Source organism: Neopsephotus bourkii, unplaced genomic scaffold, assembly GCF_033783945.1.
Source record: "Neopsephotus bourkii isolate Nb327-2 ecotype Australia unplaced genomic scaffold, CSIRO-AGI_Nbou_v1 NB_95, whole genome shotgun sequence".
Lineage (NCBI taxonomy): Eukaryota > Metazoa > Chordata > Aves > Psittaciformes > Psittacidae > Neopsephotus > Neopsephotus bourkii.
In genome coordinates, this window is record NW_026900612.1 from 974,133 (window position 1) to 1,045,366 (window position 71,234).

General features: G+C 43.8%; 1 protein-coding gene and 1 long non-coding RNA gene across 2 annotated transcripts; one reads left to right on the top strand and one right to left on the bottom strand.

Moving 5' to 3' along the window:
• The first annotated feature begins 8,343 nt into the window (after positions 1-8,343).
• Positions 8,344-42,859, top strand: TMEM260 (transmembrane protein 260). Its single transcript, XM_061356088.1, has 16 exons — positions 8,344-8,527; positions 13,469-13,500; positions 14,272-14,423; positions 26,569-26,746; positions 29,540-29,653; positions 31,606-31,785; positions 34,184-34,224; positions 34,590-34,673; positions 35,047-35,164; positions 35,335-35,507; positions 37,172-37,343; positions 39,023-39,171; positions 39,974-40,150; positions 40,702-40,755; positions 41,177-41,267; positions 42,345-42,859. The coding sequence occupies exons 1-16, from the start codon at positions 8,359-8,361 to the stop codon at positions 42,615-42,617; spliced, it is 2,157 nt and encodes a 718-aa protein (XP_061212072.1). The 5' UTR covers positions 8,344-8,358; the 3' UTR covers positions 42,618-42,859.
• Positions 42,860-66,405: 23,546 nt separating this feature from the next.
• LOC133213379 (uncharacterized) lies at positions 66,406-70,462 on the bottom strand. The gene is made up of 3 exons (XR_009725802.1): positions 69,670-70,462; positions 67,704-67,751; positions 66,406-66,815 (listed from the first exon to the last, which is right to left on the bottom strand). It is a non-coding gene; the product is annotated as an uncharacterized LOC133213379 (long non-coding RNA).
• Between the last annotated feature and the right edge of the window lie 772 nt (positions 70,463-71,234).

Here is a 71,234-nt window from a genome sequence, read left to right on the forward strand (position 1 = left end):
TAAATATATGCACAGCTGACCCTGCTAGAGAGTCCCCCATCCCCTGCAAGAGGCTTCAGTTCCTCTGTGTTTCCCTTTGCACTGTAAGTTCAGCCAGATTTGTGGAAAGCAGGAGATTTTGTTTGCACTTAAATCTTTTTGTAGGATTTTCTTTACAGGCCTTAATGCCATAGAAAAACAGCAAGAGGTAAACTCTGCTTTTGGTTACACCAAATAGGGAGTAAATCAGCTGCAGGCAGTGTGGGATGCTGGATTTATCCCAGTGAAGGCAGAAGCAGAGCTCAGTCCCTAGCACACAGCTATTTTCTGCACCAGCAGTTCTGGCCTTTGAAAAATTAGATGCATTTTTCTCATTCTGACTTTTGAGAAGCCTGAAAATACCAGGCCACAGAAAGCAAAGGAAGAGAAGTCTGAGGTTTCTAAAGTATAAGCAGTTGCAACATCAGGCACATTAGCATAAAAGCAGGTTTCTGTAGTGGCTACCGACCACATAACACTGTAGTCACCTGTCCTCGGCTCTTAGATGCAACAGAGTTGAGGAGGCAGCTGCGGAAACTGTTCCCCTTCAGTTAATGTAACATGAAGATTTCGAAGATCTCAAGAACTACCCTACATATGTATTGTTTTCTATTTACCCTTGAAATAACAATTATAGGTAACATCATTACACTGCAAAGACCTTGGCCTCTTGCTTTATGTTAAATGGTGTTTTCATGATATCATGAACACCTATTTGGCATTAGATGCTCAGGGCAAGATGACTCTACCTCAAATCCAAGATTAGGGCAGTGCCAGACTGGAAGTTTTCTGTCTTAATGGGACCAGTCCAATCTCCCACTTTGCTCCCTGGAAAGCCTTATTCACATGACAATTTACTGGGGTGCTGCCTTTGTTCCCCTTTCATTTGTTATAGTCTGTAGCCCCTTGCCTCAGCCACCTTAGAGCCTGCAGCATCTTCATTAGCTTCTGTTGCTTATGAAAATTTTCCCTCATTTATTTCTCTTGATATCTTGACATACAGTAACTGCTGTGTTCTTCTGCTTCCACCTCAGCAGGAAAAGTTCTGATTGCACCTGTGATCTAGGTTGTGTTTGAAACCTGGGCCCATAGCCCAGAATACTTTTTGGCCATCATATAAGGTTACCAGCTGATACTCAGATGCAAGCTTGAGCAAGCTTTGGGGCATGCCAGGAGAGACCTGGCTGTGTTTTAACATGTGTTCAGTTGTGCCCTTCCTTGTGATGTAGACGTCTTGCGTAGAGTGCGCTTCCTTCACCTAATATTTTACTGCGGGGCCACAGCTCCTTGTGATATCCCACAGTTGTGGTCCAGCAGACTAATTGAATTTGGGGTCCTTCCTACAACATCTTCCACAAGGCACCTAGCTTGAATGAACTGCTCATGTAATGCTCTGGCCACATGGGTGCTGAGAAACTGGTGATGTGATGGGCAAGTCAGGTCTGGGTATATGCCAGGATTTAATCTGGATTTAATGTAATCCATTTAATCTGTTTCCTAGCCTGGCCTTCTACAGGAAATGTGACAGAGCCAAAATATCTTGATTCTGTTTTTGTGCTTCCTGACTTCTAAGGAGAACAAGTGCAGGATCTGAAAGGACCCTGAAACAAGTGGAGCATGGGCAGGAGAGGGTAGAGGTCCATCTGGGCTCTGGGGATGCTGCTGCCACCCACAGATATGTAGCTGCTGAGTTTGGACATACTCCACTCAGCCACCAGCATATCGAAGGAAGCATGGGTGAGGTTTGGCAAAAGTTTGGGTTTTGAAGCTAAGCCTCCATCTCCAAATTTGGGTTTATTACATTACAGCTCTCCAGGTAACATGAACTATCTCAGAAATGGCATGCCCTGCATGCTAACACACCTCTAACAGACCTTACAGCAGCAGGTCTGCTTGTATATGGATAAATGAGAGTCCCTTGCAGGACCATTCTCTTAAAGATTTAGCAGCATTATCTCCCCAGAGTTCAAAGCTGCAGCAGACCTAACTTGCAATTGTAGGAGCAGGCAGCGCTATCTACCTCCAGAAACTGGTCGTAAGCACAGTCCTAGCTCTGCCCTATATATACACAAGGCTTCTCACTGCCTTCCTCCTGGGAAGCACATGCCTGCCGATGGGACATGAACCTCTTCTTTGTGGAGCAGTCTATTGATGAAAAGAAGGGAGTCCTTGGCTGAAGTGCATCTTACCTCACCTTCTCTGCTGATAATTCTATACTACCTGATGTTGTTGAGCATCTTCACAAGTTAATTTTGGCCATATATCAACACATCACAGTCCTGGCCAGTAACCTCATACACACAGAGTAGTTTGGAGGAAAAAAAGCTTCCTACTATAATCTTACTGATGAATCTAATCAAATCATCTTAATGATGAAACTAATACAACAGCCTTATGAAAGGATACATGAATCTCCATCAGTTTTCACCTAGAATAAAAGACAACCTGTGGCAGGTTAATCACCAGTAGCAGCACTAGGGATTTGTTTAGTGTAAGAATGCAGTGAAGATAGCATGTCCAGGTAGGAAGACACCTTCTCCAGGTAAAGAGAGCAATTTTGGAGGTTGCAATTCTTGTTCTGCTTCACATTCATCCTTTGTTCAAATCCCTTGATCATGACCCACAGCTGATACAATCTGATCACAGCTTAACAAATGGAAATTAAACAGAGAGGACTGGATGTAATGTGAAAAATTCTTTCCTAAACAAGTTATTTGAGGAGTTTTACTGGAACTGCAAGTGTAGGTGAAGAAAGCAGAGTCTGAACCATTGGACACTGCTTCAGCACCGTCTGCTGTTGTAGGTCTTCAGCTACAAGCCATGTTTGGGCATTTCTCAGGTCAGGCTGTGAGTTTGGCCTCCAAGGCACAAAATGGCAATCAGTGTCCTACACCTATAATTAAAACAAGGAGCAAAAGCATTTAAATGTGTTTTGAGGTAGCAAAAAGTGTTTCCTTCTTGCAAATACTAATATAAAACTAATGCAGCGGTTTGGGGATGAAGGGAACAGGGCCTTCATATGGTGCATCAGCTGCACTCATGAGAAGATAGTCTCTAACAGAACTATGAAGTCACAGTGCGGATTAGACACCAGAACTGAGTCCACCAGTAAGGCATGCAGATAGATAAATAATCAGAAAATCAGGTGTGAAAACATACAGCTTATTGACAGAGTTCTGGAAAAAACAGCTGAGACAAATGGGATCTGTGGCTGCTCAGTGTGTCAGAAAATCAGCTGGAAGGCTGCTAAGACTGGTGGAGGCAGGGAATGGAGGTCTTCTGCAAGACAATAAAGTCTGTCTTAGTTACAAAATCGCAGGAAACAAGATCTAATGGGGAGATTAGTTCAGTCTATTTTCTTATTTGGGGAAGAAAATGAAACTGATTTTTGCGACAATGAACAAGTTGCCCTGTAAACGGTGGAACCAAGTCCATTTTCCTATGGACCTGAGCCCCCAAATTCTCCCAGGACTCTGACCAAAACCACCCCTGGGTCCCCTTTCCCACACTAGACAACAGCCAGCATGATCCTCCTTCCTCCCACTGCACAGTCTGATTTGGGCTTCTCCTCTCAGTCCTGTTTTGCACAAAGTGGCCATGACTGTGGAGACCTTTACCTGTCTTTTGAATTTTGATGATTTACAAGGCACTGGGGTATCACAGCAAACATACAGTTCAACCACTTGAAGCTCTGCACTCATAGGGTAGGCAGTGAGAGCCTCATGACCAGGGGCAGAAGGATGCTTGCTAGACCAAGTGCACTTTATTCCCCCTGGAAATTCCCTCTGCACCATGTCTAGCTACTGCACTCATGTTGCTGTAAATGTGGAATATAAGCTTGGTCTTCCTCCCTCCCCCCAATAAAAACCCTCTAGAAGTCATAAAATGCAGCTTATTCAAGCCACTTAAGAACAAATAAAAGTAGTGTAATCTTCCTTTCCATGCTTCACAGGCAGGCATATATTGTCAGCAGAAATACTGCCAAAGTTCTTATTTAAATATAGAAGTGGTGCTTATTTGTACTGTTAATGATCCCCATGAGGACCTGCTTTCTTTACATGGGGATATTGTTTATGAGAAGACTGGGCTGGCTACTTTGCCATTAAAATTCTGTGCCAGCCCAATGCTGACAAAATTGAAGCTTTGCTAAATGTGTATACACATAAGTTCATTAAATGGATGCTGACTGTTGTTACACAAGTACAGCAGTTGAGTGCTTTCTGTATTAACCTTATCACCTGATGGGCAAAAGAAAAGGTTTAACTAAAGCTTAGGACTAATTGAACAGTATTTCAGTATTTTCTTATGTAAAACTGGTTCTGGTCTATTGTTTTTATTTATTTGCAATAACTGTGCTCATTCAAGTTTGTAATGACACTGCCATGGGTGAATAGAATTTGCTTTAAGTATTATTCTCCTTTTTCCTATCTCCTGCCTCCTCTAAACTGTGTCTCTCAGGAGAAAATCTGCAAGCGAGTCTGGTGAAAAGACGACTCTCTAAGTACACAGCCATTTTGGAGATATATGCTCTCAAGCTGTGTTTTTAAGATTACTGTAGAAGTTCCTGTTTATTTTCTCTACCCGCCTTGGGTATTTCCTGTCGGGCTGAGCGTGGGCCATGGAGTCGGAGGAGACAGGAGAGAATAAGCCTCCCGTTGAAAGGTGGGAGGTGTCTCACTAGCCGAGCACTGCACAAACCATGAGCACTTACTTTGCTCAGTTGCCACTAGAGTATGCTCTCGTGCTACAAGTTCCAGAGATTATTTTTTTCAGTAAATCAGTGTGTAGCACAAGGCCATCTTTCAGACGCTTTCCACTTGCCCTAGTGTGTTTGTATTCTCACTAAGCAATACTTTTTTTATTACTTTTGAGCCCCTCCTGACGGTTTTGAGAAAATCCAGAGGTTCACTGTGAGTTGCTCTGTGGAGAGGTGAATCTAACTTGGGTTCGGACCACTCTAAACTTTCAGAGCAGGAATGAAAACAGTGAAAAAATATCTGCCTGGCTATGATAAAACCGGAAAAAGAGGGTCTACATATCCTTCTTGTGTTGGTCAGACCCCCGGGTCATGCGTGGAAAAGAAGGGGGAGTCAAATCTCATGAATTAATAGATTTCTGCTTACAGAAGAAAAATGTAAATGCACTCTCTAAAGCATTTGTACCGACATAAAGTGTGTCTGTAATCCTGGCCTTTGAAACCGGTGGTAGTTATTCAGTAATATAAAGGCTGTTGTGAGCCTGCCCTACCATATTACAGAAAAGTACTTTGTCACTGACACCCTAAAAGTTTCAGTTTCTGCATGACAAAGATATAAAACAACTTGCAGGACAATTAAAGAACAGTTTGTCCTCACCATATTATTACCAGCCATTCTTCCACATTTCGATATTTGCCTTTAAATTGCTACCTCCCCCATCAATATAATTGTAATTCGTCATGGTTAACATTTGTCTTTGGATGCTTTTTCCAAGTTAAATGCAAAGAAAGAAAAATACTGCAAAGAAGAAAGCCACAAGTCGGATAAAGAGCCTTGCCCCCAGCCTGCTTTCACACACAGACTGCGCACTTTGCTGCTAAAATTACATTTTACCATCCCCAACGGGTGCAGGGAACAATGACCCCTCTCATTACCATAGTGACAATGGCTGGTGGAGGATTGCAAAATATCTTTTTCTTCTCCCTAATGAACATCAGCCAATAACGGCAGAAACCTGCCAACGAGTTGAGTTTATTGAAGCTTACTTGGTCACCACAGAGCCAAGTGGTTGCCTTCTGGATAGACGGCAGCCACGTGCGCCCAGCTGGTATGCAGCCGGTGTTTATACCGTCAAACACCAGTTCCTTCAAGCAACCCGATTAGCTTCTGAGCGGGTCGCAACTTCAGCTTCTTTTACCAACTCTGTACGTACTGGCTGGAGCATGTATAAAGGCCTTCCCTAAATGCCCTTAGTACCTTTCTTGGGTTTGGCTCATGCCCTTTAGGGATTTTTGTGCCAGCTGTTTCAAAATGTTTCTTCAGCACCAGCTTCTCCAGTCCCCAGAATATGATGTACACTTTTTCAGTCATGTCAACCCCTGATCGTGCTCTTTCTTTAATAAATGCAAACCTAATTTTCTAACTTCTCCACTTAGATCTAATCCATAAGGCTGTTTATTATCCTAGTTACCCTTTTCTATACCTTTTTCATTTGTATTCAAAAGCCTTCCTATAATCTGTCTCAATTCTCCAGGTATGGCCTCTCCGCTCTTTCGTACAATCCCATAATGATTTCCACGGATGTGTTTTAGTCTTCTATCGATAGGTCTCAGGATGCTATTTGCCTTCCTTAACTACTCCCACAGCGGGAATCGCCGCTTTTAATATTCTAAACACTGACATCTTCAATCCTTTTCCTCCCCAGCATCTCGTGTAACCACATTCAGGGCATTAAACTGTATTATCTGTGTACTGCCACGCCTGCACATGGAGCTGTGAGGCAGCCAGAGCATGGTGAGGTGGCTGCAGCCTGTGCCCATGGGTGGGCCTTGCACCCCACATAACACCCACCCTGCTGGCACTGGCTCCAGCATCTGAAAAGGAGCTGCTCACCTGGCCGAGAGCGGGCAAAAGGCACTGAGCCCAGCTGGGAGCATTGTGGTTAAAATACATTTCACAACATTGCATGGGCTGGGACAATCCCAGGCACATCTACAGGTTGGGCAGAGAACAGGTCCAGAGCAGCCCTGCAGAGAAGGACTTGGGGGTGCTGGTCGATGAGAAAAGGAACATGAGCCGGCTTCAGTGTGCGCTTGCAGCCCAGAAAGCCAACCGTATCCTGGGCTGCATCCAAAGGAGCGTGACCAGCAGGTCGAAGGAGGTGATCCTGCCCCTCTGCTCTGCTCTCGTGAGACCTCACTTGGAGTATTGTGTGCAGTTCTGGTGTCCTCAACATAAAAAGGACATGGAACTGCTGGAACAAGTCCAGAGGAGGACCACGAGGATGATCAGGGGACTGGAGCACCTCCTGTATGAAGATAGGACGAGAAAGTTGGAGAAGAGAAGGCTGTGTGGAGACCTCATAGCAGCCTTCCAGTATCTGAAGGGGGCCTATAAGGATGCTGGGGAGGGACTCTTCATTGGGCACTGCAATGACAGGACAAGGGGTAATGGGTTCAAACTTAAACAGGTGAAGTTTAAATTGAATATAAGGAAGAAATTCTTTACCGTAAGGGTGGTGAGGCACTGGAATGGGTTGTCCAGGGAGGCTGTGAATGCTCCATCCCTGGCAGTGTTCAAGGCCAGGGTGGACGAGGCCTTGGGTGATATGGTTTAGTAGGAGGTGTTCCTGCCCATGGCAGGGGGTTGGAACTTGATGATCTTAAGGTCCTTTCCAACCCTAACTGTTCTACTCTTCTATGATTCTATGGCTTCATAAGTGGTCTGGATGATGGGATCAAATGTACCCTGGATGAAGTTTGCAGATGATACCAAATTAAGTGGGAAATTGATGCTTTGGGAAGGAGAGTCACCCTGCAAGACAACGTAGGCAGGCTGGAAGAGTGGGCTAACAAGAACCGTATGAAGTTCAACAAGACAAGTGTAAGTCTTGCACCCGGGTAAACACAGTCCAAGACTGCAGCACAGGCTGGGATCTACCCGGCTGGGGAGCACCTCTGTGGAAAGGTACCTGGTGTCCAGTGGACAATAAACTCAGTAGGTGTGCACAGTGTGCAGCTGTGGCAAAGAAATCTAGCAGGATGTTGGGTTACATCAACAAGGACGTCACCAGCAGAGATAAACATGTCATTGTCCCATCTACTCGGTGCTTGTCAGGCCACACCTGGAAAACTGTTCAGTTCTGGTCCCCACTATATAAAAAGGTGAGGACTGGCTGGAGAGAGTCCAGAAGACCACACAGATAACCCGAGGACTGGGAAGCCGTGTGAAGAAAGGCTGAGAGGTCTGGGTTTGTTCAGCCTGGAGAAAAGAAGGCTCGGAGGAGACCTCATCCCCAGGTCCCGCTGGGAGACTAGCGCGGACAGGCGGGGAAACCCACTCCCCCGTCCCTGCTCCCCCGCCGCTCCGCGGTGGTTTCGCCCCGCCCCACCCCGCGCAGTGGTCCCGCCCGGTCGCGTTTCCGAGGGGTGCACTCCTCCGTCCCGCCCTCTTCGGCTGTACCAACTACTGACAGCGGAGGGTGGAGGAACAGGGGAAGAAGTGGTGCTGAATCGCCCCATCGAGCCCACGGCCTCAGTTTTTCCGTATCCGAGCGCCGTTGGTGGCGGGCGCTCCGGGGAAGCAGCCCGAGCGGAGCAGGAAGGCGAGCGGGGCGGGGCTGCTCCCCCCGCGGGTCGGTGGAATGGCATGGCCCGTCAGTCCCGCGCGGCCGAACCCGGAAGGCTCTGCGGCGCACATGGGCGCGGGGGCTGGTGCCGGGGCAGGCGGTGCAGCCGCCGGTGCGGTGGGCGCTGCCGTGGCGGCTCTCTACATGGCCACGCTGCCTCCTGCCCTGCCCGGCGGGGATGCGGGTAACGTACCTAGCGGGGAGGTGGCGCCATGGGGACCTTCGCCCTCGTAGGGGCTGGTGCATCGCGGTCACGCTTCGGATGTATGGGAGGGCTGAGCTGTTAGGAGCTAGCGCATCGCTGTTAACACATAGGGTTGGTCACTCCATAGGGGCTGGTGCATCGCTGTTAGCACACAGGGTTGCTGTCATCCCGTAGGGTTTCTCTCCATGGGGGCTGCTGTGTCGTTGTCACCTCATAGGGTTGCTCATCCCACAAGGTTGCACCCCTTCATAGGCACTGGTCAGTTGCAGTCACTCTGGGGGGTTCTCACCCCGTGAGGTTTGGTGCATTTGAACCATGATGCACTACAAGGGCTGGTGCATTTTGGGCACCCTATAGTGGAGGGCGCAGCCCTAGAGGCTGGGGCATTGCCACTTCCCTCATGGAGTGCGCCTCCCACCGAGGCTGGTGCATCGCAGTCACACTTCGGGGGGCACATCCTGGGAGACTGGTGCCCTCTGGCCACCTCATGTGCACTCACTCCTCTCCCCCGCCGTTTGCTTTGCAACAAATAGTTTGATGAATTTGAGCCTTACAGCCAAGGGGTTAGAGTCAGGGCCCTGGGCACAGCTGGTGGTGCCAGAAGCCACATGCGCCATCCTGCCAGATGTGTATCGCTGCTCAGGGTGCACCTTCCTCATTTTAATGGAGTAGGTACCTGGTACACTTTTGTTTCTCATCCCAGAAGAGCACTGAGTGGGTCTGGTTTAACTCTTGCTTATTGGCCAGCGCTGATTTCAGACCCAAGCTGCACATAAAATTCCATATGAATAAGTGGGCTTTTAATGGCTGTGTATATTTTACAGCTCTGGTACATGTGGAGAGAGCGAGATCCCATATTTTAACTGCAGCTCTTTAAAATCTGCTGTTAGCTTTTGTTTAGAGCTACATGAAAGACACTGCTACTTGGTAAGCATAGAGTGGTTTTGTCTAGCTGGGTTTAAGGCAGTATGTATTCAGTGTAGCTCTTTAAACACATGTAAAGTTGAGCAGTGATTCAATTGGGGGTTATTTGATTTAAAGGTAGCAGGACAGAGCTGTGTTTGCATTACATCAAGCTTGTCCTGGTTAATTGGCTCTTGAAGATGCAGCCTTGTCCATTTTCCCAGTTCCCGTGTTTAGATCAGAGGGACCCTGTTGTCAGAGCTGTGTTAAAAGAATTTATTTTTAAAGCTGTTCTACACAGAGCTTGTGTCCCATGTTCCAGATGCTTAGGCTGGCTAGTATGTACCCCAATGGCTTTTATGTCAGCTCCTGAGTTTGTAAAAGGGCTGGCTTTCCTCCTTCTGCTTTTATCGGTTAATATGCAATGCTGAATATCCTTACTGTTAGTCCCATTTTATCTTTTAAAGTACTCTCTGATGGGAAAGCCCTGTTTATGAATGTGCAGGGTGTGAGTGTGCTGAACTGTTTGTGCTCTGTGAAACCTGGTTTTTAATTGTCCTTGAGCTTGGGTTTTGCCTCCAGGATGCAAATAACCATTATCACCCTTTACAAAGTGAGATGTGGGTTCTCCTTATGAGGTGTTGAATCAATGCCAGGATTTGTTTCTTGCTTGATGTGAGTTGTACTGGTAGATACAGTGATCAGCCAAACTCAGGGCAGACATGGGTTCACCCTGCTTTCCCTGGTTTATTGTGGTTATTTTATCTCATTTTGGAGGCAGGACGAGGATGGCTCTCCCTAACTTCCAAAGGCATCCTGGTTCTTCCTCACACAGCAGCAGTGTGTATAGAAAGCAAGGTATATATGTGCAGCTTGCTTCACCCCTCTGTTAATAGCTTTTGTCAGAGGTATCAAGGACACAAACTAGATGTGTGCTGCAAAACAGGCACAGCAGAGAGATGCCCTGGAAGTGCCCAGGCTGGGGAGTGGATGCTTTAAAAGGCTTCCAGCAGCTCATGTTATTGGGAATTATATTAAAAGAAATTTCTCAGGATGGTGTCCCCCAGTTAGCCCCATGACCTCACTATCTCTCCTTAGTTGTGTTTGTTTTTTTTGCCTCCACATTTTCTTCTAATTCAGCTGCCTGAGTTGTATGCCTTTACTGGAGCTGAACAGACGGGCTCATCCCCACTGTCTTCTTGTGCTTGCCCCAGCCACCCTGTTGCATTGTGTTAAGGCTTTTTTGGTTTATTCCCCTGGTTTCTCATGGTCCATGGGATGTTCCAGCACTGCTGCCTGGCTGGAGTCACCTGGAAGTTCTCTGCACAGCCCTGCTCAAGGCGATTAACTTGCCTGTGCCTGAGCATGGAGCTCAAACTTGCGCCTTCAAAAGCACTGAAGCTATTTGTGTGAGTAGAGGTGCTTAAGGATTTGGTCTATCAGCTTTCAGGCAGGGAGCCTATTATTTTATTTTTAAGCTATCTGTATACATTTTAATTGTTCCTGAAGTTTGCAGTAATCCAAAAGTGTAGAGGCAATAGGTATTTTCATTGGCAGCTTTCTCATCTTACTTAGTGTTGTAACAAAGAAACAAGAGAATGAATTCTAGTTTGGAAACATCTGCAGGTGTTTAAACAGCTTATAAAGGGATCAAATAAAAGGAAAAAAAAAAGCTAAAATTTCTCTGTGATGTTTTAGACATCAGCTGCCAAACTTGATGGAGTTAAATTAGTTTTCAGGCAGTGTTGGGCCTGTTGAACACCTTTATTGTGGAATCAAGCTGAACAGTCTGAAACATATTTACACCAAGATTATGAAGGAATAAACTCTTCAATTTGAGCCATCATGTAAAGATGCTGACAGTCATTTTCTCTCACAAGAAATACACTGAAATCAAAATTTGTGGATGCTGTAATCTTCCTCTGAGTGTTTTGTTGTAGAATCATAGAATGGTTTGGCTTGGATGGGACCTTAAAGACCATCCATTTCCAACCCCCCTGCCACAGGCAGAGACACCTTCCACTAGACCAGGTTGCGCCAAGCTCTGTCCAGCCTGGCCTTGAACACTGCCAGGGATGGGGCAGCCACAAGTTCTCTGAGCAATTTAATAGTTTGATTTATTTTTGTCATTTAATAATAGCACTCTGTACTTGCATAGCCTGTGGAGGCAGTAAGTGATACCCAGGTATGTGGGTGGGATATAGAGAATTAACCTTATCTGAAGTGGTGGGTGTTGAGCTCCTCTTGGTTTTCCTAGTGGAATTCAACAGGCTTACAGTCTGGGAGCTTAGTTTTGCAGGCTTTCTTCCTTTTTTCCCCTTAATTCTTGGGAGGCAGAATTGTGCTGTTGGCTTTCAAAACCTGGCAATGACATCCACCAGTATTCCTTCTTTCCTGCAGCTTTCCGGTTGGTGTGTATCTATGTTGCTTTGGAGTTATTCTTGCCTGTGATATGAACCAATATCATAGCAACATGCATGAACTTGAACTTACTCTTTAGCCATTTTAGGTGCACATGCAGCTATATCCCAGAAGGACTTAAATGAAGGTAAAGCCATGCCTGGCTTGGGAACAGCATCCCCACAATGCGATGACATTCACCATGAGCTGCTAACAGAGCAGTGCATGCTGGCATGCTAGGAAATCCCAACAATGCCGAGTTTAGGGTTTCCTTTACTAGCATCATCTTTTGCTGTGTGCAGGGGGATTGATGGCTTCCCAACCTTACCATGCCCTAGGAAAACTGGAGCTGCTGAGCACTAAAAGGCTCAGTTAGGGATGGATGTTTTTCCCATTGCATCTGCTTTTTCAGGGCCATCTTGCAGTAGATTGAAAGTTTCCTCAAATAAAGTAGCAACAAAAATAGGTGGCATTTGGAAGTGTGGTAAAATCCACATCTGAAAGGCTTTTGTGCAGAAGGCTGCAGGGCATTGTGTGGGGCAGTAGCTGTAATTTGCCAACAGCAGTAGTAGGTTGACTTGCATCTTCTTTCTAAAATAATATTGTTTGCTGTAATGCCAAGATTTAAAGCTGCCATTTATACAATCCTCCTCCTTTTCATTGGATGGTAATGACATAATAAAGTGTAGAAATGTAAAGTATTTGTAATTTAGCATTTAAAGCCAAGGCATCCTTCACTTTGTATATTTACCATCTAACAATGGGAGAGAGGTACCACAACCTTGGCACTTGCGAAACTGGCAGGACCAGTAAGGGCAGGCTCTGCAAAATAGGATCATGGTATGTGAGGGGAAGAAGCAAAACCAGCAGTAATTTTTAACTTTTTTGGCCCATCCCTGAATGTGTTGTGCTTATTGAATATATTTCATATACGCTGTTCAGGAGTGTTGCTTCAGTGTCAAGTGCTCTAAAAATGCCAAGTATTATTAACTGTTATGCTATCATACGTCTTTTTGTAGCAATTATCTGTCCTGCTATAAAATACAAACGAAATGCAAAACCTCAGTGGTGTTTCTAATGGGAGCAGCTGCTGGATGCAGCAGCTACTGACAGGTAAAAGAGTTGCTTGTGAAGCAGAAGCTGCAAGAATTGCTTTTAGCATCAAGGGAGAGCAGCATTCCCAAATACACAGATGCAGATTTGCCCGATCAATGATGACATTTTCCCTCTTTGAAACTATAAAGCTGTGGGGGTTTTCTTAAGCGTTGCAAACCATAGTGCTTGAAAGTTACTGAGTCAATTGGTTTTAAATTAAAAATACACACGCACAAATGTCTGCCTTTTGAGTATCTCAGGCCATTCTTTACCCAAGCCTACCTATACATTCACTTATCTGTTCATGAAAGTCTCGCGAAAACATACAAAAGATATTTTGTGCAATGACATCAGAGGGAGAAAATATTCTTAGAAAATTTCATGCTGTTAAATCTCTACAGATTTACAGTTTTATCCAGTCAAATTAATGCAAAACCCCAATGCAAGCATTTGGATTTTGAAAACTTTGGAGGAGTGTCATTTCCTAATAGTAATTATTGGTTTTACATTATTTTTTCACAGGGGAGCTGATCACAGCCGCATATGAGCTTGGAGTAAGTATTAGTTTTATTGTTTAATCAATGCTCTCATTAACAGTTTTAGGAATTAAGGAAGTTTAATTAAGCATGGAGTAAAGTAGATTAATTTATTTTCAAACCACAGTTTTTACTAACTTATAAGTACAGCACGCGACAATTTACTTCAAGTTTTAAATCCAATTAAACTAAATTATAAAGCAAAGGCTTTACTGTATATACAGTAGCTGGCTTATTATCAACCCAAATTTTGTATAAGCTGGGGAGAATAAAATAAATCGGGTTAACAATTTTAATAAGTTTTATTATTTAATAAACTTTATTATGGTGCATGATCCCTTTAGGCAAGACCTTAGGACTGTCAGCGCGGTGGTAATCCGATAGCAGTGTGGTCTTTCAACTTACTAACCAATAAAATAGTTGAGAAGCTGCTTTTTTTCCTTTTTTTTGAAAAAAAAAGAAAAAAAAAAGAAAAAAGGAGAAAAAAGGAAAAAAACAGCTGCCTTTTGAATGACCCTAATATACTGTGAACCCAAAGAAGGAGCCCTTTAAGGCACGCTAATGAAACGTGGCACCTCCTTTTCTTGCTTCCTCATTATTATGGGTGAGGCGTGGAGCCAAATCCACTAAGGAAAAATATTTATGGAGTAAAATTGGTGCAAGAGGATGGGTTGGAGAGAGACAGCACTCGGAGATCCCTGGCTCCTGCCGCTGGACCCAAGTCTGCTGCTCTGCTTTTGATTTCGTGGCATTTCACCCCTTTTCAGCCCTTTATCGATCTGTCCATAGGTCGCCCACCCTCCCGGCTACCCCCTGTTCACGCTGCTAGCCAAGCTGGCGATGGAGCTGCTGCCTGTCGGCTCCTCTGCCTTCCGAGTCAATCTCCTCTGCAGCTTGTTGGGAGCAGCTGCCGCTTCTTTGCTTTTTTACACGGTTTTCAGGTAAAGTCATTGAGGATGTTTATTCGTTGGTGTGGTGCTGGCAGGGTGCTTCCCAGTCAGCTCGGGATGTTTCCAAAGGTTCCCTGTGTTCCCCTCTGGCCTTTGGACTAGCATTTCCCCTCCTCCCTTTCCAGCTGCAATTGGTTCCTCTGATCAACCGAATAGCAGTTTAATCTGAATCTGACCTTCTTTCCTGCACAAAAGGTCCCTCTTTCTTTTCTTTCTGTTAAATAATAATAATAGTAATAATAAAAAGTGCGCCCTTTCCCTTACACAGACATGACAGGTTGTTCAGGCTCATTATCACAAATCACCACTCGGTTTAACTAACCAGAACTAATGAAGTTTGTCGTTCTTGAAAGATGCAGATGGTCTGTTTAAATTAACAGGATGAGCTTCACCTATCGGGATACCGTGAACTTGGTTTAATTGCAGCTCCTGGCGGAGGTGGATGGGCAGTTGCCTGCCAGTGGTACCCAAGGACCAGGGCGAGCATCAGTGCCAACCTCTTTCCTCCGGCGTAGGTGCAGCATAGTAGGGGACTGGCCAGAGCCCATCTGTATTCTCTGGACCTCTAACCTTGGGAGAAAAGGGAGCAATCGGGATGTGCACGTGGTTGGGGGTTTTGTTAACCCTGCTCGTCTTTGATGTGCAAGTTCTGGCTGCTCTTAACCTCAGCCTGACCCATATTTGAGAGGATTATCGCAACCCATACAAACAATTTCTGATGTTCTTTTGCAGGGAAAATAGTGCACATTTTGAAGCAGCAAACAGTGAAATCTGAAATGTTATCAGGGTGCTTTGGGATGAGATGGGACGCTTCCTTACTGAGATTATTTTGACAGAAGCCCTTTTCTCCCACCGTTTCCAGATCTGCATCACCCCTTGGGGAAACCTTCCCAGAGAGTGAGAGCAACCTGGAAATAAAAGCGGGAACAAATTGGAGGGCCAGATTCTGCACAGCCCAAGAACCCTGAGCTCACTCAGTCTTTGGTTCACAGTGTGCATCTGTCTGGGTGCATCTTTCTCTACTGAAGAGAACTTGCTTTTTGCACATCTCCTTTCACGTAGCACTGCAGCAGCTCCAAAGCACACCTATTGGAATTACTTAATTTCTAGATATTTCTATAGGCATTTAAAGTGATTGCTTTTACTGTTGGGTAATACCTGTAATTAAGTTAGTGTTATTTAATTTAATATCCTGTATTTGACAGTGTATTTGGGGAGCAGGAAGTGGCACTGCCCTCCTATGCACAGTGCCAGGTGCAGCTTCGGATCAGAACTCCTTTTGATTATATTAAAAACTCCTGCAAGGAGTTGCTAAAGGTTTTGAATATTGGGTTCTGATTATTTATTTTTTAATGATAGTTATTCATGTTATTACAGTTACTGTGAAGATCTGCCCTGCTTTTTAGTTTTAGCTGCAGTGTGTGTGAGAGTTCCTTACGTGCCCATTTTGTGCCTGTGAAATTAAGCAGTCGTCGCATTAGAGAAACAAGAATACAGGAGAGAAATGATGGGCTAAATAGGGGAATTATTTTTACACTTCCAGAGGTTCAGGGGTTTTTTTTTGTTATTGTTTAATTGGATTTGGAAGATGTGGCTTCTGTCAAATTTGAAACATGCACGGAAGAGTGGAAAACTGGGAGCTGAGAGATGATAGAAACTATTAGGACTTGCAGAAAATTATTTCATAGATAGAAGGCACTGACAGGATCAGCCTAGCAGCGATTTTTATTTTTTTTTTAATTAATTGTAAGGTATTGTGGGCCAGTTTTATTTCCAAATTACAATGTTATAGTTTTTCTTTTATGCACCTTAAAATTGATTTATTTTTTATGACACTTCATGCAGAAAAAAAATTCTTTCTGTTACCATCTACTTGAAAAAAAAATATCTCTCCGAAAGTCCTTACTGGCACCATCTGTGTGAAAGCTGCAACTATCTGAAAACGACGTGTTTCAGTTTTAACCGGGCTTGTGCGTACTCGCAAAGGATCTAAACTGGTCTGTGAAATCTCCCCCACATTTTTGTGTTTTAATTAAAATTTAGCTGATGGGATGACTCTTGTGAGGTACCAAAGGAAAAATAAGCACCTGCTCCTTTTGCCGTATGAAATGTGGATGCTAATATGAAAATATGTAGATGTTAGGAATACAAATAATTGATGAAGTACACATCCTTTGGGAGCAACACAGTTCAAGTGGCAAATCTTTCTCTTCAAACAATAGCCACCCTTCAGCCGGGAGGAAGCCATCTCTATGGTAATGGGGCTGACGCTGCCCTATTGATCTAGTGGAAGAAGACATTGTAGAATGTCAGTTAGGTTGTTACAATTTCATTTGTCGTCTGACCTGAACTTAACCTCTAGAACCTTTCTTTTCTCCCCACCAGCCAGGCAGGGTTGCTGTTTACCCTGGGCATCCCAGCATCCCTGTACAGTAAATCTTCCCCCTTCCCCCCCCGCCCCGACTCTTTTTGTTTAAAAGGCATTTCCTGAGTTTATTCCTTGGGAGGACAGGACAATTTCTTTGCTGCGTAGGGAAAGAGTCGCAGTTTCTTCCAAGGCTGGGTGGTGTTCAGAATGTTACGGCGTGTGTGAGATTAGGATCAAATTTATTCCTTAAACAGATTTCTTCTCTGCCAGGTGATGGCTGGTGGGATGCTCTGTATAGGCACTGCTGGAATTGATAGAAAGCAATCCCAGCATCTTGTTTGTTTATTAATTTTATTATATTATTAATTTCATTATATTATTTTTTTAAGCCTGAATTGTGCTTCTTAAAACAAAGTTATGTCTAATGGCATTGATGGAAAAAGCCCTTTTATCAGTAATCCAGACTATCGCTGAACGAGCAGTTTACTCCTTTGAATTAGTTCTCAAATTTGGGGTTCCCCCCCCCCCCGCACAGTCTTAATAAATTGCTTGTAATTATTGTAAAATGGCATTTACAAAGAGTTTTCTTGGACTGCTTGTAACTGAGGCAAATAATTCATCTTTGCTTTGAAAGAGGGGAAAGCTGCTTTGTGTTTTTAGGACACAGCAAGTGCAGCTATAGGATTGTTTCTTTAAACAACTATTTATTTGTTTTACTGTGGGAGGCAAAGCATAGCAAGTTCACAAAGTAAACCAATTATCTTCTTGTAATATGATTGCCAAGGTGTCATTTTCTGCACAGATGATGCATTCTTTGCATTCTCTGTTGCAAAGAGAACTAGGATGCTTTCCCCAGCTTCAATGTGTTGGGTTTTTTTCTCAATGTATACCTTTCGTAGCTTGGCTGTTTTGCTGTATCTAAATACACAAAGCTAATTTTTTGCAGGGGCAGTAGTGGAATAGGTGGTATAATTGCCCATACTTGTAGTAAGTTTTTGCCAGCTTTATTCTGGCTAAGTTGCACATGGGGTTTTGAGAGGGAGGAAATTGTTGCATTAAATTAGGATGTTCATACCTCTTTGGTTGCTGTTCCGGGTATCATGTGGAGTTTTGGACTAATATATATATATTTAGATATGTATATATTTCCTGTAGCCCCAGCCCTTCCAAGCAACACACTGTGGATGTATGTGAAAACTGGAGCCAATACTTCTCCCAGTGCCAACAAAAGCAAGTTTGAAGTGTGTTGTATAATGAAATCATTAAAATGACTTCATCATTTTGAAGTCATCAAAATGTTTTAGAAACAGCAATTGACCATGCTGATGGCTCTGAAGTTTCTTGCTCGAGTGGTGTGTGTCCTGGAGCTCTCATGGGAAGGTCCCTGAGAAGAACCAGGCATGCTGGGGCACCGTGAGGATGTGTCACCTTCATGGCCATCCCCAGAGGGTCTGCTGCCTGCAGCAGGTGGGAGAATATTCCGTATCCTGTGGGGTTCATGGGTTTGCTGGAACAGGAGCCATCCCCAAACAGTTTGGCTCCTTTTTCTGAGTGATCGTTTGGGGAAGATGGAGGGATGGGAGAGGTGTGCTCCTGCCTGGCATGGTGGTGCCACTCGACTGTAGCGGGAAATTCAAAATCAGACTTTGGGGAAGGAGGAATATCCTTACAGGGCAGATTTGGATTTTTGCAGATTACAGATTATCACCTCTGTAGCAGTGTGAAGATCTTGTCTGTTTCGGAAGCAGTTGTGCTTAGTTACAAGTAGTTGCGAAGTTTTAGGAGGAAGAAACAGAGGTATTCAAGTGTTAATGTCCTTTTAGAAGAATATCTACCATGATCTCTGGCTAATTGATCATATCTATTTTATATTTTTTCCCCTTGTCCCCGTAATGAACTGGCACTGAGTTCAGTCTGTTTGAAGACATTACCAAATCTGTTAATTTGCATTTTGCTCTAAAGGAGGCACATTAGGCTGCAATAACTCTTCATTTTGAAGGGGGGGAAAGCAGGGCAAAAAAACTCTTTTTTTTTTTTTTTTTTTTTAAAAGACTGAAGAGTCTTTTCTGACAGCTAGTCAGAGTTAGAATTAGTTCAAGGAAATGTTAATAATGCACTGCCTGGCTTAATCCCTTTGATATCACCAGGTATCCTCCTGTTCATGGGTTAATTGCTTTAAAAGCGGAGGCAATATTCTGAGCGGTGGGCCGCTTCACCTTTTCACAGCTGTTACCATTGAGTGACAACTAAATCCCATGTGTAAGATGAGGAAGAGCTCAATCTCCAATTGGGAGAAAATTTATGTAAACCGCAATCCCTTCAGAATGTGCGGAAGTCACAGACTTTCTTGATTTACTCTGCTTTTCCCAGAAAGCTCCATTGTTCCCTTCCCTAAGTCCCATCAACCCTTTGTAGCAGAATATCACAGCGGCGGCAGATAGCTTGAAATATATAAATGCTATCATAGCTCTGATTAATAGTGGCGCTTATGAGTCAAGTCTGATAACGGAGCAGCTCTCCACTCAATTTCAGATACCGCTAATGGAATCTGTCTCCTGCAATTGTAATGTGAGAAGGGCTAATTTGCCATGGAGCTTGGAGCTGTCACCAGCCGGGGATTGGGGGGTCAGATGGGAGCTGCCAGGTTTTTGCCCTGCAGCTTGTATCTCTCGCTTTGAATAGCGCAGCCCCCTGCCTGCCAGGGAGCTGATAGGCCGCCGGGGGGTTTATGCCACTCCGTACAATAGCGAAGGGCTGCATGGACTGACTTGGTAATTGTGAAGCCAGCTCATTTTTATTTTATTTTATATTTTATTCTATTTTTTCCTTTTTTTTCCTTTTTTTTTTTCTGCAGCTGCATAATTTCTAATAAGGGGTTTTAACAAATGTCAGATTAGGAAAAGTTCTGCAATTACAAAAAAAACCAAACCTAACTTATAAAACATTTAAATAGCTAAAGTCGGTTCCTACTGAGGGTTGGGGTTTTTTGGCTGCTGGAAGTAGGCACTGGTTATTACAGGCACCCAGGATAAAGGCGTACCTATTTTCTAAGGATTGTGAATCAAATAATGGGTCTAACTAATATATCCTTTCTGCTTGCAATGACACCGGGAGAGAAGTTCTCATTTTTTAATGGCTGGAAGCACAGTTTTTACAACTCACCATTTAGAAAGGTGTGAGTACGCAGTGATACTTATTACAGCAGCACAGCAGTTTATGCATTTTATCAATCTGTCATGAGTTGTTCCACTCGTTGGAGCTGCTTTGGAATAGCTTGACAGGGAGGCATTGAATTTAATTACCAGACTTTGTTGGGAAGAGGCTGCTGCAGGCAGGCTCTGCTCTGATGTGGTGGTGGTGGGAATCCAGGAGCATGTGAGGTTTGAGGTTGGGAAGGGCTGTTCCTCATTCTCCTGCTGAGCCCTCACAAGGGGGTTCTTCCCATCTGTGGTGCCCAGACCTACTAAGGTGCCCAGTGCTATCCCAGGGCACCTTGCTGCAGGGGCAGCTTGATTCTCGCAGCAAGAGGACACAAGAGGTGGCATGCAGGATGCCTTCGGCACATCTTGGTGACATTTACAGGCCTGTATTTACCAATGGGACAGGCAGGGACTCAGTAGTGCCCTACAGAGGTGGTGTCCTTACTGGACGTGTCTATTCCAGCAGGACATATGCAAGTGGGTGCAACCAGCTCTCTTAGCCAAAATCCTCACTAGTTCATGACTTCTTAACCAGGCTGAACCATCCCCTCTTGAAGTTACAGTGTTTCATTAAAATAACTAAAAGGTGAAAAAGGTGAGTAAGTCGTGTCAGCCCCTAGTTGGATGTAAGTGTATCGAGCAGAAACAACATCTGGTGCATGTGGTGAGCGGTGAGGATGCTGCCTGCTCACTCCCACCCCAAGGCATTGCGGGTCCATGGGAATGCTGAAGTTGTGTGATACTGTCCTGTAAACAAGTCCTGTTTGACGTGAAGGTCCTGCCCATTTGCTTGGTTTCTATCCTTAGAGCTTTGAAGACTCAACTGGGACCAGTGAGCCAAGCTGTGCTCTCCTACCTCCTCCTCCAGCTCTGGGAGTGGAGGCTGCATGCAGGGCTTCAGTGGCTATTCAGCTCTAGGTTCTTGAGGAAGAATAAAATCTCGTTTGCTGTTCCTCGTAGTACCTGTACTGTGTCAGGCTCTTCAGCACTGACAGTAAGAGAAACCCCCTTTTGTCCATTGAGTGACTAAGAGTCAGGCAAACCTAGAGGAATTGAGGTTTTTAGGAGATAATTGTTATTACTTAGGTCCTAAACTCATGTTTTATTTTTTATATAGTTACTCTATTTCACCACCAATCCACATGCACACTTAAAATTTATCTGTAGAAAGCTGTTGAGTCTTCTGAGTCCCATTCTTTTTAAGTGTACCTCAAAAATCTGGTGTTTTTTAGAGATCAAGTAAGTGAAACCTCTTAAGCTAAATTCAAAGTGTTATATCTTTAATGCACTAGTCTGTTACACGATGAAATAAAAATACAGTCTTTGCTACTGCAAAGTGAAGTCCCAGCATGGCAGAAGCACAAGTTGTTGGTTATGTCTCTGGAGCCTGTGCATGTGTACAGGGAACTGCTAAATCAGGGTCATTATCTGCAGGTGCAGGGAGAGACTTAAATTAAAAGACTCCATTAGAGGAGATTTTAAATAGCAGGAGAGTTTTTTCTTATTCCACTGACTAAAAATAAAAGATGTGCGTCTGAGATCAGCTACCGGTAAAGTTTTTGGGAGAACAGAAGGCAGAAATAACCAGCTTATTTCACTAGGTACAGATAGGTGTTTCCAGTGTTTAATATATCAGCTTCAAATATAAAAAGTTCCAGTTATCTTACTACTTTATGAATCCAGTGCAGCAAATATTGCATTTAAAGAAAACACCCATCTAAATTCCAATTTCAAGCCATTTTAGCTTTATACCAAGAATTTAATAAGTTTTTGCAAATTATTATATATAAAAAGTCTGCCATGATTTTCTAAATAAAAAGGAAAAATGCTGATCAAGTTATTTGTTAAATACATATAGTTATAACCTGTGCTCTGGGCTAATGGATAGTTTTACCACACTTGAGAGGATAAATTCTAGATCGCAAACTGATGTGTTTTAGTGGGTTAGTGTGGTTTAGTGTCCCTGCCCATGACAGGGGGGTTGGAACTAGGTGATCTTAAGGTCCTTTCCAACCCTAACTGTTCTATGATTCTATGATTGCCAGCAATGATAAGCTAAAAACTGTAATTACAAAACCAGATTAAAATACCTAATTTCAGTTTTCCTGATTATTCCTATAAACTCTTAATGAAAACCTGCAGCTTAAATATTTCTGATTAAGGCAAGTTTCAACTGCTGGTGTCTTTGGAGCTCAGGCCCAGCCACATATTTTTCTACTTGGGTGTCTGAAAAGGAAAACAAAATAATATTTTTTTATTTTTTTTTTAGTCTTTTCCTGTTATGTTTAGGGATGCCATGGGAAAATATCCCTCACAAAGGACTGTGTGGCCTCTCCTTTGCTGACTGTTTCTGTCCCTTCTGAGTGCATTTTAAGATGATGGGAATTTCTGCTTATGTTCAAAAGTTGCCTGACCGATAGTGAGGGACCTTCTTTCCACTTGTTTTGTCTTGATAAAGTGCTCCACATGCTTTGAGCAGATCTTGTCTCAAACTAATGATTTTGCAAACAAGCTGTTCCCTTGGTTTGTATTTTAAGATAAACAAGCCTGCAAAGCGGCTTTTATTCAAGCTCGGTGCTTCCGTCCTTCTCGAAGCAGGCCTGCTGGTGGTAGCTGTAATACCCTGGGAGAAGTTAGGAAGACTTTCCCATTGTTGCATTGGCTGCAATTATTTTCTTCTTTCATGAGCTGATTTCTGCATCCTGAAGCTGTTCCAAGGGCAGGGTACTACTTTGAATGCTTTCTTCTAGGTGACCCTATTTTCCCAGGATCCTCCCTCCACCAGACAGAGCCTTATAGCCGGGTTTTGCCAACCTTTTGCTCTTTGTAAAGCCTCTGTTTTTGAGGGAGTCACTGCAGGGTAGCTTTGTGCCTACACTGTATTGACAGATCAACACTGGATGGTTATTACCAGAGCCATGGCTTCATTGTTGGCAACCCCTTGATCCTCTTGTTCCAGTCATCTGCTGTTTCTCATACCAGTTCCAAGACTGAAGGGAGCATGCTATCCTTCCTGCTCCCCAGAAGCAATGGAATAAAGCCCTCCTAGATGTTGTAGGATAGGTGAAGTGTTATAGGAGACTAACCTCTGTTGTCGGTGCCTGAGTTGTTTTGTCATCTCCTTGGACTGTGTACGTCTGGGGCCATCTTGATGCTAAGGCAAGAGAGATGCAGCACAGTGTGACTGCTGGAGAAGTCCAAGAGGCTGCCAGATATCAGAGTTCAGTAGTGCATGGAGATCCTCATATCAATCAAAATGAGCAGTATAACCATGTTAGCGCAGCTGCAAGGCAGGGTTGATTTAATTTAGCCACAGCATGACACTGACATAGTTGCATAGGATTCATTTCTTCTTGTCCTGACAGTGTTACTTTGCACTGTGAGTTGTTGCATTGGATGAACCTGATGGATGGGGAGGAGGGGTTTTGCCAGCTAATCTTCATCCTTATCTGGATATACCTTCTCTGATCACTTCAAAGAATGTTTCTTTCTGAACCAGCAAACTCATAAACTCATCATTTCCATTGCTGGTAGCAGAATCTGCAAAAATCTCTTGGTCTCCAGCTTGTATTTCCCAAAGCTACTGTCTTGGTGTTCTTCAAGAATGCAACACATTTCCATTTGGTTTTTTAGCATCTAGGATACTTGTAGGAGCTTAATGCTCCATGCATGCAGCATGCTTTAACAAAGTAAGCTTAGCAGCCTGGCTTTCGCACAAGTTTCACAGGAAACTAAAGGCAGTTCCAGCTCTGTTGACAAACAGATCTGTGGACTGTTCTTAGTGCTGGATCCTGACCCTGCACTCCTCGGTGAGTGGAGGTGTCCTCTGTCCCACATAGCTGGGGTAAGGCTTTAAGCTTTGGGTTTAGTAGCTTTTGCTTAAGCCTTATTTCATAGAACTTGAATCACAGGTTTGAGATGTTTTTATTGAGGGAATGGGATTTCTTTCATCTTATTTGAGCATTAATGATATGCTACAGTCTTTTCTGGGAAAGACAAGGAGAACTGGTAAATGATTGGGATGTTTGCCTAAAATGCTGATTTTCATCTGAAGGTTTTGGGAAAGGCTGTTTTACCCTTTTTACCTTATTTCCTTGCAAGAATTTCAAAGGGATTTACAAAGTTGTTTCTTTATAACTAAGTACATGCTGTCTAAAAGGGTTTAGTCAAAACTTGGGGATGTTGTGTAGTGGGGTTTGTGTGTCAGGAGATCTCTTTGTTTTTAAATACACATGGCCGTGCTGCCCTTTCCTGCTTTTTTTAAATTTAGGAGCAGAAACCACTTCTGACTTAATTCCTGCAAACTCCATTGCATCTTTCCTTTTTCCTGTTCAGGTGCGGCATCTTTCTCAGAGAGGAGGAGAGCACAATCAGAGCCCTTGAGGCTCAGAACCTTGCCAGACGGGTCGTATGTGTCCCATCTCTCCCTTGGAGGATGTGGACTCAAGGCTGGCTTGGTGGCAAAAGCAATGGAGCAGCATTCATGCCTGCAAATGCCTTTTCTATAGGAAATTGTGTGGGTTTTGAAACATATTAATGCAGTGAGGGTCAGGTCTTACCATGGAGAATTTTGTGCCAAATACCTGGACCTGTGTTGGACCACAGTGAAATTTAGAGGTTGGAAGAGTCCCCCGTGGTGGCATGCATCAGTGAGCACAATGGTAGATTCTAGTGGTTTGCCTGATTTCCTACAGAAGAGGTTCCACATCACCTTTCTTCAAAAGCTTATAGGGTACTTTGCAGACACAGATTCAGTCTGAAACAGTTCCACCTTCTGTCAGTTGGGAATTTTCAGACTTATTTTCTTCTACCACTGATTTTTCAAGACACCTTCCTACCATCTAGGTGCTGAAGCTCTGTGTCATTCTGTGCTTGTCTCACTCTGGCCTTGGACACCTGAGGATTTTTTTCTTTTTTTCCAGTGTTAACTGAACAGCATTACTTCTTGCCCTCTAGCTACCTTTTCCTCCAGCTGCACATCTCAAAACGCTTTACAAAGGAGATAAAAATTCTTAGTAACATTTTGCAGATGCCTGGAGCAGCAGCAGTGGTGTGGCTTGCCCCAGACTGATATCAGCGGGAGAAGGTTGAATAGAGACATAGTCTTCCTGAATCCTTATGCCAGTCCTCTTCTCCCCATGGACCCTGCTTCCCATTTTTAATGGATTAAAAATTCCTGTTCTGACTGCACAAGTCCTTTTTTTGACATCTACAGAAATAGGTTGGTTGTACTGAGGTCATTTTGGAAAGGTAGAAACTACAACCAGTGAGAGGAGCCCTTGCTGGAGAGTGCTCTGCAAGCAGCTCCCTCATCTCTGTAGGGCCTGAGGGTCTTGTTTCTTTGGTTGCTCTTTATCCCAGAGTTACGTGAGGAATCCAATAAGTACGTCCTATGTGAACATCCACTCTATGATCCCTAATGGGCAGAACAATCCACCTGGGGACTTTGTCTGTGCTAGAGGATATGGCCAGTATTTAGAAGCAAATTACACATGTAGCTTGATGAAGTTGGCTGGTTTATAATTTTCAGTTTAAACCTGCTGGAAATGTTAGGTCTAAATGGAAGTGTATGCGCCTGGGTACTAGAACTAGAGAAAAATACCCAATTTGCGGTAGAGCCTAGCTTAGTCTTAGAGTTGGATAGTGAATTTCTGGAGAGGAGCTTTGACCATAGCCAAGGCTATTTCTGTCTTCGGATAACACTTAATTGAGCTGGTTCTGGTGCCCTACGAGGCATCTTTTCAGGGTGACTTCCTGAAGGGGAGACCTTCCAAACAGGCAGAGCCAGTATTCAGAATGTGCATAATAGGTTTCCTGGGCTAAGTCCCACCTTGTGGGCTCCCTGCGCCAGCTGCAGCATCCAGCCAAGTTCGGCAAGTGGCTCTGTGGGGAGTGTTGTGCCATAATCTCATCCAGGGGTCACAGAGGTGCCCAGCTTTCACAGCCATCCCAATGGCAGAAGCTTCACCTGCTCCTCTGCTCGCTCCTGCTTGCTGGACCTGACACCCATTTTCCCTGTGTGTGACCCCAGCAGGCACCTCTCCCTGCTGGGACTATAGGTATCACAATCCTTACCCACCCCTGAGACACTAAATACCCCCGTAGGACAGCTCTGCTAATGCTGTCCATCATGAATAGCTCTAATCCATTCTTTTTTCATTGCCTTGATGCATTTAAGGCTGCATCCTTGCTGGCATCTCCTCCAGCAGAGAGTATCCCATTATAGGCGTGACTCCCTGGCTCGGCATACCATGACCCTCTGGGCCATCTCTCATCGAGGTTTCTGAACCAAATTCAAAGTTTTCATGGCATTTGTGGAGGAAGCTGACTCTTTAGTGTTGGGTAGCTTACAAATAGAGAGGTTGGCTAATGCCTCCTCTTCCTAATTGCAATTCTTTGCAAAGAAATTATTAGGAAGATATTAACCATATAATGTTTTGGCAGGGAGCTGGATGGCAGTCATCATTTCTGCTTCTATGGTATGTTTTAAAAAAAGAAATTTAAAGAAAGGACAATAAAGTAGGCTTTTTTGTTGGAAAAGAAGATTTCATGTTATCTGTGTTTGCAGGCTTTCTGGCTCATATGCTGGAGGAATCCTTGCTGCGGGGGTGTTTTCATTTTCTCGTCTAACATGGCAGTGGTCCATCACAGCAGAGGTTTTTAGCTTAAACAATCTGTTTGTGGGGCTGCTGATGGCTCTCACTGCTCATTTTGAGGAGGCATCCACCGCAAGAGAGAGATCAAAGGTAAAACATCTCAAGCAAAGTGAATAATTCTTTTTTTTTAATTAGTTGTCACATGTCTGTTTAACTTCCTATTCATTTAATGCTAATTTAGTTTTGTTTAAACAAAAAAGGCCAAATTTGGGGACTTATTTCAGCACCTGTGCTGGATGGTGTCTATCCTTGACCTACCTGGCTGTTCAGAAGTGCCAGGTATTGTAAAACCTATCCACTTGGCTTAAGGGTTGAGCTGGGACCTGTTGAGTGGGTTTAGGATTGGTTCATGTAATACACACAGGTTGGAAACAGGAAAATCAAAATTGCTTTCATCTAAATGCAAAGTTTGATTTCCTGCATAAAAGACTCAAACTAGGCTGTGGGTGTTCAAATGTTTGTTTTCAGAACTGTTTTTTCGGGGGGAGCATAAATAGATATATTTTACAGAAAACTTCATGAAGTCAGAAACCCAGGTTTCTACTGAAAAACAGAAATGGCCAACTTTTCAATGAGTTCTTCTTTTGAAATTGAATGTGCCCCTAAAATAATGGCATTATTAAATACAGAGACTTTAAATTTCATGCTGTATTCTCTATTTTACAAACAGGCTATGCAACCAAATGACATTTTTACTCAGGAGTCTTGTTCTTTTGACTTTTCTTTGCCTGAGCATTTGATCTCTTCTCCTTCGACAGGCATGCCTGCTGTGACTCCTGTAAATTGCATGAATGAAAGGATTTTTGTCAGGCTAGGCTAGAATTTCAGGACTCCACAGTGGTATTTTACTTAGCTTTGTGAGTTCTCAAAGAACATGTTTAATTGGTGGTTGTAGGGACCTTGTTTCACCACTGGATGTTTTTTATTTTCTGGTGAGTACTGTCCCTGGATCCCTATACCTGAACTCCATGGAGATGGAATTGGGCATTTTCCAGTCTGCTCCCATGTTTCACATGCTCAGTTTCCAATGGGATTTTCAGATGAGATTTTCAGAAGCAGTTAAGGAGCTCGTTTAAATGTTTTTTAGGTGTCTGGCATCCCACGCCTTGAAGAATCCAGGCTGCCAACATCAACCTTACAGTGCTTTTCAGAAATCAGATGGTCGTGTAGACATCTTCAAGGGTGTGCTTGGAGTCTGTCACTAGACTTGAAAAATTGCTGAGGTTGTTCTGAGTCCTGCAGGGCAGCTCTGAAGCCCACTGATGTTTTTATGAAGTTATGGCAGGTGTTTCCACAGCAGGGCAGCATCTAACATTGAAGGCTGTGCAGTTGTTAGAAAATTACAAGGTGATCTCATCAACATGCTAAGGCAAGTGTTTGCATCGCACACACCATGCTCACCAGTGAGTGACATAAGCAGGGGCGATGCTCTGAGGATAGATGGAAGTGCCATCCACCTTTGGGATGGCTGGGGAGATGAGGATGTGTTGTCAGCTCAGCCCAGTAATGTCTGTGGGACTCTGGTGGCTTTTTCCCACCAAGGAGCTGCCCTGAGCGTGAATTCAGGTTGTAACATGGACCAAGTGGCCAGTGACTGTGGCGGAGGAGGCAAATTCAGAGGAGGAGCAGTGGCCAGAGGTGTATGTGGCACTGACCAAAGATTTCTATATGGAGTTGCTCTTGTAGCTTTGTCTTCCTGCTGTGGATGAAGAGGACTCAGCACTGGTCTTGTGATGCAACAGAGCAGAGCATGTGGCAGAATGGGGCAGAGAGAGGCTTTCCTTAGCATCAGCCAGGGATGGCCATGATACCAATAATGAACCTGTGAATAATCCTCAATGAGTATCAGAAATACTCTGCACTGTGTTGCACAGTTTGGATATAATACTTGTTTTATCAGAAAGCCCTTTCAGAGGTGCTTGAAAATCATAGAATGGCTTACATTGGAAGACCTTAATGATCATCTTGTTCCAACCCTCCTGCCATGGGCCACGATACCTTCTAACAGACTAGGTTGCTCCAAGCCCCATCCAACCTTGGACACTGCCAGGGATGGGGCAGCCACAGCTTCTCTGGGCAACCTGTGCCAGAGCCTCAGCACCCTCACAGGGAAGAATTTTTTCCTAATATCTAATCTAAATCTTCCCTCTGTCACGTTAAAGCCATTCCCCCTTGTCCTGTCACTACAGGCCCATGTCAAAAGTTCCTCTCCAGGTTTCCTGTAGCCCCTTTATAGCCCCTAGAAGCTGTTCTGAGGTTTTCCCGGAGCCTTTTCTTCTCCAGGCTGAACAACCCCAGCCTGTCTCCATAGGAGAGGTACTCCAGCCCTCTGAGCATCTTCATGATCTTCTCTGGTCTTGCTCTAATATGAGCTTTTAGACTAATGAGGTTTATCACATTTAATTCTGTTTGCTAAGAAGGTTTGTGTAGACCTGACTTCAGCCATCAATGCCTGAAGAAGGGGAAAAAGTCATTCTTTCATTAAATGACGTCTCTGTACATAATGGCATTATTTTAGTGTATGGCTTCTGAATAAAATAAATTGCATCATTCAGAGTTAACTGCTGTGCAGCAGGGGGCAAGAAATCGGAACTCATTGCATTTTTATGATGTATAGGATCTCTGTGTACATGGAAACATAACCCGTTCAGCTGGACAATTCTTAAAGAGTGTTTTCTCTTAAACACATGAAATTTCCCTGCAAATAACAAAAAATAGCCTGTACTGTTTGTGTTATGATTGACCACTGCTTACTGATACGCTACCTTTTCTCCTGTGAGGGTGCTGTGGGCTGTGCTGAAGCTGTTTCGGTTTCTGAATATTTTTGCAAGCTGTAAAGAGTAATTGTGAATGGATGGGTTGTTGTTGTTTTTTTTCTTTCAGATCTCTAAATTTGGTGCCTTTTGCTGTGGGCTCAGTTTGTGCAATCAGCACACGATAGTGCTTTATATCGCTTGTATTGTGCCGTGGGTTCTCTCACAGCTTTTCAGAAAGATGGTATGTATTTTGGTGACCTATACCTCTGTTTATGTAAGGGAGTGGGTAGTTCTTCTTTCTGAGCAGTTGTGTTAGTTCTATGTTGATGTGCAAATGGGGACAGTCATGGGTCTGTCTAAACTAGTCAGTCATGACCTACTGAACTTACAGTCCCTCTGTCTGATACCAGTGCCACTGATCGCAATTTAGGGGATTTGCGCACACCAGCAATCTGTGACCTGCTTGCGTCTCCTGTCACAGGAGTGCTCTGCCCCAACTTCTTGCAAGCACCCAGTGAGCAATTACAAGACCGGTACGTGGAGCTAAGAACTGCTCAGCATGTAGGAAATAAGAGCGTGTCCAAACAGGAAGGCAGACAAATACCTGTCGGTGAGAAGTCACAAGCATGTGCAGTCTGTGTGCGCTGCTTCTTCTAGCTGCTGGCAGTGGATTTCTCATGCCACCAACTCATCTGGAGATGAGTTTCTGTATGTTGGTTCCCTGCTGGTAACAAACAAAATCCATGTCCACGTGTTGCAGAGCATCTTGTGACTGCTGTTGATAACTGAAGATGCAGCCAGAATAAGCAGCATTGCAAGAAGGGTGCAGAGGCTTTGTCTCTAGGGGAGCTCCTCTTGAGCATGTTGTTGGGACGTGCCAGACTTGGTTTCCTCCAGCTCTAATGCAGCCAAGACTTGAGAGTCCTAGAAGAGCTCAGCTCTCAGGTGAAGTGTGCCTGGCTCATGCCAGCTGGAGAAGACGGAAGGAAAACTGACCTTTGGCGAAACAGTGAGCCTCTGATGTGGTCAAATACATGCCTTTCTTCTCCTACCAGAGGTCCTGCTCTCAAGTTACACAGGGTGTAACTATGCCTGGAGTGAAGCATGCAAGCTGTAGGAGAAAAGATGCAGCTCAGACAAGCTTGATCAAAAATCTCTTCAGTGTCTCCATCAGACCTTGTTCTGACTGTGTATTTCCTCTAACAGTGGAGACTCACTTCTGTAATGTATTTGTGTTCTTTAAACAGAGCTTGTTTTTTGTTCTTGGGTTTTTTTTTTGAACAGTGGAGGTCTGTGATTTCCAGCAAGGACAGTTCTGTGCCAGTGTAACATTCCTGGGAAATACTTTAGGCAGCCCAGTGCCTGCTGCGGAAAGCCACCTAATAAGACTGATAATGGAAGAAAACAGTAACTTTTTAAGGAAAAAAAGAGCCAGCTTTCTTTTGGAGGAACTTTGGCCGCCACCATTATGAAGCTACTTTTTCTACTCTGTAGATCATCGCTCTTGAATGGTGCCTCTTCCCCATAACCCCAACTGCTGAAGAAGTGCTTTGATTGACAGGGCAGTGGCTAATGATAAAGCAAGCGTGCAATATTCTAGGGTGGGATTTTCCAAAGCACTTAAAGGAGTTAGGCACACAAGTCCCTTTGAAAGTCTTGTCTTCCTGACCCCTTAGGCAGTCTTGAAAATCCCACCCCAAAAGTTGGCCTATCCAATTTAGCCAGTGTAATCGTGATAAAGTAAATGGCAAAACTGACTCCTGATGGTGGTGATGGTGTGTGTAGTTGAACTAGAGCAACCTTTTTTTTTTTTTTGCCAGATGGAATACCAGCCAACTCTTAATCGCTGCAAAGTGGGTTATCTCAGGCTTGCAGTGCTTCAGCCATCTATGCATGTCATGCCATGATTTAAATGTGAAAGATGCAATGAGTATGATACTCATGAGTCCTAGCTAATATTATTTGCTTCACTTAAATTTCACCCTGCCATGCAAAGGAGATCAGTTTGATGCAGTTTCCTAGTAATCCACAAAATCGTAAGGTTTAACATAGCATTTTGTAGGGACTTACTACAAATTGAGAGATCAGCTCTGTGTAAATATATTTGATGTTTTTTCTTTATCTGTTCTTGAAGTTCCAGCATGATTAAACTAAAATAAACATTGTTATGCAATATGACATATTTTGGTGCAGGAATTGTCCCTAGGCCATTTGCTGAAGTTGGGTTTATGCTTCTTGGCTGGTTTGCTGCCTTATCTCTATCTGCCGGCTTCGTCCTACCTCAATCGAGCCCGCTGGACATGGGGAGACCAGACGACTTTTCAAGGATTTTTGACCCACTTTCTCAGGGAAGAATATGGGACATTCAATCTGGTAAATAAGGGTCATTTTCTGAATTACTTGCTTTTAGGTTAGGCAATAGCAGAACCTTTATATTTATGATGATTAATGACTTGCAGGGTAAAAAATGGAAAATGTTTTCTTTTTAAAAATTTATTTCTGATTTTTGACCTTCTGATACATCAGGTTTTCTAGGAATGGATGGAAAAGCCATTCCCAGGTGGAATGGGAATTATTGTCTTTGCCTTCATTGGGTGAGCTGTATTATTTACTGTGAGCTTTACAGGAGTCTCATATTTTTAGGCCCTCAAAGAGCAGACTGTGCTAGAGGAAGATGGTGACATCAGTTTTGTGTTTTTCTTATTTTAAGACAAATAATTGTCCTTTTTGATTATTTTATTTGAAACTCAGCTATTTTAACAAGCTGTTTTCATTGCTGTACTTAAAAATAATATTCCTCTTACTAGTACTGAATTTGAATTAATGGTAGGTTTGAGGGGTCTCAGAAACCTCTGATTTGAGTTATTGACAGGTCTGTGCCCTTGCCAAAGGAGGGATATATTGCATGGTTGCTTGCAGAGCAGAGAGTCAATATCTACCTCCTCCAGCCCTGCCTTGGATGTTTGACTCTGGCTATCCAGGGAAAGCAAGTGCCCAGCACCCGTTCTGTCCTTCCTGTATCAGAAATGTCAGTGCAGAGGGCTGGGAGAAAAAAAAGAGAAAAAATGTACTGTTTTCATACTGTGTCATACCTTGGGGTCCTGAAGCCCCACATCCTCAGAAATTAAGCTCCTGCATTAAGCCAGTGTGACACATTCAGTACCATTGCTGTTCCATTACAGCCTTCTTGGAGAGCTGGGTGGCTGTAGGTTGTGAGGCAAAAGACTTGATAATTCCCACTGCTGCTACCTTAATCTTTCCCAAACTCCTGCAGAGATAAAATCCACCCTCTGAAGGACTTCTGAGTTTTCCTCTGTTGTCCTATTCCCAGCCATCTCCTGAGAATGGGACTCCATTGGGCAGAGCAATACCAAGGCATGCAAATCCCTTAACTCCTTTCTCCATCAAATGTGATGAATTGAAGTTGATGTTCAGGAGGCTTAGGGATGATGGACTGCGTGTAATCCTATACCACAAATCACATTTACGATGAACTGTCTGAAGCAGGAGCAGTAAGTGCAGCAAAATCCAAGCATTTGGTCCCAGTGCCAGTTGGGCTGATGCCAGAGCCCTGTCTGGATGGACAGACAGCCCTTGTGTCCCATGGCTCCATTTTAAGGGCAAGCAGGGTCAAAGAAACCAAACAAACCGGAGAGGTCTTGGGAGAGGGCTCCACCTATAAGCCAAGGATCAGAAATGTCGCCTCCTGTAAGGTATGTGTCTGGGGCCAGAAGCCATCAGCCTCCAACAAGGTGAGGCTTTGCAAGAAACAGAGAGGTGCTTCAGGAGCTGTGGGCTGGCTCTCCGTTCTCTTTCATTTTTATTTTTAAATTAAATTTGAAATGCAGTTAACTGTTGCATTTTTATTTGGATTAAATATTCCTTCCAGACCTCCTGTATCCATTTACCTCATATTTTACCTGGTACCACCACTTTTCCAACAAGCACCTAGGAAGATAATTCCTCACCTCCACTGAACGTGTCTTCTTTCCCAGACCTGTGCCATGAATTAAAGGTGTCTGCAGTGAAAATTCTCATATATCTCATACAAATCTCACTCTGCTCTGCCTCTGTCAGGGCAGAGGAGACATGGCCAAGTCTGGTAAGCAAGCAGGGGTTGAAGCCCACATGCTTGTCTCAGGCTGTGGAGAGATGTCCCAGAAAATAATTGCACCATGCAGGTAAAGGATGAGAATAAATGGCCTCAAGTTGCACCAGGGGGTCTTTAGATCAGATATCAGGGAAAAAACATCTTCACTGAGAGGGTTGTCAAGCATTGGAAGAGGCTGCCCAGGGAAGAGGGAGAGTCACCATCCGTGGAGGTATTCAAAAGATGTGTAGATGTGGCACTTAAGGACATGGTTTAGTGGATTTGGCAGTATTAGGTTAATGGTTGGACTCAGTGATCTTAAAGGTCTTTTCCAACCTAAATGATTCTAAGATATAGTGGAGACCATATGATGTGCTTGAGTCACAAGCTAATGGGCTGCTAATGCCTTGAAAAAATACTTATCCAGGTGGCAAACCTGCACGGTGACATAAAGTAAAACAAGGACGTGGGAGGAAAATCTTGCAGTGAAGGTTTGAGTAGAGTTTGCTATCTTTTTGTTGTTTAAACAATTCCCATTCCCTGTGACCACCTTGGGGTACCACCTGAGGGTGTTTTGAAGAGTCCTGTGTGCTCAGCATACAGAAAATGAAGACTCTGTTCCCCCAGTCATTCAGCAAGCAGCATGTGTGATTCTCATTGGTTTTCTCTCTTTTAATCTAGGCCAAGTCTGAGACAGGATCCAGTATGAGAGAGATGCTGGCGTGAGTAAAATCTTGATTATCCCTTTTAGTGGAGAGAAAGCTGTTGTTAGTCCTGTGATTTTGGCCTAAGTAGCTCCTGTCCTGCCTTCCCTCTGCTTGGTGCAGAGCTGGGGCCATGTGTGTCTGGCGCAGGGACAGTGTGCATGTCCGTCTGTCTTCCCTATTGAAGGAAGATAGTTGGATCCCCCTTCCTGGTGCTGTTTCATTCAAAACCCTGACATGTAAACTCAGCTTGTTCCCATTTCTGGTAGACCTAATCATATGCAGAATGGGTATATGTTGTGCTTATTCCCTGCTTCTTTTGACACTTTTGAGTGCAAGGGGCAATTTGGGGATGATGCATCTATGCACTAATTTCTCTTCAGTTTTCAGCTGGCACAGATGAAGTCAGAGCTCTCCCTTCCCGTCCTTGCCCTGGCACTCGTGGCCTGTGTGAACACAGCACTGCCGTAAGTTGGAGGAGAATATATGCTCCGATGTGCGCTTTCTTACTGGCTCCACTGGCAGCTTTCTTTGGCTTTTTGCTGGTGAAAAAATGTCAGTGATTGGCTGTGGTCATCTGTTAATTAAGATCAAAATATCCCTGCTCCTGGTAGCCCTCTGGTTTTGTAGATGGCAGACTTAAAAATCTTGAAATCCTGGTGGTTTTCTGCTTTGGAAACAGAAGTTTCACAGATTGCAAAGGTAAAGAAAGGCTCATCAGATCCTTGTATTATATGCATTTAGGTATGCAGAGAGAGTGGTTTTCAAGCACATACAACTTTAGTCTCCTTTTTTATCATGCCGTTACAGTGCTATTTGTTTATTATTTTTGTTTAATAGGACAAAGCAGCAGAAATCATCCGTGATCTGGCTCTTTGCTGGAATGCTCTGTCTTTATTCCCTCTTCTTCTCTTGGAGAGCAAATCTGGATATTACGAAACCTCTGTTTCTGGGCGTGGTAAGTTGCACTCCAAAAACTGCTCTGGTGTGTTAATTTTTGGAAGAAGCCTTAAAACCACTTAACTGGGACGTTGTCTTGAAGCTGCCTAAGGTGCAGAAATACAGCTGCTTATTCTGTTTCCTTATAGCTGAGGAAACAGAAAGTTTATCTGGGATTTTGTGTCCTAGGTGGAGCGATTCTGGCTGCAGAGCAGTGCTGTGGTGGCTGTGCTGGCGGGGCTGGGGCTGGCCATGCTTGCCTCAGTCGGAAGCACCATGCTGGAGAGCAGCCGTGTGCTGCCGTGGCTGGAGTGGCTTTCCGCTCTCACTCTTGTCACTTCCCAAGTCTGGGCAAATTACAGGTAACAAATCCCTTGGGCATGTGTCTTGGTGCAGCCTTGTAGGGCTGTGGGGTGCTGAGTGGTTGGGGTGCTGCTGTAAACCCCCTACTCCTGCTCCTGGGGTTATTGTCCTTGTCTTGAAGTGGGAAAAGCACTTTTCATATCATGTCTAAGCTTGCACGATCATAGCCTACAGGACTCCCTTGTTTGATCTCCCTCAAAATCACCAAGCACCAGTCGCAGGCTGTATATGTGGTGTCATGTAGGTTGAAGGAAGAAAACTGTAGATACATAATCTTCTAATGAAAAAAACTCATAAGTCTGTGCTTTATTTTCCTAGTGAGATTTGCAGAATTCATTTGACCTGAGCAACACCTTCTCCTTCCTTTGCTTTGCTTCAGGTTTCCTTGCACCCTGGGCTTTTTCTTATGTTTTTTCCTTTTTGAAGAGTTTGATCTGTAGTGTAGATAAGGGTTTCCTTATCCCATAACCATGCTGAAGACTGCAGTGGTTTGGGAGCCAAGGAGGAGGAATGAAGTAGGGGTTAACCAACTGTTGTGGTTTAAGCCCAATCAGCCACGCTTGCTCGCTCACTCCCCCCTCCTCCCTTCCTCCCTTCTCCCCCCCCCCCCCCCTTCATGGGAGGGATGGGGAGGAGAATCGAAAGAATGTAACCCCCATGGGTTGAGATAAGAACAGTCCAGTAGCTAAGGTATAACAGAAATCACTACTGCTGCCATCAATAATGAGAAGGGAAGTAACAAGGGAAGAGAATACAACCTCTCACCACCCACTGACCGATACCCAGGCCCACCCAAACAATGATCTAGCCCTTCCAGGTAACTGCCTCCAGTTTACATCCTGGGCATGACGTGCTGTGGTATGGAATACCTCTTTGGTCAGTTTGGGTCAGGTGTCCTGTCTCTGCTTCCTCCCAGCTTCCCCTCCTCCCTGGCAGAGCATGAGACTCACAAAGTCCTTGGTCAGAGTAAACATTAGAGCAGCAACTAAAAACATCGGTGTTATCAGCACTGTTCCCAGGCCGAAAGTCAAAAACACAGCACTGCACCAGCTACTAAGAAGGAATAAAAATGACTGCTACTGCTGAACCCAGGACACCAACAAAGCATAGACTTCATACCCAGGAATCCTTCCTTCGCACAAATCTTTTCCCAAAGGCTGGTCTATAGGTGAGGCAATCATAGTTCATGTCCTGAGTGGAGTCATGGAGTGTCCTTTTCTTGGGCCTGTACGTGGATTGCGTACATTCGCAAAACTGTGTAGCAAAAAGGATCTAATCTCAGGTAATCCAAACCTACTTCTGCCTGATGCTACAAAAACTTAGGTTTTTAATGCTAAATTAAAAGCATTAAAAGGATGGGTATCACCTTCTAGCATCATCTAGTAAGTCTAGGTTTAGCCCAAGGAAAAAGACTGAAAGCGTGCAGTGAGTGTATCTTGATAAAACTAGTGGCTCATGTCTCTGGTGCTAACTTATGAGCAACTGTCACTTAAATGCTTCATTTCTATATTTCACTCTCTCTACAAAGAGAGATTATGCTTTTCGGCTAGATCTGACCAGGGTGGATTTCCCCTGTGGGTGCCTAGTGCATAAATTTGAGGTATGTAAAGCCGTGCAAATAGCTGTTTTTTAAGATACTGTATTTTTTATCTGTTCTCTTAAGCACTTGTGATCAGAGCAACAACTACATTGTTGATAAGTTTGCAAGGAATGTGCTGTCCTCAATGCCAACGGGTGCAGTGATCTTGCTAAGAGGAGACTTACCTGGGAATGCTCTTCGTTATATTCACTACTGTGAAGGGATGAGGCCAGATGTCACTCTAGTGGACCAAGAGGTAGGTACAGAAAGTAATGTTAAAGGAGGCAAAAGACAGATGTAAAAATAGGAGGCAAAAGTTCTCAACTTTTCTCCTTTCTCCACTTGAGGGTGTCTCTTTGTTCAAATAAAACTCATGATACAGAAATAAGTAGAATGGCTTTTTTTAAAGGTTTGCAGGTAGCTCTGGATTGGAGCGTGATGTGCAAGTCCCGTTCAAGCCCAAAAAAGCCAACAAGGAGGCAATAGCAAGTAGGGAAAGGGGAAGCCCAAGTCCTTCACCACGGCAGATATGCAGCTGTGGCACAGGGCTTATGCTTGCCTTGGTGAGGAAGCATTGTCCTGGCTGTTTTCTGCAGTGGGCCTGAAATACAGATGTTAGGGCAGCAGGAGGCTTCTGGGAGCAGCCTGGAGGGCAGTAGTTGCCTCATGGGCAATGCAGCTTTGGGATTTCTTTCAGGGGCTTTACCATGCTGAGGCTCCTTCGCTGTGTCCCCTCTGTTATCTTGGTTCCCCAAAGGTGGTTTTGCATATTTCTGCCTCTGTTTCCTATATTAAAACATAGGTGCTGTGTGGCCCTGGGTGGTGTTTTACTCTCTCGTTTTGTTTTCCTGAGAAACAGGATAAGAAAAACCCCACTTACAAAACACTCCTACACTTCCGCTGCTGCATCAGTTCTTGCGCTTGGCTTTTCAACAAGGGTTTGCAACCTGTTGGGAAACCCAAAACCCAGTGCCTCATATTTAACCAAGCCAAAGCTCTCTTGTCTGTCTTACCAGCAGTAGCTATTTTGTGTTTTCTTATAGTTTTGCCCATGGTGAGGACCATGTGCTTCTGATCAGAAAACACTGGTGACCTAGTCTTGTGATGTGGTCCCAAGCCATCACTGAAATGACAGATGACTTTACTGAGCAAATAAGAGTCACAGAATCATAGAATACCAGGTTGGAAGGGACCTCAAGAGTCGTCTCGCCCAACCTTTCTAGGCAAAACGTGACCTAGACTGCATGCCCCAGCACCATGGCCAGCTGAATCTTAACAGCCTCCAGTACTGGGGAATCTACAGCTTGCCTTGGGAGATTATTCCAATGCCTGGTTGTTCTCATCAAGAAAAATTTTCCTCTTGTGTCCGACCAGAGTATCCCCAGGAGTAACTTGTACCCTTGTCTTTCCCTGTGACTCCCTGTAAAAAGGACTTTCCACCTTCTTTGAAGCCACCCTTTAAATGCTCAAACAGGGTGATCAGGTCTCGTTGAGCCTTCTTTTCTCTAGGCTGAATAAACCCAGCTCTCTCAGCCTTTCTTTATATGGCTTCCCAGTTCTTGGATCATCTTTGTGGCCCTTCTCTGGACCCTCTCCAGTCTGTCCACATCTTTTTTTGTGTAGTAGGAACCAAAATGAGCACAGTATTCCAGGTGTGGCCTGACAAGCACTGAGTAGATGGGGCAATGACATCTTTATCTCTGCTGGTGATGCCCTTGTTGATGGGGGATCCTGCTCCATTTCTTTGCTGCAGCTGCACACTGTTCATTCCTATCGAGCTTTGTCCAGCAGGACCCCCAGGTCCCTTTCCATAGAGGTGCTGCCTAGCCAGGTAGATCCTGGTTTGTCATTACTTCTGCAGAAACCATTTCTTCTGGATGTAAAAATGGATGAAAACTTTGGTACTTGTTTTAATTATAATATTTTTGCTGATAGATGATGACTTATGAATGGTATTTACCCAAGCTGGCAAAGCATTTACCTGGCATTTATTTTCCTGGGAACCGGTGGAATCCTGTGGAAGGAGTCTTACCTGATGGGACACTTGCTTTTAATCTCCATCGTTTCCTCAAAGTAAATAAGCAGTAAGCATTTCTTTCATATGTAACAGCTTTCCTAAAATCTTCAACCTTTTTTTTTCTTGAAATTGTTTATAGAACAGCTTGTTATTGCATCCAAAAGACCAATTTTCTCCACTGACTTCCTCCCTGGTGGTGAGATTATTTTTTGCAATTAAAGCATATATCTATGCAGAAGTAACTCCATCCGGATATAATATGGCATGTTGTTTTGAGGTTGGTTTGGGGTTTAGGAAGGAAAAATAAGAAGGTGATCAGAAGAGAGTATTTACTGATTATTTTTGTTGTTGATACAGTTCATCACCAAAAACATAACCTTCCTGTCTACTCAAAATGATGGTGGTTGGAGAGCAAATTGCTGTTGCTTCTCCTTTGTGAACATTGTGGCCAACTGATTAGTATACAATGAATGTATTCCAGGAATAATCATCATATAAAAATAGCTTAGTAAGAGTGGAGAAAGGATTAGTACTCCCATGAATAAGAATAGCGTCTGCATGTAGACTAGCCAGGATGAGCTTTGCAAGTGTGGGTAGGCAGAAGAGCATTGCCAGGTGCTGTCAGGAGAAACAGGCTTCTCCTATGGCTTCTGGTTGTTTGTGAGGTCCAGCACAGCGAAGGGGATGTGTCTTCTGTGCTAGCTGCACAAAGTGTGCAATGCCAGGCGGGGTATTTGCTTGCTATTTTGCAGACTGACACAAAGACATACCGTTTTTGATGTGGTATGTGTAGTTTGCTAAAGCGTGTGAGGTGGCCCATGATCTCTGACATGGCTTCACGGTTGCTCTCTCTTGTTCTTTTTTGGCAGTAAAGAAGTGTTTGTATGCATAGGTCTTCATGAAGGTGACTCAACCTGGAGAAGGAGCTATTCGCTATGGCCATGGGGTATGTGTGAGAAGTTGGTTCCTTCCAATACTGTGTTCGACCCAGGAGAATGGATTCATCTTACAAGAAATCTCTATAACTGGACCGAAGACTATGGCAGGTATGAAGCAGAGGCAACTCTGCTCCTTCCTGCTCATCATTCTTCCGCCAGCAGCATAACCCCGTCCATTGCAATGTTAGAAAAATTAAACATGTGTAATAACCATAATGTTGTGTGTTCTGGAACATTCAGTGAATCTGCATGTGGTATTTTTGTTAGTGTTAAAAATAGAGAGGACATTTCTAGTCAAGTATTAGGGCCAATTCCAATCTTAAAACTTGATTAGGAGCCAAAAACAAAATTGAGGACTTGGGACAGTAAGTATTTTAAACCTCATGGGTTGAACACTGATAGATGGCAAAAAGTATTTCTCACTTTGAGGATAGCTAGGATGCTGTGAAACACCTGGTATATCAGGCTTCTTCTATGGAAAGGAAGGAATAAAGTTTTATGAATGACAGAATCAGCTGAATTCCCTGCTGTCAGAGCCATGGGCTTCATGACAGGTCGTTTTCTGCCTGGGAGGTCTGTAGCTGCCAAGTTGATTGTGTGGTGGAAGAAACACAGTGGCTTAGATCTGATGGCTGAATTTTATTCTCATTCCCGTTTAGTTTCAAGCCTTCTTCCTGGGAAGCTGTTGCCAATGAGGAGATGTGGCAAGCCAGGTAATTCTCCTTTGCTCCATTCCAAGAGCTGGTGGGCAATGCCAACTCACTGGGATGTAAATACATGCCAAAGTGGGTAGCTTGATAGTGCATGGCCTTTTTGGATCTAAACATGCCAAGCTTTAGAAGGAAAAGGTTGACAAAATGAGAAGAAGCATGCATGGCCTCCAGCAAGTCCCTCAGGAAAGTGGTGGTTTTGTTCACTGAAAGATTCTTCTTGAAGTATCTTGAGGGAGCAAAGGGCAGTTGGGACATAGGGTGAAAAAATACATCATGGAGAGAAATTTGTATCACTGCCAACTTAAACAGAAATGCTGGTATACTGTCCCACATGCAAGCATGTTGAAGATGTGTATAACCATGTAATGTGAGCTAGTTACGTTAAGCAGTTATTATATGGAAGTTTTGCTTCTTTTGTTAGGATGAAAACAGCTTTCTTTATATTTGAACTTGCTGAAACTGCCAGTGTCACTGCAGAAATTAAATCACAACTTTACACATTTGCGTACACCGTAAGTTGTATGTTCTGGCTATGAATGCTCCTTGCAGTCTCCGTCCTTTTTTTGCCTCCCCCCTTTTTTAATTTCTGAGCTGCATAGAAATAGTGTGTTTCCATATAGGTCCTGTAATCTGCCTTCTCCTTGTTCATCCAAACTGGGAGCATAGCAGATTCAAAGAGATTTGTTCACGGATTTTATCCATTCCTACTTGCCCCCTCAGTCATAGAGGATGCCAAAAGCTAACCAGTCAACACCCTGCTTTTGCTATAAATATGTTGTCTGTACTGGCCTTCAAACGCATGCCAAGAGATTGCTTGTCCTGAAGTCCCCTCTTTGCACTTATCCCCTCTGTCATTACACAGTCACACATGTGAGCCAGCGAGTATAAAATCTGACAGTCTTCTGCTGCAAATTAATTCTGCTGCATTTCACACCAAAGAATAGCACCCATGAGCTGGTGAAGGTTTCTCTGGAAATATTAGACTGCCCAAGATGCCAGCAGATGCACAAAATGATCAGTGTGTGTTAGCAGAGGGGAGGAGTGTTTCATACTCCAGCAAAGAGTCAACAAACAGTTTCCTTTCAACTCCTGCCCATTTTGCTGTGATTTTTGCTGTTCCGAAAAGTCCTTGGGCATGTGCCTGCTGTTGAGCTTATAAATATTCCCACTCAAGTGAACAGACTGCTTAAGTTCTGTGGAAGACATCCTGATCTCCTGAAATACTGAGTAAATGTCTTTGCAGGCGCAGCAATTAGATCTCTCTTTTTCCCCAGCCTGGTGTAACGCCTCTCTCGGGGAAGTGCATAATGTGCGGTGGGGTTATCATGATCATCTGTAATGTTTCAAAACAAACAGCTGCTGTAGGAAGGGAAACATTTCAGCCCCCCCTTGGATTTCTGATTCACGCTATCACACATTGCATAGCAAACACAGAGTGAGTTACAGAAGCACTCGAACTCTGGACTTGGACGTATAAATAGCATCTGTTCCTTTACAGGCAGTTTTAGAGCACTGTTAAGAGCTGTTGGTCCCCTTCGTTCAATTAATTTGTCCCCCCCTGGGCTTTTTTTTTTTTGTCCCTTTAACAGTCGTACAAAGAAATTGTCAACTCTCATCCAAATCACCCAGTGAACTGGCACAAAAACTATGCCATCGCCTGCGAGAGGATGTTGCGTCTCCATCAGGTCGATGTGGATCCTGAAGTGTTGCTCTCTGAAACTGTGAAACATTTCCTTCTGTACACTGGGAAAGCAGAGGATGATCCCCAGCGGCAGGATATTCTGCAGGCTGTGAAGCACCTGAAGAAAGAGCTGCAGGGGCTGAGGAAAATGAAAGAAGATGTGAGGCACGGAGCTGCGTAGCACCCGGTCCTCCACCTGGGTGCTAAAGTGCTGAAATTTTGAACTCAGGACTTCAAATCTGAATTAGGCCTTGACAACGTGAGAATGGTTTTAAAAAGTGCCAGAGGTGTCAGTGAAGAGGAAATCAAGTGTGATTGCTTCTGCAGGAACTGTTGTTTGGTCTTTTGATTGCTGTTGCCAAATGAACTGTTTGTGGTGTTCTGTGTGTGGGGAAAACAGCTCATCACTAAATAAATTACTCTGCTTCAAAAAGGAGAGTTTTCTTCTTAAAAAAAACCTGTAAGTCTGATGTACTGTGAAGCTTTTTTAAATTTTTTAATTAATGTGGCATCTTTTGTAGATGCAAGACATGTATTTAGCCTTTAAGTGTTACTGAGCCATTTTTCTTTAGCTGTGCTCTGTAGGTGTGTTTTCATGCTCATGGGGTAGTTTGGTTAGGCAGGTTTCCATCAGGACAAGTATGTGGGATGGTGCCCTTCATGGGAGCCTGGTGGTTTGCTATTTCAGATGTGCTTTGTCCCCTGGCTGTGCCTGTTGCGCAGGGGTGCAACAGACATGATGCATCCCTCCTGGCATGGGATGGTGTGTAGATACCAACTCAGCTCATTCTGCCTCCCTTGCTTTGCAGGAATGGTTATTTTTATTGCACTGGGATTTTATGTTGTGATAGACTTTACTGCTCTAGTTTTCCGTTAGTGAGAAATCAACTTGTGTATTTTCCCTTGCAGAGCACTGTGACTCTAGATAGCAGTGGGGCATCTCTGGCACCTGCCTCCACCTGGGGCAGGGAGACTGATGCTGCCACCCTGCATGGGGACACAAGAGCGGCTCCCTTGGAGTGCTGTACTCCCAAGAGCTCATGGCGTTTGTGCTGTGGCCTCTTCCTCTGCAAGCATGTACTGCTCATTTACTTTGCCACATGCTCACAGGTACTGGGGACGCCAGAACTGCAATTTTAGAGATGTCAGGGGCTTTAACCAGAAGAATGGAGTGTGAATCCATCCTGCTTTTTAATCTGCCACAAAAGTCAAGCAACTTGGTTAACAAGAGCTCAGCTACTTATTTTCAACAACAAAAAGCATAAAATAGCATGTTTTCAAAAATGTTGTCTATTAACATATACTTCAAATGCTTAAAACAGATCCAAAACTTTAGTATTGTTACTGGAAAGTTGTGTTTATCTAAATTTTCATCCTTTGTTCTGTGGTTATGTGAGATTTCAGCCATGTTTTATAGCAGACTAATCACTTCCAGGCCGGAATTCCATTTTAGGATTCATAGTAAAATTTTAGGAGAAGGAAGAAGCGCTTCTGTACATGTCATGTTATCGAGTGGCACCTCTGGAAAGCTTCCCAGAGGCTTGGAGGAACAGGTTAGGATGCGTGCAGCAGCAAGGGGTGTTGCATGTGGATGCTGTGTTGATCTGTAATTTGAGGTTCATGTAGTTGCAAATTTAGGTTTGTGTGGATACTAACCCTAATAGATCCTTTGAAAAGTAGGCTACCTCTGTTGTCTCCAAGTGCTGATTTTCCCAGACTGATTGTCATGGATTGCTGCCTGTATAAAACTGAAGCTGCCATCTAGGAGCCTTTAACTCCGGTTGCAAAATAACATCCTTTATTTTTCTCCCTCTCATTCTGATTTCTTAGTTTTATTTCCATAGGAATTCCACTTTTCCTTCTATAAATGATTCCTGTACAAACAGCAGATAAGAAATGAGCAATAAGAAGAAACGGAACTCCTGCTTTTGGGTTGCAAAGCCACAAAGCAGAGGGGAAAGAAGAAGTTCAGGGGTGTCATTTTAACTCTTTGTGTTGTAATTGACTACATTTCAGGTTGACCATGCCTCACTTAAATCTCTTCCTTTTTCTCAGTCCCCACATAAGTGTTTGTACAGAGCAGAGGAATATCATACATTCCTCAGGGCAGCTTTCTCAGGGCTGTCTTTCTTCTCCTTTCTCAGAGTCAGTCCTTCAGCCTAGCAGAAAGCATTAGGAATCCAATTTTTGAATGCTTTTGTTACCTGCATTATTGAAAATCTATTCAAGCAAATATACTGAGCTGAGGGTTTTCTTTATCTTGATTAGATGCTCCTCCTTAGCTGCATAGTCTTGAAATAATTGGAAGCTTTTGTGGATTCCGCTATCTACTTGGGAGAAAAAAGGGGTTGGACAAAGGTTTTCCAGCCTGCAGCCCGCATCAAGTAATGTATCATCATGTATTGTAATAACCAGTGATGCAAACTATGAGAACTTTCCCATGAGCAAAAGCCTTCCCAGCTGTGAAGAGCAGTGAGAATGGGATGCTTTTTTAGGGAGCAAAACAGAAGTGGTTGCAACTGTGCTATTCACGTGTGCCATGTCCGTATGAATTGTGTACACGTGTGATACGGGTGTCTGTGCTACGTGTTCAGCTCAAAGATACCCATGATGGCTGCTCAAAGGGTTTAATATTTAACAGTGATGGAATATTTAACAGCGATGGAAGTTACAGAGTTCCTCCCCGTGAATCTTCTTACATGAGATTTGCTGGTGCTTGTAGACGAAACGGTTGTGTGGACGTTTCTGAGCCGGTTCACTAAAAAGCGATGCTGAGGGATGCTGGCAGAAGTTTAATTTTTATCAGCTCCTCTTAGGTGGCACCCTGAAGTTTATCAAACAAGTAAAGCTGATTTGCTCTTCGTTAGTCTCAGTTGCATGAATAGGTTGCCAAGTAAACAGGATTTTGCATTTTCCTAATTACTTTCATATTTGTGTTTTACCTCTATTTGTTCTCTTGCAAAACAGGTCCTAATAATTAGTCAGGCTCCTGCTGCCTAGACCTTAAAAAAAAAAAAAAAGGAGAATTGGGAAGGGTGAAGGGGGGAAGGGACTTCTGAGGGTTTTTTCTCCCTTATAAATTCATTTTTGTTACAAGCATCTTTTATACATATTACTAAAGGGAGCACACTAAGAAATGCAAATAATAGTTCTTTATTTTATTATGACAGTTAATTAATAGCAACCTGTTTTAATGAATAAAGTCACTCAGAGTCCTTCAGCACTTCCTAAGTAGAGGCCAGAATCTGTAGGGATTCTTCCCCCCCCCACCCCATTGTATAGCTCCAAGACTCTGCGTACTATATAGGGCCTGTATAGAAATGCTCGCTAATGAAGAGGGAGGGCAAGGAACTTGTCTGCATTCAAAGATCACTGGTGAGTCATTCAGCAAGAAAAGGCCCCTTGCTAGGAATAGTCACAGTTCCGCGGCATTGTGCTAGCAAAAGGGTTTGATCAAAGGTCTCCTGCCGAGCTTGCATGGTTTCCTTTCATACGACGACCATAATTAAAACCACTAATTCTCTTTTAAAATGCTGCAGGATGCCATGTAGGCATCTGTCTGGAGTGTCCTTTGTGCTGTCGGGAGCTGTTAAGGACCAGCGCCGAGGGCTTTTCAGCTACATGCCAGTCAGGAAGGTGATTCGACATAAGGGTGCCTCTGAAGGCTTGACAGGGCCTTGACTACACAATTCCAGCTGAATTTGCCCCTTGTCAGATGCCAGTAAATAAATCTCAAAGAAGGGAGGGGAGGGGGGAAGCTGAAGTTTCATTACCTGATCCCCGGGGCTTTGTTGGTTTTGGCATCGCCCAGGGGGAAGCCCTCACCCCTCGGGGCCAGGGAGCTGGAGATGGCCATTGGAGACTCCAGCGCCCAAGCCTTTGAAGACCGTCAATACTTGTAACAGTTCAGCTGTTAGGAAGACAAATAAATGGAAGAGCCCATTAATCCCCTTTGGGTACTTGGTGCCTTTTGCCCTTTTATCGCAGCCTTATTAGGTTCCTACTCATCTTGAACCAGGAGGGATGAATTGAAGTTGTTGAGCACTAATTGGCAAAGACTTTTCATCACGGGCCAAGAACTTTCACTGACTTGAAAGTAACTTCGCCTCGGGGAGGATCAGCAAATTTTTGCCTTGCCATTAAAACAAAACCCCCAAATCCTGTTGGGATTCAATGCAGTGTTTAAAAAAATTAGGAAAATATTAAAAGATGCAACTTCTAAATCACTAGGCTTGTCCTTCATGAGGAAGTTGGCAACTTTTATTTGCTCTTTAAAAGAGAGTCAGGGAGCCAGACAAGGCTTAGGGCAATCCATCCTGAAATGCAGTTGAAATGCATGTCTTTATGTGTGTACACGTGCATTACCAAAACCTGCTCATGGGCTAGGCTTCCCATAAGCAGCCTGGGAGGTGATCTGTAAGGTGGCACCATTGTTCTTGACAGTTTGCAACCGCCCAAGGTTCAAGCAGAGTGATGCTGAGGTTTCCACGTGCCTGCGGACAATTCTGGTTGCCCTCTAGTCATCCCTGGGTTTGCTAGTGGTATTTATTAATGGGAAATATTTCAGTGTGGAGACACTTAGATGTTCGCTTATGAATTGTTTTTAATGTTGGCTTTGGTAAATGTTGCATTAATTTGAATGTACTTACTGCCCTCTCTTCTCTCCCTGTCTCTCATTGCGTATTTTAAATAAAGAAAAAAACTTGTTGGTTTGCAAAACTATCTTGTACATGGTGTGGGCCAGTGTCATGGGCCACCTCAGCCTGGAAGGTGTCAAGCTGGGGATTTTAAAGCGCAAAATCCTACTGACCTGTTCTTCAACATCTGCATGTAGGGTACTCATGAGACAAGATGCCTACATTAAGGATAGCATCTCCCACTGGGATGCCAATGTGTGTACCCTGGTGAAGTCCACCCATGTCAGAGCGCTCACCATCTTTGCAGGGACTTCCAGGACCAGGAGCTCGGCACAGTGCTACTTGAACAAACAGGCAGCTAAAGCTCCTGCACCACTAGCAGTAGGGAATGAAGACATCATTGTCAGTACCCTCTGAAAGGCTGTTTGGTTTGGATCTGCCCCTGACAGGTGGCTGTGAGATGCTGCCTGGCTCCATGGCTATGAAGGGCCACGCAGTGAGGATGAAGGACACCACTGGCAGCATGTCCATGTATAGTCCCTTCTATGGGAGTGTTTGAGTGCTCCTTGGTATTTTAAAGTTGTAACATAATGCGGCTGGTTAGATATAGCAGCTTGCTGGACTTTGGGGGGGAAAAAAACACCTAAGAGGAGCATGGTTTTGGATGGTTTGTGTGACCTGTTTTTGTCATGTCCTTAGCTTTATCAGCAAAGCCACTTTAAAAAACAGCATTTCAAGAACTCCTCTGCTTGTAAAGCCTCCCCTGGGAGGATCTGCTGCCTATTTCAGGCCAGAAGAAGGACTCGTGTGCCCAAATTGTTGCCATTGTTTTCCTAAAATTTACTGTCTCCCTTGCTGCCTCTTGACACTCCTGTTATATTCAAACTTGACATTTCAATAAAGGCTTTTTCAATATAGAGTGAAAGCAAGGAATGAGTATAAATTGGAATAACTTTATTCAGATGAGTGGAGCTGGGGGAATTTGTGCCGGCAGAGGGCTGGTTGGAGATGGTACGCTGTGATTGACAGTCTCCAGCAATCCTTCACAGCCTGCTTCTAACAAACCTGAGATTTTGCCTTTTGTCATGTTGTACAAACCCAAAACAAGCATACTGGTTATCAGTTAATTTTATCAGTAAATCATCAAACTACAACAAAAGTGGGTTTTGCTGGTGGGGGAGGAAGAGACGCTGTGGTCTCAAGGAAGATGAAGGTCAGCTTGGATACTGGCTATACACAAGCATTGCTATTGCTGATTCAAAAATTAAGGGGATAAGGTACTTCTCAAGGGAAGTTCTCTGTAAGTGGTTATTTCCTGCCAACATTTGGAAAAGGAAAATCAAGAAATCGCTACTTGATTGCAAGCTGTGGTTTGGCATCTGGAAAACTAGGTTTGGGTTTTTTTAAATCCACAATCATAATTTTGATCTTTAAACTTAATTGAACTAATTCAATTAGACCACGCCAATCTTGCATATGATTGAAGGCTGTGGTCTGGTTTGCTAGAAGGTAAGAGTGAACCATGAATAATTCTGACTAGATAAGAATGAGGGTTTTTTCTCTCCTGTGGGAGTCTCCTCTTGCAGGGTGTGTCACACAGCCCTCAAGTGCTGAGGTATTTTTTGTACAGCTTATCCTGATACTTGGGCAATGCACCCTGCTCATCCACCACATTGGCTCTCTTACAAACGTACTGAGTCCCATTTTCCATCACATAAGAATTAGAGTTGATGGCATGAGGAAGATTCAGCTGCTTCACTTGCCATTTTATTTAAAACTATTTTGGTAACTGTCACCTTCAAAAAAATTTAATTGCAGAAACCATGAGAAACACGGGCAATATGGGCCAGGTGTTTTCACCTCTATTTCTGAAAGTAGTTTCCTATCAAGGTCCCCAGTACATGGGTGACCTTGAAGATCATTGAAAATATAGGAGATTATTGTGATTTTAAATTCAGTGACATCATTTATAACATTTTAATTCTTCTTGTGGTTCCTGGTGTTAAAAGTGACTAGTTTTAAGAAACCCTAGGGACCCCTAAGTGCCTTTTTTTTCTCCCAACCAGGATCTAGCTTTTTACCATTTCCTTAATGTTTGCAGCTAGAAATACAGCTTAAGTGGCATTATGCTAAGTAATTATTCTTACAGGATGTGAAATGAAACAAATTTTGCACAGCATGAAATTATTCCTGCCATGTATGGCATTCAGTGGCAGATTTTTTCGTTTGGACCGTAAACAAGGCTCGGTGGCAATGAAACAACACGGAGCGGAGGAGGAGGGAAGCGGGGAGGAAAACACTACCAAAGGTAAGTCCTTGTAGCAAAAATATTTTTGGCTGGATCAAATATTAAACCTGCTACTACAAATTTCACGCTTTGCATTCCTAAAGCAGATGCCAAGTGATGATGCCAAAAATTAATTGGAAATAACACCGCTTGCCTTGTGTGCTCTTTCCAGCAGAGGGCACAACGGATAAAAGATGTGTGCGGGGCTGAATTCGCAGGCGCTGGTAAGGCTGTTTGTAATTGTTTCTGTAAAAATATGTAGCAACATGCTTGTGTGCTTATTTACATCTGGGGATGTGATCTAGAATGGAGAGCTTAGATTTATAACTGTTCCTCCCTGCACCATCAATACATAGGAGACTTTGATGTTTTGCCTGCTTGATGTTTTGCCTGCTTTGTATTTTGTTAAATTCCTGGGTTTGCTCTTTAAAGCACAGTGAACTGGTTCAGTATTTGGATATCTTGAACTAAAAATCCAAACCTTGACTGCTAATTGGGAAGTGATGCATGTTGTAGTATTGTGGTCTTCCAGCAATATTTTCACATGGGTTTCTGTGGGTAAATAAAAATGCCATCACAGAATTAAAAAAAAAAAAAAAAAAAAAAAAAAGGTTGAAGGTAATAATAAACAGAGGAATATTGTCACTTATTTATGGTAAAATGTGAGTTGCTTCTGTATATATAACAAAATAGTAACCGGAAAGAGAAAGTTTCCAATTAGTTTCACATTCTGTAGCATAAAGAATCTCTCAGGAGAGAGATGGGGAAAAGATGTAAAAGAAGTCTAAACCAAGGATTTTTTTCTGAAATCTGCTATTATAGCATTCAGTTATTTATGCAATTAGGAAAACAGAGTAGGACATTACTTTCATTAGTACTAAATGGTAGATACTCTTCTTAGATATATTTGTTTGTATTCACCAAACACATCAACCAGGAACAAGCATAACCCTTAAATCATCTGTCTGATTAGGGAAGAATTTTTTTCCTTAGAAGATACAGATCAGAAAAAAATGTTAACGTTCTTCCCACCCAAACCTCCTTTGGAAAGCCCGATAATTCAGATTATTCCCACTGCTTCCAGCTCCCTTTGCACAAGTACAGATGAAGTGGGCAGGAAGGAAAGGAGAGGGAAATGTGGGCTAGAACAAACTGAATAGTGCGGTCTTTCTCAAGTGACTGAAAAAATGTATTTCACACTGCTTCCTTCCAGTTTCACAACATATAAATAGATGCTGCCTTGGAACAAGTCAAGATTTGATGCAAACAACCTCAGAGCTCAATCTGTGCAAGAAAAAAAAAGAAAGAAGTCTGTGTTAATGTTCTAGTCTTTCCCTATCTTGTTTCAGGGTTATTGTTTAAATCAACACTTTCCAACTGTGTAGGTTTTAGCTGGAGGGTTTTTGCTTGGTTGGTTGTTTTGGAGAGGAGGGGGTTGTAATTTCCCAACGTATGGGAGATAAATGAAATGTTTAAAGTGCCTCAGTGGAGTGGCATAAAAGCTGGGAAATCAGAGAGATTGTAAATCTATGTTTTAGAAATAAAATAAAATAAAATAAATCAAGCGAAAGCAGGTTAGAGCTGCTAACACTGAGCTGATTAAGAGCAGCAGTTACATAAAAAGCAGTTAGAGTCCATATTGTAAGTAAGTATTATTGCAGCCATGAGAAATGCAGCTCCAAAGCTTTTAAGGGCTGGTATGGCACTCTTTTTTTTTTTTTTTTTTTTTTTTTTTTGGTGAATTAAGTGCTGATGAAAGGTATGGGATTGGCAGCTTTGCAAACTCAATGCTGCTGTTTAATCACATAACCCATAGTAATGCCTACAAGACCTGCAGGAGCAAGTTGTCCTGGACATCTGCTGACTCTGTTCTTAGGGAAAGATATCACTTAGTCCCCTGATCCAGGCTGGTAGGGTCCAAGATCTACTTGTAGATCTCTACAAGGAGAAACCAGGCAAGAACTCTCACAAGCCCAAGCCATTGTGCAAACATTGCTGGGTTGGCAAGGTTGTCCCTCAGACCCCAAATGCCTCCTACACCTTCTACCAAGCTTGAGACTGGCAAGAAGTGGGAACCCACAACTTTAATAAGGCAGGAAAGCAATGGGTGCTGCTCTTGGGTGAGTGACCCAAGACCCCCAGAATTGGAGGTGCAGGGTCTGAGGAGGAGGGAAGGCCTTTCCCTTTTGATGGAGCTTCATCTGGTATGTTGGAAATTTACAGCAGTGGCTTCCTTATCCCACTATCAGGTAGTTCCTTTTCCCCTTTGTCCTGGGTTCAGCAGGAGCAGTCATTTTTTCTCCTTCTAAGTAGCTGATGCAGCACTGTGTTTTTGACTTTCAGCCTGGGAACAGCGCTGATAACACCGATGTTTTTAGTTGCTGCTCAGTAATGTTTACTCTGACCAAGGACTTTGTGAATCTCATGCGCTGCCAGGGAGGAGGAGAAACAGGACACCTGACTCAAACTGACCAAAGAGGTATTCCATACCACAGCACGTCATGCCCAGGATGTAATCGGAAGTTACCCACAAGGGTAACTGCTCGGTCGAGCTCGGTTGGAGGGTGGTATCGTATTCTCTTCCCTTGTTATTTCCTTTATCATTATTATTATTGGTGGCAGCAGCAGTGGTTTGTGTTACACCATAGTCACTGGACTGTTCTTATCTCAATATGTGGGAGTTACATTCTTTCGATTCTCCTCCCCATTCCTCCAGAAGGGGGGGGGGGGGGGAAGGAAGAAGGGGCAGGAGAAGAAGTGAGCAAGCAGGAGTACATGGCTGACTGGGTTTTAAACCACAACAGTTCTTTTTGGTCAATGCCCATCCTGTGGGGCGATGCCTGGCCACAGATACTTACATAAGCCAGATCAGTTTCATGATCAATGATTCTATTGCATTACAAGTCATTACCATAAAGTACAATGAGACAAAAACCTTAGCCCAAGCCCCACTCTTGATAAACACACAGCAAATACCGGCTGTAAGTAAGGTACGATAAGCTGGAACTGTGAGATCAAGGGCAACAATTGTGAGAGCCAATAAATCAGCATTGTGACGAGTGACTATTAATCCAAAACAATGAATGCTTATCACAGGTATGATTAGACACACTCTGGTCAGATCTGTCATTTTCTCAACCCCTTGTGCCCCACGCTGGGCGCCAAAAAGAACTGTCATGGTTTAAAACGCAGTCAGCCATGCAGTCTTGCTCACTCACTTCCCCCCCCCCTCCCCTTCTTCCCTCCCGGGGGAATGGGGAGGAGAATTGAAAGAATGTAACTCCCACAGATTGAGATAAGTAACTAAGTTATAACAGTAACTAAGTTATAAGTCCTGTAACTAGGGTATAACACAAATCACTACTGCTACCACCAATGATAACAGTGATAAGGGAAATAACAAGAGAAGAGAATATGATACCACTCTCCAACTGAGCCCGACCGAGCTCGACTAAGCAGTGAGTGCCCTTCCGGGTAACTCCCAATTACATCCTGGGTATGACGTGCTGTGGTATGGAATACCTCTTTGGTCAGTTTGGGTCAGGTGTCCTGTCTCTGCTTCCTCCCAGCTTCTCCTCCTCCCTGGCAGAGCATGAGATTCACAAAGTCCTTGGTCAGAGTAAACATTACTGAGCAGCAACTAAAAACATCGGTGTTATCAGCGCTGTTCCCAGGCTGAAAGTCAAAAACACAGCACTGCATCAGCTACTAAGAAGGAGAAAAAATGACTGCTACTGCTGAACACAGGACACCCTTAGAGGGAGTAAAAGCCATGGAGATTGACTAAACCCATTACAAGAGGTTTTGTGTCCCCTTCACTTGGTAAGAAGAGGCTGTTTACCCTCCACAAGCTCATGGCACTGGGGACATTGCTCTGGCAAAGTACTCTCATTAGCCTATCTGTATCCTTCATTGGAGACCTCTTCTCTGCAGCTCTTCCTCCAGCATTAGCCAAGGTGAATGTGAGAGTGTCTTGGGCTGTCCATCTCCCACTGAGGTATTCAGGTCATGTTGATAGTAGTGGATATTTCTACCACTCTCATAGCACTGGCAAGGAGAAATTCCTACTGGGTATTCTGGAAATTATTTGGTTTGGAGGGCAGTTGGTTTAGATTAGACTATGTCATATTTTCTGCTCTTGAGACATTTCCTTGTGATGCTCCACTCAGGGAGCAATGAAATGTTTTGCCTCATTTGGAGGATTATTTGAGCCTTTCTGTTTCACAGCCTTCTTCCTTATAGGTCCATCTGAAAATGGAAACTATCCCTATTCAAAATGAGAAGTCACATATTTTATTTTTTAAAATACCCACCCCTGAATTTTCAGACCTAAATTCTGAAAATATAAAATCATACTAATTATAGGAAGAATAAAAAATAGTTACTTGCCTTATGGTCTCCTCCAAGGTCATGAGTGTCATGCTGGGAGATGGTAGAGAAGATGAGGATTTTGCTAACACGGCTTGTCTCTGAGCTGTCATTGCTAGCCCACACTCCCCAAGACTGCCTTACAGCTCCCATCTGTTGGGAAGGCCCCATGTCACTGCGCTCCCACTCCTGCCCTGATCCTGAGGTACAGCATGGAAACCCTTCCATGGTTTCCAGTCATGTCCAGCTCAGGCTGGAAATTGATTCTGGAAGGTCATCACACCCCTGCAGTAGTAACTTAACATCTCTGCAAGTTCCCCTTGAATTTACTACAGCTGTCTCTACTTTCTCAGCTTTACTAATGTCTTACAGAAAATGGAACATATCCTGACCTGCCTTCTGACTGTATCTCCAGGGTGGAAGCAGCAGAGCATGATGCAGCTCTCCAAATCCCCCCTTGCAGGATCCCCTTTGAAGGTCAACCTTCTTTCTTTCCAGCAGCCCAGGAAAACATCTCCTGGAAGGGGACCAGACTGCATCCCAGTTGGCACATCACTGAGTGGTTCGTCCCATCCCAAGGCAGCGATCCCAGGGAGACCTGGATTATTGCATGGCTGGGGGTCCCCTTCTCTCGATCAGCACTGGAGTGAGCCCAGTTTGCCTGCTCAGGAGTGGGTATCTGCACACGGTGGCAAACCCTTCTGCAGCTGCAATTTGCATTTTCTGACCAGAAGCAAATCACACTGTTTAGCTCTCTTGTTGTACACAAGGTTGTGAAAAAACAAGCCTAATACAGATGTGTGTATAAGCTAAATATTGAAATAGGACTAAAAAAACATGTTAGACCTCAGGCCTGCTGGTATATTCCACTCAAAACAAATGTGCAGCATCAATTGGCAGCTGCCTAGAAGAAAAGATATGAATAGAGACAGCAGGAATAAGTTGCAATAGACCAATTGAGCTGTTTTTAAGAGGAGAAAATAAGCGCAATTGCTGATTTCTGGCCTTACTCTCAAGTGCTCTGTGCCAGGGCAAAGCTTTGTACTAACTTTAGCTGCTACACAAGGCAATAAACGAATCTTCCTCTGTTATTTTGCTTTAGTGGTACCAAGAAGCTACCATCCTCCTGTGATGTCTAAGGGTAGAAGAAAGAGGGGATAGCCTGCCCTGAGCACTGAGACAAGCCACCAGAACAGAGACCAAGCAGAAGGAGGCAAAGCAGAGTCCAGGGAGTGAAAGTCTTAGCTAATGCATAAGAAAAGTAAGTGATCTGTGGCTAGTCATGAGGCAAAGGCAATTTTTGTGAGTCCCTCTTGTGCCACATGACTGTCTTCTGGTCCCTCTGAGGAAGGCTTGGTGTGCCAAGAGCAGCCCAGGGTTACAGTGAAGGTGTGCACTGAGCAGGCAGCCACACAACCCAGCATAGAATACCTGGGAGAAGTGAGTGGCATGTTCTGATTCATCCTGGTGGATGAGGAGAAACTGGGAAGTGGGTGCATGAATCTCCTATGAAGCTCAGATTTCACCAGGTGACAGGAAACATTTTCCAAAATCCCATCTTTTCCCTAAGTAGACAAAGGGACAGTGAGGTTGTGTCTCCCGTGAGGGCCAACTACTGCATCCTTTAACCCTTCAGCTTCAAACAGAACCCGACCAGTTTGGAAGAGTTCTCCAGGTCTCAAACCTTTTTGGCCAAATCCAAGCCAACTTGGCCACATACCCTGAAAACCCTTGAGAGGGGACACCATTATCTTTAATCTGACATGGCCAACATTCTGCTGGATGAGAGGAAGGGCTAGGAACGGGCAGAAAGCATGCTCCAGCACTGTGCACTGTTCTTCCGCTCCTGCCTTTAAGTCCCTGACGCATAATCTTGGTCCTGATTTGGTCTCCACCTCATCTGGCTTGTGTAAGCTGCTTCCCGTGACCTTTCCTCAGCAAAAAGAAGGGGGAGGGATGGGGGGCATGTTAATAGAGCTAGACCCTCCTGCCAGCGGGCAGAGGGTGCTCTTGCCTAGCATATCCCACTCCCTCTGGGTAGCTGAGGCTGTTCCCCTATAAACCAGCCCTTCCCACATGCTTGAGCCCAGAGATGCCTGAGCAACCCTGCTGGCCCAGCATGCTGGAGATGGATCTACTTCATTAATATTCCTGCTCTGGTGGGTGGGTGGAGGGAGCTCCACGTCTAACCTACTTTATTCAAATAGAATATGAAGTGAGAGAGAGAGATACAGGCTCTTCCATAATTCCAGATTTAATTGGAAATTTAGTAAATCTGCTAAAATATTTAGTGGTTTCAATTTTTTCCCCTCTTCTGTAAGAAACAAAGGATCCTGGTTTATCATGTGTCTTTCAACAACTTTAATTTCATTTGTAGATTAAGGATGGAAGTAGCATTTCCACTCGATTGCATACCGGGCATTAAGAAGACAAAAACATTCATTGTTTGCCCAAAGTCGGAGGGGTTTTTGCAGACATTAAGCTGTAGGTGGCATTCTTTATACCTGACATCAGGATGCTTTTGTCAGACGTTCGGTTGACAGGATTTTCTGCTGACCCATCAGAGGTGTGTGAAGCAGTGAAAAACCACCAAGCCATTTCTGCCAGGTGATGGGGACTAAGAAAGAAGTGGGACAGTCTCATCCAAACTCACTGAGCAGCGGCTGCTCATGAAATAGGTAATTAGCATGTTTTTTTGGAGAGAGTATCTGAGGGAATCGAAGAGTAAAGATTTAATGGCCTTTCCTATAGCACGGTATCATATAATAATGGTTTGGGTTGGAAGGGACCTTAAAGCTCATCCACTTCCAACCCTCTGCCATGGGTAGGGACAACTTCCACTATACCAGGTTGCTCAAAGACTCATGAACCTGGCCTTGAGCACTGCCAGGGATGGGACAGCCTCAGCTTCTCTGGGCACCCTGTGCCAGGGCCTCATCACCCTCACAGGAAAGAAATTATTCTATATCTAAATCTACCCTTTTTTAGTTTAAAGCCATTCCCCATTGTCCTGTCACTGCATGTCCTTGTCAAAAGTCCCTCTCCAACTTTCTTGTAGACCCCATTTAGCTACTGGTAGGAACCCTTGCCCAAGAAATGTTCAATGGGACAAGCTGTTTTCCCAGTCCACGAATATCTCATGAGGTTTTGGATGCTGAAGGTCTTCATGCTCACTTCTTCCTCCTTTGTTGGTGGTGTTAGGGCCAGAAGTGGGGCTGGAGGATGAGATTCTGGGCTCAGATGCTCAGGGCAGCCCTAGAGGACCATCAGGTTGTGGTCAAAACTGGCATTCAGGCCCATATCGGCATGATACGCCCATGTGGGACAGGAATTGACTTTTCACTTCCATGTGTGATTACACAAATAAGCTCCTGTTTTGGTCTTAAATGTCCGCCTTGGCCTTAAATGTCCACCACAGATGGAAGCAGTCTCCCACCTGACAGCCCAGAGAAGTGTTTTGGGACTGTCTTGCAAGTTTTGATGGGGTTTTTTGACCCAACACTGGCTGAATTGCTTCCATGAATATTGGTGGGATCTTGGCCCTTGGCTCACATCAGAGCAGGGCTGGACAAGGTGCCTGTGTGAATCCCATCTCCTCAGTTTCATTATTATTTTTTAAAATAATCCTTTGTGTATCTTTTCCCTCAAAAACTCAGCCCAGCCTCTTCTGGAGCCATCATTCTGTAATTCTCTTTACTACTGTAATGCAAACTCACTACAAAAGCTCTTTGAGAAATCCAGGCTTTTGTGAACACCAGGGGAAGGGAAGAAAATTGTTGCCTAACCTTTCAGCCATCCTCATTTTCAGGGGAGCAAAGGACAATCTCTGGAGATCCAGGGTTTTTTATCTGTGGCAGTTAAATCAGATCTATTAACATGCCATGTTATGAAGTAGGGAAGTAACATTTGTTTTCCTAGGTCTTTAGGGAATTTATCCTGCCATCATTAAATTGAATTTTAAACCACCATTTAATGTTTTGTTATTTTTTGAGGGTTTTTTTAGCATCCAGTGTTAATCCTGCAATTGGAAACCAGTAGATAGAAGTACTGTGTCACTTGCTTCCAGAACAAATAAGGTACAGCAGCTAATTTTAGTTTCAGGTTTCAAGGAGCGGGAAAAGAAGGAGGTAAGGCAGCACCTTCCCTTTATACTGAGAAACAGCTTTCAAGTGTGAAAGCAAAAATTCCCAAGCTGAGATCTAGTGAATGTAGAAAAGGTTCATTTTCAAATTGCAACAGCCTGTACTTAGGTGATATTAGAAGAAACCATGACAGTAAAGTAGTTTTATGCATAGCGGCTTAGCTAACATTTTGAGAACTAGTTTAGTGAAGCTGTCAGGTTTAAAAATACCAAGCCACAAAGTTTTAATGAAACTATGCTTGGATCAAAGTACCATAAAGAGCATCCAAGAACTGCTTAAAAGATCCTTGAGTGGAAATTAGAATGGATCTTCAGGATTTATTCTGTAAAGCCTGTCTATTTTGACCTTTTTTCAGTCTCATATTAAGGCTGCTGAAAGTGTGTTTTGTTTGGCTAATGCTTGGGACTTGCTGTAGCTATTAGGTCTATTAAACTGAGACTGCCACTAAAGTTTTAGTATGCATTAATTGACTGATAAGGACTTGGGAATCAAATGGTTGAAGGAAGGGGCTATCACAGATTTTTTTTTTTCTCCTTTGCTTTATTTCTCTTTGCAGTTCATTTACATCCTGAGCCCTATTGGTGATCCAGATTTGAATAAAGCCACAGCTTAAGGAGCGATTAGATCTCAATAGCTTGGATTTTCAATGAAATTGTGGCATCATTTTTTACCATGCTTATTTAGTGAGAGGTGTGAAAATTGACACCTGGTGCAACTTTATCTTTTAAAACACTGCTTCATTTTATGCATATACATACACATGTGCACAAAACACTTGCAGATGCGCATAGATATATGTATATATAAAATCCTCTTGAAATTAGGGTATTAGTTGATAGGCCTTTGACTCTGTTGATGTCAGGGGTTACTGGGAAACAAAGACGGTGCTAAGCAAAGCATTGCAAGAATGAAAAGAGATAAGAAGACACCCACTTTCTTCAGGTTAATTTTTTAAACATGTCATCCAAATGCTCAAGGCAGTGATCCTGTAAACACTGCTAGAAGAAAGCCATCAAGAACATATAATGCAGTAAGTTGGTTGTTTTTTTTTTCATTCTGATGTTATTATCATTACTGTTATTATTTGGAAGCAATATGTAAAGTTCACCTGCTAATCCTTAAGCTGTTGATATGACAATGTCAAAAAATGATGGGATTTGGTGATTTTCATTATTGTTATGTATTGTTCTTCACTAGAGTTCCATATTAATATTTATAAATGCAAGGAAAAGTAGTCTTTTTATAGACATGAGAGCTCCCAAACTCCATTTTTATTTTATTTCTCACAAATAAATGTCATGTCCAATATAGATTATTACATTTTGAAATGAAAATTGTTTTACAAGCAATCCACTTGCTGCTGATTATAGTTCTTTTAAACTTATTTTTCCGTGAACAAGATGACAACCTGTAGATGTGATCTTTCCTCACAACAATCCTTGTTCAAAGTCAAATAAATACTGCAATGAGCATGATCAAACTGACACAAATACTGAAATTGGTTTGAAATCCCACTAAAAGGTACTTAAAGAAGCAGTAAAAAATGTTAATGGCTAGGAAGGAATTTGGTGATTCTTGGTCACCTTCTTAATTTAAAGCCCTGCAGGGTTCCTATCCTCCTGTTTGAATAGTTCCAAGGATGAGGCCCTGAGGACCAGCTCCCTCCTGCTGGTTGGTTTGGCCAATTGACCAGTGCCACATCTGTCACAGGGCAGGAAGATACTTAGGGTAGCATTCTAGGTCTTGGAAAGACAACCTTGATTTCTACTTAGGGTAGCGTTCTAGGTCTTGGAAAGACAACTTCTATTTCTACACTTGATCCCAAATTCCTCTCCAGCCTTAGGAGCTCACCTGGAGGGTTCATGGTGTTCAGCAGGGCTAGCTTCTACCTAAGGAGGCTAATTATCCCATGACTCTTGTTAGTCAAAAGGTAGTGAGAAATGGGATTGTTGAGTGGGAGAGGCATGAGTCCTGACGGCAGGTTCCCCCCTCGAGTCCCCTAGTCCCAGGGGTGCCTCATTCCTGAGCCACTGTGGGTGCATAGCACTGCTCTGCCTGCCTACATGCTGCCCTGACTACACCCAGGGTGCCATGGAACACTGCAGGTGAGCAGGCTGATCCCAAATTGCTTGCAGCCTTGGTGAACACTTCTGGATAGAGCATGCTAGAGGCTTTGCCTGGAAGTGCTGAGTGAGGGACATTCACTTCCCACAGTAGGTTAACGTAGTTATTTTTAACCAGTGCCTCCAATGCTACAACAAAAGAGGAGGGGGGAAAAAAAAGAAAAATAAAAAGAAGAAACACAAATTCCTGCTGACCTACACAGCTGGTTTTTCTGGGGCTTTTCATCAAGCATCAAAAAAACTTGTGCCCCAATTATCAGGCAAGCAACACAGATCCAGACTGCTTGTGAGTGAAACTCATTTCCGGAACATTTGCAATAGGAGCAGCAATCTCCTGGTCCAGCTTAAGAGTTTCACAAAATTACCAGTACTGTGTGAAGCAGAAACATACTGCAAAGAGTGAACATCTTCAAGCTGCATTTGGCTGGTAAAACCATCTGGAGGCTTTGTGGACATCTATCCATCCCCAACTTCATCTCTGCAGTGAAAGACACAATCTCCTTTTTGCAATGCTTTCTGCTTTTTGAGATCATGCATGATCTCCTTTGGTGCGCTGTCTGGGTCTGAGACTGGAAACATCAGACAGGAAGAGAAGCAGGGGCTCTTTTTAACCTGGGACAGGAATGAAGCAAGGCGACAGGCACAGCCAGAATGATTTATCCTGGCTTAATGCATGCTGAAGGCTTCTGGTTGTGTATAGACTGTGAGAGGGGTGAGGCTGCCTAGCTTTAATGGACTGCACTGCTGCAAACACAGACATGAACTGGTGACAAATATATTCAGACTGGATATCAGAAGAGAGTTTGAGACTGTCAGACAACAGAGATTTGGGAATGGCCCAAGGGCAAATGCTCTAGCTTATTTGAAGCTGATGCTTGTGCAGCCTGTGAAATGGGATTGTATGACTTGGTTGCCGGGGAATGTGACGGGAAGGACTTGATGATTAAAGGGGACCCTTCTTGTCCTTAAATGGGTTTTAGGATGTTTTAGTTTCCTGTTTGGTGCTGGAGGTACTTCCCAGAAAGTCCCGGAGCTGCTGTCATGTTTTGATGACCATGGCAATTTACACTGCTTTTCAGGCTTTTGGCATATTCTGGCAAACATGGACGAAGTGTATGCCCCAGTTGCAGCAAGTTTTGGAAGTGAGATAAAGGGCTGTGGTTTTGGTATAATGTTCTCGACCTCTTGGTGGTCTGCACTACTTTCTTGTCCTTGACAGACACAAAACTGACAACCATTCATTTGATACCCGTTCTTGAACTGTCGTCTCTAATGCAACATCTCAGCAAAAGACCATTTTCAGCACTTAACAGTATTTCAAATTTTGTATTTGACACAGCCAGTCCAATGGATGTCTATTCTACATTCTGTAATACAAGATGGCATCTTGGCACTTGGTTTGAGTAAGGGAATGTATGACGTGACTGCAAGCAGGAGTTTGGATGTGATAACTCAAAACATTCCCCCCTGCCTGATGCATATTTTCTGCTGCAGGTTTGTAAGAAGATACTTGTTCCTGTTTTCCTATGTCTGTTAGCTTCTCAGCTTCTCTGAAGCCACTTATTTGTGGGATCTTGCAGACCTTTTCCTTCATAAGGGCTCTAGATTTTTCCAGAGGCTTATATCCTATGGTTTATATATAGTATATACTGACACATCTATACCCTGAGTCTGAAAGATTTCCTTCTGAACTGGTTCCCATATTCTTTAGATTGTGTAAAATCAGTGTGTTGCACACACAGCCATCAGTAGAAGAAATAATGCATCAGTCCATGCTTGGCGCTTAAATCACATGTTATACTGTTACTACCTGAGCAGACCTTCTGGACCAGTGAGCACGGTGTAAACATTTGGTTTCCGGATGCTCCTTTGTTATTAACAGATTTACTGAAGAGGAGGACTCAGGAAGAACTCCTCTGTACCCATGGGTTTGGTCTGAGCAGTTCTCAGATAGCTGTAAAACCAGGAAATGCTTAGGCAGATGCAGTTGCAGCACACTAAAGACTTGAGAATATGTGGAACTAACCATCAAAATGGCACCAATGTCTATGTGCAATGTAAAGATGGGGTTGAGCACACCTCTGAAATGGTGAAACCATCTCCGAGAACCCATACAAAGGTATTTTTCCCTTTCATATCAACAAATAAGTATGCTCTTGAGAACAAAAAGGATGCTCCACACCCCAAGCACAGAGCTCAGCTAAAGGACGAATTATTGGCGGCCACTGCAGGATCAGCCAGCCTCTGCCCCTCTTTGCATTGAGCATCAGCTCCACTCTGTGTCACCCTGATGCTTTGATGGTCCTTAGGACCATTCTTCCATGTGTTACTGACCGCAAATGCAGCAATCCTTACTGAAAACCAGCAGCAGCACCAGGTGACTCACTTCCCAAAGGGAGGACAGCAATGTCATTTCATTGTAAGAGATGCATTTTGCCATCTCACTGACAGCAGAGGAAGTGTTTTACTCCCTGCAGCCTGCAATAGGAACTTGCTTTCCAGCACATCCAGCAGCTTTGTGACAGGTACTGCTCTCCTTTTCTTCCCTCCTCTGTTGTTTTGAAAAGGGTGTTTGTAGCACAGAAAAGACATCATGACTCACAAGCATTTATCAGAAAAGAATCTGAGGATCTCCTGCTGATGTTTTCTTTCAAGGGATGCTGCTGCCACTGCTCTGCTAATGGAGGAGTTTTGGAAGCCAGCTTGACCTCCTTTGCCATTCATGGCCTGGTATAGCCTGCCATGTGTTGCAAGGCTGCAAGTGTGGACATACATGCAATAGAAGGGGGAAAGAAAATTGGCAAAAGTGGAGAGATGAAGGGATGTCCTGGTTGCTCATCAAAAAGCTCACTCCCATCCAAGCACGGCAGAGAGGAAGGGGAGTGCTTGGAAAGCCTTTCCCATGAGGGAAACTGGTGCCCCGTTTGGACAACTTTTCTTCTTGCTTTCTGTGCTTATCTTTTGTTCCGCCTATTCACAGGAGAGACTCAAGCAAAACACAGGGCTTTGTGCTCCTCCTGGCCTGCCTAAATGAGGGGGGAGTTTCAAGGCTGGCGATGGGGAGTGTGTGCTCACACACCGTGGAGAGAAGACATGCACCACCAGACTGCAGCATCAAGGCCCAGCTACCCACTGTGTGGCTTGGCTGGGAAACTGAGGGCAAGAAAAAGAGGGGAATTTTGTGGCCAATCTGCATCCTCTAAAATAAGAGAGGTTTTTAGGATGATATTGGGAAATACCTTCTGCTTGTGAAGGTGTTGAATCCAGCCCCAAAGGTTGTTGGATTCCCCTTTTATCAGAGTCTCTGTGCAGCATCTCCCACTCACAGGGGGTCAGTCCCCTTCAGTCACTGTTGTTTATGGCCAGTATCTCCATAAATCCCAAAGGCAAAAATTGCCAGAGGCTGGAGACCTATTCTCAGGAAGCACAATTACATATGTACGCTTATCTTGTTCTAAATATTGTGCAAAGTCACTGATCTCACTGGCAGTTGCCTGACCAGAAAGGTTGCTGTTAAATAGCTCAGGCCACCAATCCTAGCACATAAAAATGTGTTTGAAATCATAATTACCCTAGGTGTAGATAGACCTGACAATTCAGCAGGGCATCTTTAATGTGTCCTCCTAGAAGACTGATGTTTTTTTTCTTCCAGCGGTTCAGACTTGTGTGGGTTGGATGGTTGCCTCACACTCATTTTGCTCCTGCTGCTGACAATGGACATTTCAAAGAAAACAATGGTGATTCTTGGGACAAAATTTGCTTGCAAAAAGGGAAAAAAAATCCCAGAGCCACTTGCTGAGCTTTTATCGTCACACTTGGGAGTAGAAGGGAAATTGGCCGTATGCTGCCTGTGAACAAAGTGTTTTTCATGCCCTTTTTGAAATACACCCATGTTTGGCCAAATTATCAGTACTGTGCATGTTCTTTAGAGGTTTCTTGAAATTTGGCTGCTCCATTTCTCTGAAGGCATGGTTTGCACAGTGCCTGCTCTGGCCCAAGGCTGTTTTTCCCCAGAGCATGCCCAGCTTAGCTCCCTCACATTGGCTGAGGACATCTAAGGTTTACCAATGAGTGGGCCACTGAGGGGCCAAAACACCTTGTTCTCTATAAACAAACTGCCCTTCATTTTTCCCTCCCAAGTTCCTTTCTTTTGGCAATATACAGAAAAACAGTATCTTGGATAAAATCTAGCTGATTACAAATCTAGGTTTTTAACAAACTTAAAATGAATCTTAAAGTTGCAATATTGAACACTCAGAACTCATGCTGCCTTTGCAGGCTTAATTTGCCTTCCTGATGCCTATGGCTTATGATAATTTTTAATTACTCAATCACACGATATCTTTTCCCACAGGATCCTTGCTCCTTTGCCACACAGGATGGACAAAGATTTCTTAACAGGTACCCAGCTAGTTTTTCTTTTCAGGCTTATCCATCACATTATCCAAAGCCAGAAGTGGATCTACCAATTAAAATACAGATTTTAAATGGTGAAAGAATTTTATGTCTGATTTATACTGTATTGTAAGTAGGGCCCACTGTGGGAGCAGGAGAGAGAGAAGGCAGCTGTAAAATCTGACTTTGACCAGCGCCTTAGCAACTGTTTATGCTGTAGGTGGCCTCAACACTGTTTGCCTTTAATCATTTAACTTTATATAAAACTGGAATGACAATATACCACTATCTGTCTGGAAAAAGTCAACCTCTTTATTGCTTGAGAAATGTAGCAATACAGCGGTGATGGGGTCCTGTATAAACCAAGATAGGCAGCAAACCTCTGTATTTAATACATGCCCAGCACACAAATAAAATGTGAAAAATGTTTCATTTTGGTCTTTAAGTAATAGAAGGAGTTGAGGAGGAGGTAGCAGGAAGCTTAGAATGGAAAAGTGATAGGTTTGGCAATGCAGTGCAATGATTGAAAATGACATCTTCCATACACCCAATTAAAATTCATACCTTTTAACCTTTGCAGCCATGTGAGATCTGTATCATTAAGTCTGATTCAAAAGATGCCTTGATATTCTAAATTATTTGTATGCCTGGTATTCCAAATAAACATTTGTGAAATTCATTTCAAAAGATGTTAACACTCGTGAAACCCATGTGCCCCAGAGGGATTATATAAATTTCCATGTCAAATATTTGAAGCAAAGCACTTGTACAGAAACAGTGTTTTTTGTGTTTTGATGCCTTTCATTTCCATAAACTAGATTACTTTCTGAAATTACTTTCACACAGAGAACAGTTTCTATTGAATTCCAGTCAGTGAGCTCCTTGGAGTGTGATGTGAATAAAATATTACTGGGTTGTGTAGCTTCCAGGATGCATATGCATCTGTGCTGTATGAGCAGGGCAAACCAAGTCTGGATTTTATCTTGAAGTGAGTTCACACACAGAGATTTACTGTCTTAGAGTTATTGCTAAACAACTATTTAATTTATAGCCTAACAAGGAAGCTCTCTAGATTTCTGTCTCCAGCCCCTCTACCTGGCTAACAATGACATGATCTCCCTCGGTAAGTAGAGATTTGCTAGCAGGCAGCAGTTCCTGGCTGTCAGTGGTTCTTGAATGTGAAAGTTTTATCTGCTTCTTGCAAATACTGATTCTGCCAAAAATTCATCCACACACATACACACACTCAAAAACAGATCTGAGCAAACATTATTTCCATTGTGCTTGTTTTGCCAACCCTGTGAAATGCTCAAAAACCAGGTATTTAAATGGAAGAGGGAAAGAAAATTTTGCTGAGGGTGTAGGGGAGGGAAGCAGCTGTGGTGTTAAGTGTTTTTACATAAACTACACAGCCTCCATTGTTATATAATACCCCCCCTGTGGGTGCCTTAGGTCAGCTTCTGGATTCACTTCTAGAAAAGATGCTAACTTCATTGAAAGATTCGGGGTTCAGCCCTGGATCCTATAGTGAGCCCTCTGAGTATTCTTTGGGAGAATACCTAAAGCTGCATGGGCCCTTTGAACACCCAGGAGAAAAACCTTACTGCTCAGATTTGTACTGTTTGGTATATGGAGCTCCCTCATTTACGTCAGTAGAAATTTCACGTGGAAATTCAGGAGCCAGGTCCCTGCAGCCAAGGCTGAATGCTGGGTCTGAGCAGTTCTCTCCTGCTGTGACAGCTGTTTCTCTGCCCAAAAAGCAGATGCACATGCGAAGATTCATTTGCAGGCCAGTTAGCATTTAGTCTGCTTGCCTGAGGTCATATTCTCTAACCAGCATCAAGCAACAGATCCCTTACGTTAGCCTGGAAGTGCAGAATAGTTTTGAGTGGCTATTACGGGTGCAGAAAAGTTAGGTTGTGCATACAGGGCTGCAAATGCCACAGCTGAAATAAACCTGTGGCTTTGAGCTTGGATGGACATGTGCTCCTGAGAAAGGAAATCTGCTTTCAGCTGGTGAGAGAGGCATGGGGTTTTCACATTTTTCAAACCATTACATTCCAGAGTGGCAAGTGAAGGAGGAGTGACCTACAGGGTAGGCAGAGATGTGATGATATAGGAGCCACTGACTGAACCGGTCACAGCTCTGATGAAGGTGTGGCTCTTTCCTATGAAAAGACTGAGTGTTAGGTGTTTTTTCTCTTTTCAGTTTATAACAAAACAGAAATCTCCTGGTGTCCTAGACAAAGTCAAAACTAGTGGGAGAAGGTATTTTTCTTTCCTTTAATGACTTACCCTTCTTTCTACTACCTCACTGTTCAGGCACAACGACTCCAGACCACCACTGGCTCAAGGACAGCAGCATCTTATTTCCCCTCTTGTCACCTGCTGCCTTCTGTTCCGGTGTTGGCTGTGTTCAGACAGATCCTTGATAAGGAGAACGGAGCTGAGTGAATGCTGGTACATCTCACAGCTGAGGTCAGCAGAAATGCAGCGTTCCTGGTTTTAGGATGTTTTACACTTTTCTTTTTTTTTTTAAATATGACTTCTGTGTAGTGGAAAAAAATCTGTAAATGTTGAAGGAAAAGGGAAAGGCTGAAACCAGTAACACAAAAAAGCAGACCCTTGTAAAAACGTCCCAGAAGGCTACAGGCTTGATTCCCCTCTGAAGTGACTGTATATAGGTTCAAAGCAGTGCTGAGAATGCCCAAGGCCTGCTCCAGGCACAAGCCGAGTGGGTGGTTGCACCCACAGAGGGGAACAAGATGCCCATGGTTCTGCTGTCTGGCTTGGGCAAAGGCTGCTAAGGGAGGGTGAGAAGAGGGAAGAGCAGGAAATCCAGCTCTCAGGTGCCTCCTGGCTCTGCTCCTCCTCATCTCCTCCCCGTGGCTGCAGTCCTTTGGCTCTGGTAGCAAAACCTGTTTTGCCTGAGTGGCAGCAAAGCCCATATTGCACTGAAGAAACATCTGCCAGAATGTCACTGCTGGCTCCTGTGCACGTGGCTGGGTGAGAGCGGGTGGAGGGATGCACCTGCACCACATTACCCCTGAGGAGACCAGGAGAAAGACCCCATTTCACATGTAGCCCCCAGGGTTCTGTCCTTTTCAGGCTGCAAGACATTTTTAACCTCCTCATCCTTTTCCAGCAGGGTCGTCTTACATGACCAGGACAAGATACAGCTCTGCTCTCAGTCAGTCCACAGATTCCCCACTAATCATTCCTTGTAACACAAGGCTGACAATTCAGGGACCAGAGCACAGGAATAGGGGGAACAGAGTTTTGGAGTAAAGAATACATTAAATATAGCCTCCTTACCCTTTCAGAGATTCACCAGTTCCCACTGACACAGATCACCCGAAGGAGCTGCAGAGAGAGAATTTTTTTTCCCTGGTTAGTGAGAGATAAAAAGATGATTCCCAGCAATTGCCAAAGAACACCAACCTAAGAACTAAATAGTGTAAAAAGGAATGGGCTGCAATATATGCTCAGTCTTTGGTAGATTTCTTTAATGCCAGTCTTTAGGGGCAGACTTTGCAAAAAATCCCTAATTATTTTAGCTGGTTAATCTGGTCCAAAGTAGGCTGTTGGCCAGCCTGTATGCTCTACGTATGATCTGGCTTAGCTAATCTGATAAATTCCAGTTTATTCTCTGGGTAGGTCCTGCAAATCCAGGACTATTTTAATTAGAGAAGCTGGACAGCAACAGTTTATTGGGTAGTGGAGGTAAATTCGCAAGTCCTTGGGTCAGTGCTTGCCAGAGATGCAGGTCATTTGGGTTAATGAGTTGCCACTGCCCTAAATGATGGCTTTTGCTTCATCTCACTGCTGTTAGGCTGTTTTTAGCCTCTTTTTACAGATGAACAGGCCTGAGAATATTACTGACTTCAGTCTTGGTCTGTGGTCCTAGCACAAAGCACTTTTGCTCAGTCCTGTCTATTTTCCAGCCCTGGTTATGCAGGCTTCTGAACCTCTGTGAACCTAAATACAAAATGAGCATTGATTTCTAAGAGAGAAGATTTGGATCTTCTGTTTTCCTCATGTTATTTCTTTTGCAGTGGGGCCTGGTGATGTAAAGCTTCCAGCTGGCAGGTACTGTATTCCTCTTGCAGATGAGGGTTTGGTCCAGGAATATCTGAGGTCAGAGGGAGCATGACAGACAAAAGAAACCTGTGGTAGATGGTTGCTTGAAGAGAAAGGTGGCTTGAGAGCCACTGAGTGCCCGAAACAAGGCAGTAGAGCCACCCTGTCTTCCTCATCACAGAGCAGGCAGCTTCTCCTGCACACGATATAGCTCCATTTCCATTGGCAAGAGGCAACCATGCAGAATAAGGTCTCTTCAACCCCATTTGTCATTCTTTCTATCTGATGAACTTCATGCCACCAAAACTGAGGATGAGGTGCACAGAGCTTGCCAATTTCCAATGCAGATTATTTGTCAGAAAGCAAAAGCTTCTGTTCTTTTTCTTCAGAAGGATAAGTGAAATGTGCCTATACTGGGACAAGAGACCATAAATAAAGCTGAAATAATGGGAGATCACTGAAAAATTCTCCATGCTTTGAAATATTTCCACTCACATTTGTAACGCTGAAGAAAGTAGAGTTTTATGTAAGAAACAGGCTGCAGAATAAGGACGTTCATGTCCTAGCCCTATCTCTGCCCTAAACTTTCTGCAAATAAAAACCTTTCTGGCTGCTCTCCGTTTCGTCTCCTGTGCAATGAAATTCCTTGTCCTCTTTTCCAGCAGAGCCACTTGTGAAAGGTTTTGATCTGTATTTGCAAGGTGCTGCTGCAGGAGTGAAAGAGCTGACAGAGAAAAGGTGGAACAGGCTTCCCAAAAAAATGAACCAATATGCAGCCCATAGCTCTCAGAGTTGTGGGTACAGGATGATGTCCTTGTGTGAAGGACGTAGGGGAGAGATCTTAGGCCCATTGCTCCCCAAGCTGGGAGCATGGAGCCAGGCAAGCTCCTCAGCCCGTCTCAAACTGCGTTTTAAGGACAGTGGAGAGGGAGCCCTGCTGGGATTTGTTTTTCCCTCCTGACTTTATCCCAGTGCTGGGGTATTTTGCTGATGTGGTGGAAGACACTAACACCTTCATGTGCCCCATCTGTTCCAGTGAGGAGAGTACAGCTGAATGCTTCAAGGGTGCCCAAGTGCAGCTTGGGAACGCTCCTTGCTTTATCCATGGTGAAGCAGTTGGCATCAGCCTAGCTCCCTGGCACCCGGAGGGGGGAAATCCTGAGGTAAATTCAAGTAGACATGATGTTAGAAAAGAACTAACCATTAGGGCAGGTCGGGGTCGCCAGGTCTCCCAGCAGGGACAGGTGCCTGCCACTCTGCACATGGCCGTCAGCCAAGGACTTAACAGTGGGACTCATGCCAGTCACGCATGAAAAGCAGACTCAGGACTGGATTTGCTGCGACTCCACTCCACCAGAGACAATAAGTAGTTTCCTTTGCTCTCACTGCCTTTCTCGTGCATGCCTGTTCACAGACGCAGGGTGTCTGGTGCCCAGGTTGCTATGTGGCATCTCCAGGACAAGCAATGTGGTTGCTGAGGATGCTGGAAGATGCTGTGAAGTCGGTAGTGACCCTTTGTGATGCTGTTGTTGCAGCCTGGAAAATATTCTGTGTGTGCCCATCTGGTGAAGGGGGTGGGGGCAGCAGGAGGAGGCTGAAATGGGCCTCCAAGTCAGAACTGATTTCTGGGCTGCACACAGCTATCTGCACATACAAACTGGTATTTGCATATGCAAGTATCCAGCTGTGCATTCAGTCACTTGCTATGCCAAGGCAAAGGCAGATGTGTGCATGTTCAGTGGATCCTACTCAGAGCTGGCCCACTGAAATCATGGTTGCTGTTTCTGCTTACCTCTGAGTCCAATTATCATGGGAAGTACCTGAAAATCTAGCTGGCACATTGTATGATCACTGGAAATGTTTTCTCCAGCCCTGTATTTTTGAGGTTGTTTGATTTGCATCCCCAGATCTTCAGAATGTACTTCTTAGTACATTCTTTTTAGTAGAAAACACTGAATATTTTTTGCCTTACAACATAGAGTTTGTCTGTGAGCTCTTTGAATACTGTGCCCTATGTATTTCAGAAGGATCCAGGCAAAAAAAAAAAAAAGGAATTTGTTCCAGTTACAACAAAAAATACATTTTTTTTTTTCCTCTTCATGCCACCTCTTTCTCCCCTCTCTACCTTCTCTCATATGCTAAACGAGATGTTTCCAGTTTCATTCAACACAGGATGGCAGTGGTAGAGCTTGGCAGCTATGGGAGCAAATGACTTGCAACCAAAGGACAGCTTGAAAGGCAAACATGCAATTCACCGAATGTCTTGGCAATTCAGTCTGTCAGAGGCCCTTTCCAACTTGTGGCTAAGGGGCATTGGACAGCCCTTAAATAAAATGCATTTTGCTGTAGTGTAGCAGCAGACCATGCTGACTTCTCTCATCTCTTACATCTTCTATTTTCTTTTGCATTTTCCATGTGTGTTGTTCTGCTGATCCCAGTTCTCAGAAGTATAGCAATACAGCTGCTGTGCATTTTTTTGTTGCTGCCTTTCCTGCCTTGGCACCTGTAGCCACTGTAACTAAGCACTTTACAGTAATCTTAAAAGCCTTCCAAAAATACTGTGACTCATTAAAACTGACTCAATAATAAAATCAATGGCAGCCTTCTATCCCTTCTGTAAAACTCATCTGCCCTGCAGTTCCAGACAAAAATAAACTAGACAGTTTTTAGGCATTCTTTTTTCTTCACAAAGCTTAACTGAAGAAACAAAGTCTCATGTGATGTCAGGACCATCAGAATTTGAATTTTTAGGAGTTATCCCTGTGC

Excerpts from the sequence above, each read along its gene's own strand:
- TMEM260 (XM_061356088.1), top strand. The coding sequence starts at position 8,359 with ATGGCATGGCCCGTCAGTCCCGCGCGGCCGAACCCGGAAGGCTCTGCG. Across the intron at positions 14,424-26,568 it reads CTTTTTTACACGGTTTTCAG|GCTTTCTGGCTCATATGCTG; the intron begins GTAAAGTCATTG and ends CTGTGTTTGCAG. Across the intron at positions 35,165-35,334 it reads AACCTCTGTTTCTGGGCGTG|GTGGAGCGATTCTGGCTGCA; the intron begins GTAAGTTGCACT and ends TTTGTGTCCTAG.